At 40.5% G+C, this 72,089-nt stretch overlaps 2 protein-coding genes across 2 annotated transcripts in view; both read left to right on the top strand.

The window, feature by feature from the left end:
* Positions 1–2,218, top strand: part of AQP1 (aquaporin 1 (Colton blood group)) — a 17,441-nt gene extending 15,223 nt beyond the window's left edge. Inside the window, exon 4 of the mRNA XM_054273636.1 lies at positions 1,266–2,218. Coding sequence (XP_054129611.1) covers positions 1,266–1,445 — 180 coding nt within the window. The 3' untranslated portion in view covers positions 1,446–2,218. The remainder of the gene's footprint in view (positions 1–1,265) is intronic.
* A 22,629-nt stretch (positions 2,219–24,847) lies between these two features.
* On the top strand, positions 24,848–50,008 carry GHRHR (growth hormone releasing hormone receptor). Its single transcript, XM_054274176.1, has 14 exons — positions 24,848–24,858; positions 30,868–30,913; positions 34,805–34,910; positions 35,453–35,560; positions 37,131–37,231; positions 39,983–40,080; positions 41,554–41,686; positions 42,555–42,708; positions 44,084–44,144; positions 44,247–44,316; positions 45,755–45,846; positions 46,343–46,472; positions 47,969–48,010; positions 49,886–50,008. The coding sequence occupies exons 1-14, from the start codon at positions 24,848–24,850 to the stop codon at positions 50,006–50,008; spliced, it is 1,275 nt and encodes a 424-aa protein (XP_054130151.1).
* Positions 50,009–72,089: the final 22,081 nt, after the last annotated feature.

The following is a 72,089-nucleotide window of genomic DNA, read 5'->3' as shown; positions in this document are numbered from 1 at the left end:
TTTCTCTGGTTATTCCCCTTTATATTTATTTATTTCAAACATTTTAATTGTTTAAGCCTTATTACACAGAATCCTGTACTGTGTATTTATTGTTTAAATTAAGTTTGTAAAGTGCTACTGCCTAATTTGGTAAAATCCAATTTAGAAAGATTCTTAAGCATGTTTATTAACTGAAACGGATCATCCAATATTTAACAGCTAATAAAATGTTCAGCCTCTTAAAGCTGAGTATCTTCTTATGTGTTTTCAAGGATAAGTGCTCTGGAAACACTATAAATTTTAGATTATTCCTTGTGTTTAAATGTGGTTAAAATGAGGTTCTTCACAAAAATTTACTTATTTCACTAAAGCTCAATAAAGAAGGCTGATATAAAGCTGTAAATGAACGTGTGTTCTTGAATATATAAAATGAGGCTTGTTCCAACTCTCCTACTCATGATTTTGGCAGCCAGTTACATAGGCACAGGTGGAAATTTAGTGGTAATACAGTGGGGTTGTGAACATTTTGGATACGGATTCCATTTTCATCTAAAGAGTAAAACATAAAAGGAGGACCCTTGGGAAATTTTGGCAGTGTCTACCACTTGAGCATTATTATTAGGACACAAAAGGGAAGTAACTAAGTGAGGAGCTGATATTTTCAGAATTTAATGGGAAAATTATTATCCTTTGTAGATACAGAATAAGATAGATGTAATAATTTGTGTTAAACTACTGATATTGCTGAATAAAAGAGTTTCCAGACTCAGCAGTGCTTTGGCCCTGCAAAGTCTTCAATATCTTCTGTTATTTCTAACAAAATCAACTTTTCTACTAAAATCCTTTTATTACCTCTCCTTCTAAATTTTAGTTTTCTTAAGTGGTTAGGCCAGTTTAATCACAGCTATATCACCAGCTAAGCAGCATCTAGGGGTAAATTAAGACCCTAATTAAGCCCTTGTTAAGTATTACTTTCAAATTCACCTATCACTGGAATTTAATAGGAGAATGGAAATTTCTGCCCTGTTGTTTTAGAAATTATGCTCCCCTGCCAGCTCTATATGGAGTAGCAGAGATGTTTTAGCAGTAGACAACTGATTTTAAATGTCACAATTTTACAGCATAGTCACAGTTATTCACCTCTCATGGCCACAAATTCCTGGTTTTAATTCCGCATGGTTAAGTAAACATTCAGGTCGATGGGCTGCAAAATTTCACTGTGAAAATCCTCAGAGGAGCTTCAAATGCAGAAATACCTGATGCAATGGCTTGGATTTGTGTTCCAGATTTTCTGGGTTGGCCCAATCATTGGAGGAGCAAGTGCTGCCCTGATTTACGACTTCATCCTGGCACCCAGAACCAGCGACCTCACCGACCGCATGAAGGTGTGGACCAGTGGCCAAGTAGAAGAGTATGACCTGGAAGGGGATGATATGAACTCCCGGGTGGAGATGAAGCCAAAATAAAGAAGGGCATGGAGAGAGGGGGAAAAAAAAGGAAAAAAAAAAAAAGCAGTACATTGGTTTCCGAAGATTTTATCAGTGTTATAGACTCTTTGTAAACCAGCAAGCAGTACTTTGTTTTTTTAATTCAATACAGTTTTCCTTTTTTTTTTTTTTATGCCCCCAATCCTAATAGCATTTTTTTATATCTGGGGTTTTTTAATTACAGAGTCTTTAGGTTAAGAAGTCATGACCTAAACAAAATAGGGTGAAGTTTATTTAGGTCACCTTTGCACGACCTACATAAATTGGGCTGAAGTTTAACCATTCCCTTGGTACCACCCAATTTTGAGGTGTATTTAGCATGGGGGGTTCTCCCACCACATCACTCAGTAATGATAAATAGTTCCAATGACCAGGTTTTTCATGAAAGAATAGAAATTGAAGACAGGGAATCATCTGTACCAATAACGGAGGCCTTACACTTGAAAAAACAGTATTTATACAAAAAAGCAGGGCTGGCATCTAATGCCAGCAATGAATGGGAAAAAAAAGTCTCAAATCAGCATCCTAAAGCATCTTTTGGAAGGAAAGGTTACTAAAGATCAGTTGCTATGTAAAATTACCCATAATTTCCTAAATGGTTGATCATCTTTGAGAAAGAGGGCCAGAAAAGTAAGGCAAGGTAAGAATTTCCAGAGTCACAGGATCTTTCAGACTTTCTAGTGTTTCATTCTCCCTGAACCTGCATCTATCCAACTGCTTGTGAGGGAAGAATATATGTGACAAACAAAAAATATAGATATATTAACTCCTGGGAAGTAATAACTAGAATTCAAATTGGAGAGTAGCAACAATGGCAACAAGAGCGATGTGGTGCCAGTGTGCAAACAGGATCTGATGGTTCCTGTGGCTACTCTGCTTTTGTTCACCTTGTGAAATTTATCATGTGATTTAAAACAGAACAAGGAGAAAAGAATTCCCCTTTCTCTGTGTCCCTATCCCAATAACCAGCGCTGTGACATTCAGGGACCACAAACAGATGAACACACAGTATATTTTTTAATGAGGGTCAAATACATACCTGTAAGTCCATTTTGGGGGTGGTTGCTTTGTTTTTATATATATATATATATATATAAATGTTTATATATATGTTTTATACAGAAAGCCTAGTGTACTGTTTTGTAAGAAAATAGGAGCATAAAGAGAAGTGAAAGAATTGCAGCAGTGCTTAGCGAAATAAACGACACTGGAAATGAGAAAGAAAATTAACACTCTAAGTGACGTGGAAGATTATTTTCTGTTTAAATTTGTGTGTGTGTGTGCTACTTATGATTTCCTGAGTAACCCAAAGCATTAGCTGGTCTTACCTACTAACTATAGAATATAGTTCAAGCAGACATGTGCTGTTATACTTGTTCTGCATTAAAAAAATTTCCATAAGAAATGAGGCCCAGAGGAACTGATGGTAAATCAGAACATTCCAGCATTTAGCAAAACCCCCCCAGAGGTAAGGAGATGGATTCTCCTCTCTGAGAGAGAGGGTGGGATTGGGAGGTGAGGTAGGATTGGCATAGGAATCTGTATAGGTTGGATCATTTCATCAACTTGAGCAGATGGACAATGAAAAAAGAATAAAAATGAAAATTACCAGCAAAATAAACCAGAATATATTTTATCTTTCTTGTCTACATTTGGTGTGCTATCCCATGTATTGCCTATGTACATAGAGCATGATTGGATTTTGGGGTGGTTTAAAAATAAACAAAATCAGTTGTGCTAACACACGAACTGTTCATGATTCTTCATTTTTAATTTGTCATGTAATACAATTTAATTTTCTGCACCATTTTTCAAGTGCCCTCCTGTAAGAGTGTGCCAATTTCTACTTTTCCACTCTTCACTTGATGCTTCCCTTTAGGGAAAGAAATGCTCCTTTTTTTATGGCAGGCAAAGCAGACCCTCAACTGGAAGTGAATTCTTCCAAATTATACTTAGAAATGAAGCACAGAACCAGGATCTTATACCCACTTTCTAGGATATCTTTCCAATTTTATCTGCTGTTATCCCAGGACCTCCATTGACTCCAAATTAACCCTTTCTTACCTTACAGAATCTCTGGGCCAGAGAAAGAGCCAGAACAGTTGCATAGCTCACCCACAGTAAATAGTTTATTTTGAAAAATTTCAGGTTAATGGTGCAGAAAATGTGAAATTCACAATTTGTTCCTTAGTCTACACCTTGCAGAGAACTTGGCTCATTTTTTTTAAGCTTCAAAGTCCAAAACTGTAAGACAAAACCCACTCTCTTTCCATTCAGGTTGTGATAGGACTGCACCATATTAGCTGCTCTAGCTTATGATCATTAAAATAATAAATAAAATAGATTAAAGAGGTGCAATAATTGTTTCACTAGCGAAGAAACAAACAAAAAAAACCAAATCAAAGTAAATGAAGCGTGATTTATTTGTGTATTTCGTAGAATCACAGAAACCATTGAAAGTTCTGTGTTGGAAGGGACTTTAAAAATCATCTAATTCCAATCCACTACTGTGGGCAGGGAGTATTTCCACTAAACCCTGTATTCACAGTGATAATGTTTAACCAATTTACAGTAAAGCTCTTAAGAAAAAAATGTATTTAAGGTGAATTCCAGGCTTAAACCCCTCTATCCTTCTTAAAGAAGGAGAAGCTTAATAGTGTATTTAAAAGTGCTTTTGTGGCACTTAGACCCTGAATTGAGAGCAGGGATTCAGGCCATGGCTGCTAATGGCGCTCCCACTCCTGGCACAAATGGTTTTGCTTTGTGCTAGACAAGCACCCTTAAAACTTATCATCAACTCATTAAAATAGTTGAAACATACCCAGGAAAGGAATTAAAGGCATGAAGCAGAAATATCGAAACTGCTAACAAGTGTCAAGTGGGCAAATGTGATTGCCCAGAAACTCAACAAAATGTCCCTGACAAAGCAAACCTGGGACACTGTTCAACCTGCTCCTGTGGCGTCTGCACTGAGAGCTCCTGATCCATGGACTGTCCGTGCCCTGCTGATTCCCTGGGCACAAACCTCTGTATTTATCACACATTCTAACAGGAAAAGGCCATAGAATCCTAGTGATGCCTCAGGTCTCAGCTTTTATATTTTTCAGATTCTGTGCTGCTTTAGTGTGTGGATCTGGGCTTCATATCAGGGCATGGTGAGCCCTGTGCACAGAGCAAGGAGACAAAACAATTCCTGCTCCAGCTGGGCACCAAGGACAAATGATCCAAATCTCAGCCCAGGAGCACAAACACCGTGGGCTGGAGAGAGAAAAACAAGCAGAGTGGGACTGCCTGGGCTAAAGCTGGAATGGGACAATGAACTGCAAGGTGCAAATGGAGCAGAACTGATCCCAGGGAGAGACCCCGGGAGCGCTCGTGCATTTTGGGGCCATTTTGGTTCATCTTGGGTGCAGCCCTGGCTGGGCTCTTGTGCTGCCCAAGGTGCATCCATGGAGGTCTCCTAATAAATCCCTGCTTTATTCTTTAACTCTGTCTAGCCTTTGTTCTAGATCAGCCTTCGCAAGGCATCACTTTCTGGTGACTGCAGCAGGACAGAAGGAATCTGGAAAACCCCCCTGGACCAGAGTCAGAGGAATGGTTTGGTTTGGAAGGGAGCTGAAATGTCATCCAGTTCCAAACCCTAGGACTGCCTAGGGACACATTCCACTACCCCAGGGTGCTCCAAGTCCCATCCAACCTGGCCTTGGACACTTCCAGGGATCCAGGGGCAGCCACAGCTTCTCAGGGCCACCTGTGCCAGGGCTCACACCCTCTGAGTGAAGCTGATAAAGGGTGGATGCTTCCCTGGATTGTCCAGAAACCCCCTACCATGGCCTCAGGTATCCCACAGCATCCCAAACACCCACATTCTCTGGAAAGGAAAAAGCACCAGGAAACATTCCCTAATCCAGGAGCATGGCTGTCGGTGCCTGTATGGGCCATCCTAAATATCCCAGATTTTTCCTGGGCAAAGCTGAGCAAAGCAAAGATATTCCAATTTGCTTCTTCTGAGTGCAGGGTGCCATTCCAGGAGTGTGCAGGTGTTCCCAGTCTGTGGTTTGCACAGCTGACAAAGATCCTCTGATTATTCCAACACAAGGCAATTTAGAAAAAGCTGAGGAAGGTGCTTTGGATTCATCCCTGAGAAATCCCTGTTGCTCCACTGACTCTATAGACAATCTAGGGAGATTTTGGCCCTAACTTTTACCCACCTATCTTTAGAACTAAATGTATATTCTGCCTCCCCATTTTAAGTGCTGTAAATTTAAGTTTAGATTTCATCTTGCTCCACTCCACATAGAGTTTTAACACGTGCAAGGAAAGAAAGGCAATTGAAACCTAACATAATGACAGCCAGTGCTCCAGGAAGCTTCCATTGTCCTTCAATATCCACCAGCTGCACCAGTCACAATTCACAGCTTCATGTTTTTAAAAATTAGGGTAACACAATAATACAAATATAGAGTTTCTCATCATATTTCAATGTTTTTGCTGCTTTTACCCAGCTGAAGCTTGGACATGCCAAGTATTACACAACAAATTATATTAGGAATATGGATGTTATGATTCAGCTAGAGTCTGGGCTTGTGCAAACATCTGTGCGCAAACATTTGTATCAAGAATGGTTTTGGGATTCATTCAAGCTTGATGCCCTTGAAAGTATCAATTTTTTTGTATATAAGTTTTCTGATATTACCTAAATTAGCCCAGAATTCCTTCTGGGGGCAAATGCATCATTTTATAGACTTTCCAAAGCTGAACCATGAAATAGAACCTCTTCTTAAATAGATTAATTGCTAATTAGACATTGACCATCTATGAGATGAGATCACTTTAGGTTCTTGAAATTAATTTGCCAGGCAGGACTATAAATTATGTTCCTGAGAAAGCTCAATCCCTGTTGACTTCAAGGTTCTGATTTGCTATTGGAAAGTAAAACTTTCCAGGGTCCTGTGCTCCTGACCACTCCCAAGAAGCCATGGATGCTTGCCCATGGCCATTCCTGTTCCTCTGCAGGCCTGCTGCCTGTAATTCTGGTGATAAATTACTGTATAGTCCAGAATTTGGTAAGGGCAGAGCACAAAATAAACACAGGAACACAGAATGGATAGAGGGAAGTGACACAGGGCACACAGGGTGGCTGGTTTGTGGATTTTAATAGCACTCAGAAGGATTCATTCTCCTTTCACCTTGGTTGAACTCTGTGCCCTACTGCCCTGGAGTTTTACCTGTTTGAACAAGAGGTTTTCACCTTTTTCAATAATTTTATTATCAGATTTATAGGTTTGGATAAAAACAGAACCCCAGAAACTCAATACACTCCCCTGCTCATGATTTCCTGAACTTCCTGATCTGTCATGCCCTAAAGTTTGCCATGAGCTGCCCTCATTGTGCCTTTTCCTCTGTTTTGTTTCTATTCTTGTCTTAGAGCAGGAATTGAGAACCTGGTGGAAAATGATCAGGGTAGTGCTAATATTGGCCCATTTTTTGTAGCACTTCTGGAAAATTTCTGCCTCTTTCTCATCTTTTCCTTTACACTTTATTTTCAAGGTCATGACAAGGACCATTATCAATTAGAGCTGATATCTTAATTTAATCTCTTCTTCCTTCAGCTTGTTCTCAGTTCCCTGCTCTGAAGGGTGTATCCTTGCTCCTAGACAAAACCCTGGAGGGACCATTTAATAATTCATTTTTCCTTTGCCATTGAAAGCAAACAGAACAATGTTTCCTGGAAGCATGGGAGCCAAACAGAAACTCTTGACTAAAAGAGCCTGTTAAGTGCAATTGCTGGAAACAGTCATAGTTTTTCTTTTTTTTTCTTCCCCTGAAAAGTAAATGGAGCACTTGGAGGTATCAATCTGTCCAAAAGACAGGTGTGACTGTAAAAACAACAAGCTGCAACACACACTTGATTTCCTTTGGGGATCTCCAACTTTTTCTTGTTTCACCATTTCACATTATTGCTTAATCAAGAAGAACCTGGCATGAAATAAAGGGAAGAGAGAGAAATGATGGACCTGTCTGATGCTGTATCCTATCAGTGCTGTGTGGGAAGAGTGTTACTGTGTTTTCTGTCTTGGAGCCAGATCTGATTTACTCAAAATTATTTAACATTGTTCAAGGAGTGAAAGAGGAACTAAATTATATTCCTATCTGGCTTTACAGTGGTTTGTGTTGCCATGGCAATGTGAAATGGTTTTTTTCGTGATACCAGGGAGAGGCAGTTCGTGCTTTCATGTGGGCTGTAAGAAACCTGACCTCAGCTATGTCTTGTCAAGACTCAAGCCAGGCAAGGGAGTGAATCTCAAACACCTATTGCAACCTGTTTAAAAAGACCTGTGATGTGCCAATTTTACACATTTTCCTTGCCAATTCATGTCATTCAGTTTCTGTTAATCTTCTAAGTGCACCTCAAGGAGCCTTTCTTTGTAAACATTATTGATAAAGGACACCTGATCTGATAGACTGTGATTTATTTGCCACAGGTGGATGTTTTGTCTCTAGGACATTTTTTTTCCATTTGTGTCATTTCTGAGGCTGCCAGATTTACATAATTTTTAATTAACTTTTGCCTAGAGAATGCACAGAAAATGCTTCATGACTTTAGGCTCACATTTCCATTTCCATGGCTTTTAAGGAAAAGACTGGAAGGAATGGGAGAGTTGTACTTCTCTACCAAAAAAAAAAAAAAAAGAAAACACTTCAAGAATGCTCAAGAATTTTCAAGATTTGCCATTAAGCAGCTTGGATGAAGCCACCTTTGAATAGGAGGGTGTGCTGGTTTTGCTAGACCCACCAGAGGAGTAGATTTTAGTTGTTTATTAGAAGTATATCACACGACATGCTCTTGTCTCTAGCGGACAAGAACTTGATAATTTTGTTTACTAATATAAACATATCCTGAAGTAACATATCTTGGTGACATTTTAGGAGGGTGTCACTCTCAGTTGTCACCTCTCTCTGCCCAATATGTGCACAGAAATGAGCTTTTCCTAAACTGAGCTCCAACAAGGTTGCCCTCCTGTTGTGTGCAGTCTGGGAGTGGCTGTTTTTGGAGAATTTGGAGAAATCACTGATTTCTGTCTCCTACTCAAGCTTTGGCAGGAGTGAAGCTGTGATTCTGCTCAGAACTTGAACTTTTGGCTTTGAGGGGCTTTAAAGACAACCTGGTCCCCGTGTGAATGCTTTGGTGATTTGGGCACTTGAGATTGGCATTTTTGAGTTGTGTTTCTGTCCTTACTGAACACTTTGGCTTGTCACATGAGGACTCCTCACATGGATTTTCAAGCTCTTCATGCTTCTATTGCATCTGACCTTTTGTCAAAGCATCCAGAGTGGTTAATTATTATGCTGTGGTTTCCACTGCATGAACAATAGCCTCTTTCTTTCCCTAAAGGATTGTTTGTCCAATTAACTGCCTTTGTCTGATATTGTTAAAAAGCCTTGACTTTGGCTCCTTGATACATAATAGCTCTTTCCTGAACCCATTCAAACTTTGAATTCATTGTTAAATTTTAATAATGGCCTCAGAAAAACCTTAGGGTTTCACCACTATGCATTTATTCCAAATATAAACCAGCATAAATGATCTAAATTGTGCCCAGTCTTAAGAACTTTGTTTAGTAAAGTCACTTGAATGTTTTGCATGAATAAAGAAGATGGAATAGAAATGTAAGAGCTGCAAAGTCTGCAGATTTAATTAATTGGCAATGTATGGGATTTAGAGGTAACTGAGGTATGGAAACCAGTGGGATCCCCCACTGTGCCAGGCTGGATCCTCAGACTGGCATCTGACTTCCATGTGACTCAATAAAAAGTGGGTGTAGCTGTATAAAACTGTGCATGGGGTCTTACATATGGAAAAAAAGCACAGATGTGGGCCAGAGTTATGTAAAATTACTGATGAGTCTGTGTGGGACACACATCTCCAACTCTTGCTAGCCCAGTGAAGATATAAAACAATTCTTGTGTGAGTTTTGCTGGAGATGCAGGTGGCAGCTGATATTAAGTTCATAGATATGATTTGGACAGCTGTTTTTATTGCTTCTTTAAAGGTTTTGGATTTTTTTTTTAATTACAGTTTTTTAATGTGGGAAGGAAACATTATCTCTTCATACAGCATTCTGTCAATGTTTTGAAGCAGATTATTATTATTATTTGAAGCAGATTATTTTTAATAATGTTAGGACACTGCATAATTCTGTTATTCCAGGGAAGATGTATTTTGACTTGCAAGGCAAGACTTGTAAATTTAGATGTTGGCAAGGCAGGACTTCACTTGTGAGCTGATTTTCTAAAGGCCCAATAAAGTCACTGCAAGTCTACTGAATTCACTCAGTGAAACATGAAAACTCTTCAGATGATAAAATTAGGTTTAACTGATAACTGAAAACTTCCCTGACACTATTGATGGGATCCTGATAGACTCTAATAGAAACCTGTCTCCCTTGTATATGCCTGTACAGATTTATATGATCAGGACACCAAGACAGGATCTGTAGTTTCGAAGAGAATTTTTAAAACCAAAGAAAATCCAACAAAAATAAAGGGATTTGCAATATTTGACATGGATCTTTCCACTCGAGTTTTTACCTTATAGCTGAGTTTGACAACTAAAAGGCAAATATATAAATTATCAAAAATAAAATGTATTTCCTTGACAGAATGACAAGCACTGGAGAAGACTTTAAATGTAGTCTCGTCTGGTGAGAAAGAAGGATTTTATATTCAACTGTGTCAACTGCCTCTCAATCACATCTAGATATAGACAGGAATTATTTGCCAGTCCTGAAATAGAAATCCAGCAGAACACTAAAATTTTAGCACACAGTTGTCTGATTAATCCATGCCTCAGGCTGGTGGAGGCAGTTTGGCTGCTTTGCAGAGATTTTCAGGATCTCAGTCTTAGATTAGACCTGGGACACAACTGGGGGCATTCCCTGGGGATACCTGGAGCCAAAATCAGCTCTAATGGAGATGGAAGTAGGAAGGACAGGCTAAGGGGTTGCAGGCTGTAGAGAAACCTTGAATTTGGATATATAAAGCAATGTTTCTAACAGGAGGGCAAGTGTGTGTAAAACTTTCTCTGTCCATGTCTGTGGCCTCCAACAGCCACCTAAAGCCAAGAAATCTCTGGCAGTGACATAATAGTTCCATTTTCCCTTATCCAAATCCAGTTGGTAGTTCACTCAGCCGTCCCACCTTCTGCCTGATGGTTATATGTGGAAGCCTGAAGCCTCCCAACCTCTCTGGAGCTGAGATTTCAGCTGAGATTGCATTCAGAGGCTGGAGAGGGGCTGGGAACACAAACCCTGAGAGGAACCCCTGAGGGAGCTGGGGGTGCTCAGCCTGGAGAAAAGGAGACTCAGGGCTGCCCCCATCACTCTGTGCAGCTCCTGAAAGGTGCCTGTGCTCAGCTGGGGCTGGGCTCTGTCTGCAGCAGCGCTGACACAGCCAGAGCACACAGCCTCAAGCTGTACCAAGGGAAATACAGGCTGGATAGCTGGGAAAAGTTTTTCACAGAAAGAGTGATAAAGTTCTGCAATGGCTGCCCGGGGAGGTGGTGGATTCCCCATCCCTGGGTGTGTTTAACAAGGCCTGGATGTGGCACTGGGTGCCAGGGTTGAGTTGAGCTGTTGGAGCTCGGTTGAACTCAATGATTTTAAGGTCTCTTCCAACCTGGTCATTCTGGGAATTCTGTGAATTTTCCCAGGAGTGGATGCTCCCTTAAACACCCTCATTTGTACAAGGTCGACCCTGCTGCCTTTCCTGCTGCACTTCAATCCCTCAGGATCCCTGGGATGCAAACAGGGCCTTGCTGCTCCGTGCACTTCTGTTTAAGGCAATCCCAGAGGAGTGGTAACTAAAGGAAACTGTCTGCAACCTGGAGTTTTAAAAATAGAAGCAGATGGCTGGAGCCGTGCAACCAGCTGGGCTGCAGTTTGTAAAAGCTCGTGAGCGATTTTAAGGTCAGGCCTGCACTGTGGGAACAAACAGCCCCTGTTGTGCTTGAACTGGAGACTGAAAAATGAGCCACAGCAGGAGCTGCTCTCTGATTCTTTTCAGAGCCTTTCAGGAAGGTTGTCCTGCTTTGTTCCTTCAGCCAAGCAGACTGGAGATGGGACGGGGCTGGCTGTGCTACAGAGAACATCCCTTGTCAGAATGCTGAATTCTTTTTGCATGTCTCCCTTTCTTTTATCTTTTATTTAAGATATTCTTCATTAACTTTTAACCTGACATGGTTTGCTTCACCTCTTCTTCACATTGGAATATGTCATGTCCCAATTTTAGAATCATAGAATATTTGGGGTGAGAAGGAGCTTAAAGGTTGTTTCATTCCAACCCACTGCCATGGGCTGGGACACATTTTACTGAACCAGATTGCTCAGATTCCACCTGGTCCTGAACAATTTTAGGGTTGAGGCATCCACAAACTCTCTGGTATTGGTATCTTTCTTTTCTTAACACCTGTCCCTGATGATGATGATGATGCCTCAGGTTTTAGCTTTTATTATTTTCAGACTCTGTGGTGCTTTAGTGTGTGGGTCCGAGCTTCACATCAGGGCACGGTGAGCTCTGTGCACAGAGCAGGGAGACAAAATAATTCCTGCTCCAGCTGGGCACCAAGGACAAATGATCCAAATCTCAGCCCAGGAGCACAAACACCGTGGGCTGGAGAGAGAAAAACAAGCAGGGTGGGACTGCCTGGGCTAAAGCTGGAATGGGACAATGAACTGCAAGGTGCAAATGGAGCAGAACTGATCCAAGGGAGAGACCCCGGGAGCGCTCGTCCATTTTGGGGCCATTTTGGTTCATCTTGGGTGCAGCCCTGGCTGGGCTCTGGTGCTGCCCAAGGTGCATCCATGGAGGCCTTTTAATAAATCCCTGCTTTATTCTTTAACTCTGTCTAGCCTTTGTTCTAGATCAGCCTTCACAAGGCATCAATGATGATGATGATGATGTTGATGATGTATTTCACACCTTTGTCAATGCCTTAAAAGGAATTTGTTCTCTCAGTTCGGCAGCATCTCCCCTCACTGGCTTCCAGAGCAGGTGCTCTTCACCCCTCAGCACACCTGGCAAGCAGCACTGGGCTGCTCAGCTCCCACCCTTCTCACAGGGCTTCTGGCACATCCATGTATTCAGGACATCCATATCTTGGAGTAGGTAAAATTAGGAGTTTCTTTTTCATTTTCCCTGCCAAAATGCCCAGTTGCATCCCCACTGAACAGCTTTGACTTGGACTGTGAATGATGGACCATTTATTTTGTTTTTGTTCTCTTTGAATAGTCTTGAATCTTTGAAAGTCTTGAATTCCTTTATATTTTTTTCCCTACAGAAGAAAGATACTTTTCTTAAATGTATCAGGTTTGAAAAAGATGTTCTAAAGCATTTTACAGACATGGATTTCCTTCTGATTGTGTCTAGAGCATTTATATAAAATGCTCTAGAAGTTGCTGTCTCTATTTTCAGCTGGCTGAAAATATCTGGATATCCTGCTTGATTTCTTGCCTTTACTCAGCCACCTCATTAGAATTTGAAATGACAATAAATAATAGGCTGATAAACAAAATAGGGACATAGTAAAAGCTGAACTACCTGAAGGCAAAGCTCACATTTCTTCCAGTGAGCACCAAATCTTCGATGACATCCCAGTGGTGAAGGACATGTCATCCTTCAGTGATGGAGTTCTGAAGAATATTTGTGTTGAACAAGAAAACAACATCCCTGAGGTGTCAGGACAGCACTTGAGGCCTCTTGCAGAGAGACATCAGTGCAATCTGAGCAGCAGAAAGGCAGAAATCATATGGTGGGTACAGTATCCAGCCTGTGTTTGCTGCCATTATGTCACTGAGGAACTCCTCCCCTGAGCTAAGGGAGAGACAGGAAACCTAAAACCAGCATTTATTCCAGCAAATGTAATCTTCAAGACTTTTCTCCATGGATTAAGTAATTTCAAGGCTTTGTCAGAGAGCTTAAAACAATCTGAAGGGTGGCCAAAAGCAATGACGGCTGCTAGACTGGGCTGCAGCTGGGACTGAGAGGTTGACAATGGCTGAGGTGGGAGAGGGAAGTGCTGCTGCCCACGCACGTAAGTCACTGGATGGGAAAGCTTTGCCAAGCCAAGGCCTGCTGCAGTGGAAAGCACATTGTCTTCAGAGTTCCCAGCTGTGCCAGAGCCCTCCTGCACCATGGGGAGTTAATACCTTGAGTTCTGTTGGTTTCTCTGGGTCTGGATTGAAGGCACTTGAGACAGTAGTTCATGTTCGGACTCAGGTGTTTATTATTTCTTATCAGTAAAACAGTCTCACTGCTGCGAGTTTGGCAGTCTTTCATTAGCAAGGTACAAAATGGCCAACAATCTCTTGTTCCAAGGTCAATTAAGACTAAATTATCCAATTAGGAACTGACACCTGGATTATTTTCCCTTTTAACCCAATAACTGATTCGAAAGAGCCCAAAATGCGGACTTTTCTGTCCAACTACAAAACATCACCCAAACCCATGAAGAAGAAGGAAGAAGGTGAAGAAGAAGGAAGAAGAAGGTAAAGAAGAACAACCTGCCTCCACCCTAAAACCTCCATCTTGCTTCATATTTATTTCTATATTCTAAAACCCCAAATTCTAAGTTTTCCACCCTGTGGTATTACACACTTCTAACCAACTACACACCCACAATCCCAGTGCTATCAATCAGTTTTGGAAGCTTTGTTCACAGCCACAGATGCACTGTTCTCTTGTGGGTCTGTGCCTTTAGGCACAGAAAGTTTAAAATTCTCAGCATCCAGGATTCCAACAAGTTCCCTTGGGTGCTTCTTGCCCAGCCTCCTTTTTACTGGCTGGGAAAGAGGGATGAGCAGAACACACTGTGATTTAGTGAGAGAAAGGCCCTTTGAAGACAATCAGAACACAGCCTGAAGATACTGGGAGGGGATAGGACCAATGCAGCTTGCTAAGGGAAACCACCACAATTTTCGGTTGAAGTGTGTTGGACACAGAGAGGTTTCTCCCAGGAGTAGTCTCTCCCCTGTCATCTTACCAAGTAAAAAAGCCAATTCTCAACCTCCCAGTGTGACAGAGACACTTTGGGGATGGAGATTTCCCTGCTCTCTCTCCCAAGGCTGGCTCCAACGAGGTGCACAGGCCATTTGACAGCTTGACAAATGCTTTTCAGCACCATCCAAGTGCACTTCTTGGTTAGAGCCCTCTCTCTTCTTCACAAAGTGGCTCTGTGTTGTCCCTTTGGCAGCCAGAGAGAGGGCTTGTTACTAACCTGTCTGAAAAAGAAAAATAAAAATAGATCCTTCACACCAGCAGAATAAGGAGACAGGGAGACCCAAGTAACTTGCCAGGAAGTTCACATGGGTGAGATGCCCAATGTGTTTTCTCCATCCCTACTCACAAAGATTTGGGTGCCTGCCTCTCATAAACATAGCCAGCAATGAAAGGAACTGGGAAAGGAAGGGGTACCACCAGGGATGTGCTCCAATTAAAGGAAAAAATAGTGATTTCTTGAACCTTATTTAAAAATTTGAAGCAACTCTTCTACAGGGACTTAGAAAATGCTGGTGTGTGAAAGGCTTCAACGACCTCACAGCCACCAAGAGTGGGAACTGGTGTTTTCACGCTGGATCAAGGTGGCTTTTTTTAGTTTATTTTTACATCTCATATAAGTTTGCAGTGCTTCTGGAGGGTGCATGGGGATGTATTTACAGATTCCATTTCCCAGCCAGGGCCCAGGGTGCAGAGTGCCAGCCTGGGGCTATGCCAATATTGTTGTGTTCTGGGAAAAAACACAAGGAGAGCTTTTTTGGGCTGTGATAAGGGGTCCAGTTAAGCAGAGCAGAAGCCAAGTCATCCCAATTTACAGCATAATGCAGAGTGTGATAGCAGTGAAGGTGCAGCATGAAGCTTTCAAATAACATGAGCTAACGTCTAGAAAGGGAGAGTGGAGGAAGGGTTTTGCTGCTGGTCCAGCCACCAATTCCATTCATGTCTCAGACAAATTATATTAGGCAATATTTGGTATCCTGAAGAAAAAAGAGGCAGTATACAAATAAAAGCTGGTAAAAAAACCCCAAAAACAAATAAACAAAAAACAAAACCCAAAACAAAACAAAAACCCACCAAAACAAAGCAAAAGAAACAAAAAAAAATAACCCCCAAAACACAACCAACCAAAAAAACCCCACCACCCAAACCTGGAATATTTGCAGAACTTCAGAGTGTTCTGGTGTCACACTGTAACATGCACCTAAATATCGATATACAAGACAAACACATTTTCTTGTTATCACATTTCCTCTCAGGTGAGATTTTTGAAGATATTGGACTGAAGTAAGAGCTCAAATCTCAACATTATTCTCTGGAGAATTCTGCTCCTAATTCATTCACATTTCTGAATGCCTGTGATATGTCATTGCCTGTGTTTTCCTATCTCTGTCTGGGACAGGGGTTGTGTGTGAAAAACAATTGTATTTTTACATCAACTCTATCACTAGCAGCAAGCTCTGTCTCAAAATTTTTATATGAAAACTGCAAAAGCAATATTTTATTACCATGCAAAGTTCCTGTGAACTTTAATTACTTAAGACTTGCAAATACTCTGAGTTACAGTTTTCATATAGTATTTACTGTCATTTTAATGGATATAATACACACGATGAAGTTATAGCAAATGTTTCTAGCTTAATATCTATTTCTTTGAGTTTGAGGGTTTAAATCTGGTCCCTGCTGCATTGTAGTCCTATGTGTATTTTTAATATCTTAAAAAGGCAGGGCAATGCCTTAGCAAGATCTACATCAAACAATTTAATGTGTAATTAATGAAAAGGATACTCTGGTTTCTCACTCAATTTGGTTTTTTTGTCTTTCTTCACATTGTGAGGAATTATTGGTGTTTTAAAATTTAGATATCCTTTACTTTTTCATTTCTCAGAAAATATTCTATGTGGTGGCTATAAGCAAAGCACCACAACGTGGTACTCTCTGGAAGTTGCACCAGCTCTTCTCTGGAGAGCTATTAAGGAAGAAAAAAATAAGAAACAATAAAATTTTGCTTTGAGCTGAGTTATTCCAATTTTCTTGTCCAAGCTGGAAGCATAGAAAAAAAACCAAAAAGAAACACTATGTATTTGAGTTTTTAACTACCTGACTGTTTATGATAATACTCATCTGGTACTTCTGCTTTCTTGGAGCCTTTTGAGGATTTTTTAAATAACTGTCTCCCTTTCACAATTTTAGAAGTGCTTCAGAGGAGATGAAGATGCTACTCATGTAGTTTTTCTTTTTTTAATACAGTTTTCAACTCACTTGTTCACTTTAGCAGATACTTCTTTGATCTCACTGATGGTTTACAATTAAAATTGCTTTATAAATAGCTGCATCTCTTCCTCCATAACTGTTCCTCTTCACCCTCTGGAGAATTATTGCTCAAACTCTCATCTTTAGCCACAAATCTGCCTTTTTGCCCGGGTCAAGTGGGATGAACTCATGACCTTTTAAAACTCACTCAAAGAAGATAGATCTAGTAGGAAGGGATTTACTCACAAGCAGACACAGTTCCTATGAAATTCTCAGAATTGTCACCCAAGCAGTGCTGATGGCCTCCACGAGCTCTGTTAGAGGGAATGAGATTCTCACACAGGAGTGAGTTACCTTGCACTCACAGCTGGGTATTATTGACCACTTTCTGGTCAAATGAGATTCCAGAAGAGAGAAGAAAAAAACCCCAAAATTAAAAAATCCCAAAACCAAAAATCAAATCAAAACAAGCAAACAAAACCCAAAAATATCAAACCAAACAAAATCAAACCCAGAAAAACCAAACCACCAAACCCAAAAAAATCAAACAAAACTAAACCCAAAAAACCAAACCAAACCAAATCCAAAAAACGCAAACCAAACCAAACCAAACCCAAAAAACCCAAACAAAATGGAATGAAATGAAGTGAAACCAAACCAAACCAACAAACAAATCCAACAAAAACAAAACAAAACAAAACAGCACAAAACAAAAAAAAAGACCCAGGACAAAACAAACAAACAGAAAACTCAAGCCCAACCAACTAACCAAAAAAATCCAACAAAAAATCCCCAAAACGAAACAAAAACTGAAAAAGGAAAAAGCTGCTTATTCTATAGCAAGAAGAAAACTAACTTGAAAAAATAAAACAAAAACCAACCAATATTAATCATGTAGTCTTTGGAAAAAGGTTTATATAGAAGTATGGACAATGCACACAATAGTAACACTCAGGGAAAATCAAATATTTCCTGAAAAAGAAAAATAAAATAATCAAAAGTCAGCCTTCATGACCTCAGTGGAAATAACAAAAAGGGAGAAACGGCAAAACCAAAAACTAAACCCTTTACCTAAAACCTTTTCAAAAATCTCCTGGGTTTGGCTCAGGGAGAGTTAATTTTCTTTTTCGTGGCTGGTTCAGTGTTTTGGATTCAGCAGAAGGATCATGTTGACACCACACTGATGTTTTGGCTGTTGCTAAGCTGTGCTCACCCTAAATCAAGCACTTTCCAGTGCCTCATGTTCTGCCAGTGAGAAGCTACACAAGAATCTGGAGGGGAGCGTGGCCAGGACACCAGCCTGGACTGGCCAAAGGATGCTCCATCCCATGGGACACCATGGCCAGTGCATAAACTGGGGGAAGCTGGGGCTAATCATAGCCAGGGGATGGGTTTGGGTGGTTTAATCACTGGGTTTCAATTTGGGTTTCGATCACTGGGTGGTGACAAACTGCATTGTGCATCACTTGTTGCTTTTATGGCACTGTTCTCCTCTGCTATATATAATAATCACCATTATTAATTGTAGTAATTATCATTATCATTGCTCTTTTATTTGTTTCAATTATAAAACTGTTCTTATCAGAATCATGACTTCTATTTTCTTTTCCAATTTTCCTCCCTAACTCATCAGAGAAGGGAAAGAGAGTGGGTCTGTCTTGTGCTTTGTTGCTAAACCTGGACAAAAAATTTCTATGATGTGTTTTATCCACAGGACACCACTTCTTTCTGGGCTGATATTCAGAGTTTCAACCCCCCATTAATGGGTGTGATCAGAGGCAAGCAGTGATCTAATAACCGTGGTGGGATGCCTGCTGTCAACATCAAAGGCTGCACTTCTGGAGACAGAAATTCCAGCTGGGACATTCTTGTGTCCTGTGTCACACAAATCAAGATGTTCCCAACACTTTGCTCTCTTATCCTCATCCAAATTTCACATCATGGAGTCACTTTGGTGTGAAAATCACACGTAGTTCTTGGGCAGGGCCAAGGTGTCAGGAATGATTTCACTGCTTGGAACTTCCCAGGAAGAGAGATCCACACAGGGGCATTGCCTGAAATGGTGAATCAGTTTGGGAGGCAGATTTCTGCTTTTTTCTTACTGTTAATGGGGGGAAATGGGTGTTTCTTTGCACTCATCAGGGCAAGACAATACATTTCACTGCTCATTTGTATTTTTCTTACACAAGGAGTGCACACTCACACTGATCACTGCACTTCATTGCCACCACATGATAAATAAGGAAATTTTTGAACCTCCTGCTTGTCCTTTAGGAACCTACCAGAGGAGAATTGCTGTTGCACAAGTTCTGCCCTCCCTACATCCTACATCACCAACTTCCCAGAAGTGAAGCAGGTTTATAAATTATTTCCTGCTTCTGACAGGGCCTCTTGGCTAAGTTTACAACTCAGCTTTGTTTGCAGTTGTTTGATTTCTTCCTGTAACAAGCCTCTCCCCACCCTGGCATGGATGTGGTGATTTGATAGTTGGATGACTGTCCTGACACAGCAAGAGGGGAATGAGAGAGGGAAATTACTGCACTTCCCCTGTTCTGAGCAGAGAACAAACGGGAAGTTCGATGACTTTTGCTGTTTCAGAGGTCAGTAGGTCACACTGTCCATTTCCAGTGAGATGGTTCAGTCATTCTCAGCCCTCTCCTTTTGTCTTTATGAGGAAAAAAGCTTAGAAAACCACATAATCCAGATGTTCACTGCAGTTTAACTTCACAGAATTCACAGAGTGACCAGGTTGGAAGAGACCTTCAAGGTCATCGAGTCCAACCCAGCCCCAACAGCTCAACTCAACCCTGGCACCCAGTGCCACATCCAGGCTTTGTTAAACACACCCAGGGATGGGGACTCCATCACCTGCCCGGGCAGCCATTCCAGAACTTTATCACCCTTTCCCTGAAAAACTTCCAGCAAGCTTGTGATCAGCTGGGAGAAAATAAGGGTAGAGCCACCTTCTTTACAAGGAAAATGTCAAACCCTCCAGACAACTCATTGATGTGGAAATCCCAAAGTTCTACAAGAACTGTCCAGTTCTGTGAGCAGGAGGGACTGGACAGCTGGAGAAAAGGTAGAAAATCCTCCAAGTTGTTTCTTACTCTCTAGAGCCAATCTTTGGCAGAATTGTCATGGACTTTTAGACTTTGAGTTACAGTTTTCATATAGTATTTATTGCCATTTTAATGGATATAATTACACAGGATAAAGTTATGGCAAATATTCGTAGCTTAATATCTATTTCTTCAGGTTTGAGGGTTTAAAATGGCTCCCAACATTTAGGTTCGGAGCAAAGACTTTGACACATTGGCTTTTACATGGAAGCATTAAAAAGAATCTTTAAAATTTTGAGTTTGTTGGTTTTTTTGTTGTTGCTGTTTGTTTGGGGTTTTTTTGGGTTGGATTTTTTGGGGGTTTTTTTGTTTGGATTTTTTTTTTTTTTGGTCACAATATATTTATAAACACTGCAACTCTGCTATTAAATAAAACAGAGGAACCAGAGCGAGCTCAGACAAAGCTGCAAAAATGGAGAAGGTGGGCAAGTAAGATCCAGAAGAAAACTTAAAGAACTGGGCGTGTGATTCCAGAGGGAAAGGAAGATTCGTGATTAACTGAGGATGGCTAAAATAGATGTTACATAAGAGACAAGCATCAGTTATTCCTTCTCATCATTATGGGCAGGAGAAATGGGTTTACAAGGCAGCAGGGAGGAATTAGACCAAATATTAAGAAAAACATCCCAACTACAAAAAAATGTTCGTAGCTACAAGGAAAACCAGGCAGTGGAGTTGGTTGCCAAGGGGAGGATGTGAATCACTGTAAGTGAGGATCTCTGTAGTTGAACAGCCATCTGTTGCAGAATTAAATCTCCATTGCAGTGTTAGATTAGGGTGAAAATACTTAGATATTGCTGTTATTGCAGTTAGAGTGAGTCTTGCATAACTGGTATTCATAATTATGGATAACCCAAGTGAAACCTGCTTTTTTGCTTTTTGTTTCAGGTTTTGTTTCCTTTTTTTCCCCTTTTGTTATGCCCTGTGTCTGTAAAGGATTGTGTTGTAAAACAGCTGCTACATTTTGCTTTTCCTTCTATTTATCCATTACAGGAAACCACCAAGATACAGCAAATATAATGGGATAGGTGGGAATATGTCTCTTGGTTCTTCCAGTAAACTTCCAAAATCGGTTTGCATCCCAGGAAGCTGAATAAGGAATTTTTTTGTAAGGAAAAGAGGTACAGATATGCCTTAGTCTAAATTATGGTAAGAAAAAAGTCGTGGTGAGCTATCCCTTCTCTGTTTATCATAGAATCATTAAAATATATTAAAATTTGAAATTTGTCTCTTCCTTTCTCCTCTGCTACAAATATGGATGGTTTTTATCCTTACACACTGGCTTTAGTTCAGGAAGACACAAACTTCTGGAGGGTATCAGGAGCTTTAAGGAGTAAGAGAAAAGAGCAGTGATCAATTCTGATTTTTAAAGACAGCACTTAGGAGTGGAACAATGGAGAATTTCTGGAGAAAATTCCCAATTTCTCATAAAGACCTTGAATCTTTGTAAACTCCTCATACATTACGGAGCTACTCAAGGGTTAGATAAAATATGGCAATCAGATAATAAATATCCTGATCTGTCTGTAGAGGCTGAAAGAGAGGCTTGGTTTATTGGTTTATTTCATCTTTTGTCTTTCTACTGAGCCCTGAAGCTGGTTTCAGGATTTTAAATATACAGTCTTCAAAATTAAAATATTGTCTGATCTTTCTAGAAAGGCAGTTCAAACCTGTGCGTGAAAAGACAGTGACTCTTGTTGGAAAAGAGACAGAATTTATTCTTCCCCCAAATTTGAAAATGTATCATAATCATCACGGTTGAACCATTTCCACACTCATCTACACTTTTATTTGTATATATTCCTTGCTATTTTCCTTCAAAATCTTTTGTTCCAGTTTTTCCCAAAGGTGAACAATTTGTCTGAGTGGAGAACTATTTCTATGGCCCTTAGGTTTGTAAAGAGAGAGCAGTTCCATGTTATTATGTCATTTCCTCAAATAAGGGTCTGTGTTGCAAGATAGAGGAGTTAATTATGGTTCTCTTTTCTCTTTAGTCAGTCCTGAATCACCACGTTGTGTAATTACTCAGCTACTACTGTGCAATCAAAATAATAATATGTTCCTTACTTTTCTCATCACTATTGTAACCAGTTCAGCCAGAACCCTTACTTTTTGGCCCAGAATGTGAGAGTGTGAAACCATCTGCAGAATAACCACAGGCACGGGCTTATCTTTGGCCCATGGGCCACCAAGAGAGAAGAATTGACTAAACTCACCTTGTGCCACTCATAATTAACACCACCATCACCACTTGGATGTCACTGACTTCATTATTGGGCTTATTTTTCCTTCCAGTCTAAGCCCCCACTCTGCTGGGTGCTGTGTGAAGATGTCTAATAATTATTGAGTCTCTAGAAATTGAGATCTCTGATTAAGAGCTTGGTCTCTGACTTCACTCAAATTTTGACCCTTCTCCTGTCCATTTATTCTAGAAGCAGCATATCACAAGAACTTTTTAATTAGTGTGATTAGCAACCACATCTGGCTGTGAAACTATCACCAAGCCACCCTATCACTCCCCTCCTCAGCAGGATAGGAAGGGAGGCAGGGAAGGAAATATATTGGATAAATGTCACAGGTCAAGGAAAGCCTGCTCAATAAAGCAAAGGCCTCATGCAGAAGCAAAGAAAAACAAAAGATTTATTCTCTGCTTGGTGTCAGAAGGGGCTGTTCAGCCACTTCCTGGGATGTGGCTGCTCTGAAAGACAAATGGTGTGACAACAAATGCCCTCCCAGCCCCTTCTTTTAACTTTTATCTCTGAGCACATGTGATATGGTGTGGAGCATCCCTCTGGTCAGGTGCCAGGCTGTGAGTTCAATCTCTTTATGGGCCATCAATTTCAAAGTTGGACTTGATGATTCTTGTGGGTCCTTTCCAACTCAGAATATCCTGCAAGTGAGGTTTAGATCAGTTGTCCTGACTATGCCCTTTCCCAAGATACTGCCTAAACCCTGCCTAGTAGTGAGAGAGAAATGCTGGACAAAATCATAGAATCTCAGATTGGTTTGGGTTTAAGAGAGCTTAAAGTTCATTTCATTCCAACTCCTCTGCCATGGGCAGGGACACCTTCCACTCTCCCAGGGTGATCCAAGCCTTCTCCAGCCTGGTCTTTGACACTGCCAGGGATCCAGGGGCAGCCACAGCTTCTCTGTGCAGCCTGTGCCAGGGCCTCCTCACCCTCACAGGGAACAATTTCTTCCTAAAATTCAAACCAAGTTCCTCTCTTTAGTCTGAAGCCATTTCCCCTTGTCCTGTCACTCCAAGACAATCTCTCTTCATCCTTCTTGCAGGCTCCCTCCAGGTACTGAAAGGCCACAACAAGGTCACCCAAATCCTGCTCTTTTTCAGGCTAAAAAATCCCAATTCTCCCAGCAGAGCTGGTCCATCCCTCTGATCATCCTGATGCCTCTTCTGGACTTACTGCAACAAGCTGATGCTCAGCAGTAGCCAAAATGCTCCTGTGTCTGTCCCCAACACCTTTCTAGCCACCAACACACAGCTCAGCTACTCTGTGGAAAATTAATTCCACCTCAGCCAGGCCCAGCAGAGCCAGGGACAAGGTCCAGACTGAAATCTGGACACTGTTTTTTTTAGCACCTAAACATAGGTGTGCAGAGGGAGAAATTTCTGAGCCAGGCACTCAATGTCCTTGTCCTAACACAATGTCTGTGGACATTTGAGAAATGCCAGGGTATTGAATACACCCATGTTGATGGATTCAGGGAACACCTGTGCTATTCCTGTCCTGCTGGAAGCTGAGCAGGATGAACCAGAGCATCTCAAATATCAATAAACACATATGGTCAGGTAACTGAATCCCATCCCAGATGTCTGGGTGCACATGGAATTCCACAAGGACCTTTCCAATGTGTCAGGAGGCAATTTTCCATTAGGAAGGTAGAAAACGTCACTGCCAAAACAAACTTATTCAGCCATCCTTTATAGGTCTCATCACATTACTGCTTACCGCAGGTCATGAGATGGCTGCACTCTGTGTTCTTGCATTAAAAAGAGCTGGATTTGTTAATGAGCAGCACAGAGAGTGAAGCAGAACCACAGAGTCCTGACTTTTCCAGTATCCATGGTTAATGAATTCTATTTTTGAATGCACAGTACTCTGGTATTGTCATTAGTCAGGGGGGAAAAAAGACTAAAAAAGCCTCAGTGGTGTCTGCCATCAGCCCACTTTTTCTCAACCTCTCCCATGATTATGATGCTCAGGGATTTACTGATTATCTTAACCTTTGGCCAATGATACAATCAAAAGAACAGCAACTGCCCTTCCCAAAGTAATATTTGGCAGTGCAATGGCTCAAAAGAAATAAACGTGATTTTGAAAAAGAACAAGGTTATAATTTAAGTAATGAAATTGGTATCCACCTGCTTAATTAAATACAAATGTTTCTTCCTGAGTGAATTTTGCTTAGTCCCTTAGTGGCCAGGATAGCAACAGTTTATTAGAGAAGAGTTAGAATAAAAATACCTCAATCCTACTCTATTTGATGAAAAAATAAAGGCCCCTAAAAACTGCTTCAGTGGGTCTCTTTAGTTTATTATTAATATTCTAGCACATCTGTGATTTTCTGTATAGTGTATCAAGAACAAATGGGTTTGCTCCTTACTGAAAGCACGGCAAACATTTCTATTTCCACTGACTAAGATCTTTTTTTGCCAGGAATTGTTCCATTAATTTAGAGAAATAATATCCCTTTTATATCTTATTCCTACTCATTCTTTCAGTAAAAATATTTTGTGATTTTACAAGGTTTGGAACATTTGCACACTGGAGCTCATACTGAAGTTCATCTCAGAGACATGAGTGGTAGTGACAGTTTCAATCTGTTGTCTAGAAAAAAAAAATGGGCAGAAAAATTGTCTTTTCTCTCATTAGTTTTTGAACTTAAAAAAATAAAAAGTAGAATAATTAATTCTGGTTTTTCTGCCAGTTTGACTAGGAAATGAATTCCTGGTGTGGAAGAGGAAGTATGACATTATTATAAACTGTTCTCTCCTCTCAAGTTCTATTCACTTTGCCCACCCCTAAAGACAACTCTGGTGGCAAAGCACCTCAAGGACTGATCTTCCGTGACTGACAGAATTCTAACAAAATACAGGAAAACAGCTTGAAAAGACTTCAAGATATCAACCAAGCCATTGTCCAGCCACAAGGCAGTCCAAGACATCACTCCCATGGTGTTTGTCTGATCTTTTTCAAAACCCATCCAGTGACGGAGATTCTACATTTCCTTCTCTTCATTTCTTACAGATTTCAACAATTTTTACTGACACAAAGATTTTTCCAGACATCCCATCCACAATTTCCCTCTTGCACTTTTAGCCAGTGTCTTTTTGCCCGACCTGACACAGCAAATTTATTCCTGTTTCCTTTCCAAAGGTCTTTTACAATATGAGATGTGCCATGTCACTGTGGTGTAGTGGAAGGTGTCCCTGCCCACAGCAGGGAGTTGGAACTGGATGATCTTTAATGTCCCTTCCAACCCAAACCATTCCATGACCCTGTGGCTCTGTGATGTGTCCACTTCATCTTCTCTTTTGGCAAAACCATTGCTTTCCTTCCGACCTTTCCCCTTACTCTGCATTTTCCTGGCCTCTCCTCAAACTCTCTGCTTGCCTCTGGATTCTTTCCTGCGCATCCAAAGCTTTCTTGAAAAATATTTCCTAAAAAGGCTTCATCTTTGTCTGGCCAAGTTGCTCTGGCAGTTTGACTGCTTACCACCATAAGTATTGCTTTTGCAAGAAATAAGTGATTCCCTCATTTATACACCAAATAATTTTGCCCTTTCTCTGGTATTATGACATCACTGACATCACCTTGTGTAGCCACCTCCACCCTTGGGTGCTTTCTTGCAGGTCTGTTGATTTTTGTAGCTGTTCCTTTCATATCTTATCCCAAAATTCTTAGTGTAGAAAGCGAATCACTTTCTTTCTCTGATGTTAGGCACTGGTTGAGTATGACCAGCAGCTAACGAGGAATTGTGAATTTAAGGACCATCTTTAGAACTAGAAAGGTCCTAAAAAGTAACTAGTTAAAAGAGGAGCAAGAGAGACAGATATTTTGGACCACACAGTAATCATCTTCCTATATTTAATTTCAGCATCCAAAAACTTCTGAGTTTTTTTGTTTTACCCCATTAAGAGAAATGTTAAATGCAGCACTCAAACGGCAAAGAAACATCACCTGATGGGCACCTGTCCTCTCCTAAAACTGGCCCCACTCCCCTACCAGGGGCTGCCTTCTCTCTTCCACTGCCAGCATTTACAAGGTGCCCTGGGAACTGATTCTGCTGGATAAAAAATGTGTATTTCTAGTCTGGATCAGCTCCCTGCTCCTGCTCCCTGCAATGCCCACAAATAGCTGTGGCAGGGAGAAGTTGAAATGGGAGAGAAAAGAAGAGCTGAAGCACTATGTGGGCAAGTAGCTGTGCCATAGCCTTGCTGCCAAACTAAAAAAAATTATCCCAGTGGAAATAAAACCAATCAAGCACGCTGGTACAGGCCCCAATATTCTAGTGCTTAAACAGATTTAATTTCACATGATATAGAGTTATTGCTCTACATTTTGTGCTGTTTAAGCAGCTTTAGTTGAAATCCATCAGCCGATTTCATAAATGACATGAGCAAAATGAGCAAAATGATCAACCTCTTACACTGCAAGGAAAAATTAATTTGACTGCATGATTATGGGCTCTGCATATTTTTCAATCTTAAAAAATGATAATTCAGGGCCTCACTTATAATTCTTCTTTGAGCTCTGGGCTGTGTAAAGTTTTGAACATTCCCTTTTTTCCTGGGAAATGAAACATTCATCCATCACGTCTGCACAGCAAAACCGCCTATTCTTGGAGCTGTGGTTAAATGACAGGCCCAGCCTTCCTCCTCCCCTCCCACACCTTCCCTCTAAATTTCAATAGTATTAGAGAAACATCATGGCAAGAAAAGACTGTGTGAGACAATGTTAAAGAGTGAAATTTCCTTATATTTCTCTGTAGATTTGCTTTCAGTATTACAAATTTCACCACAGCAGCCTGTGCCCATCAGGGTGACCTCGGTAGCCCACAGAAGCATTCCTAGCTCCATTTTCACTTTGGACACTGGTGGTTGCATTAATGACTTCAAGAAAAATGCCACCTGTAGCTTTTTTCCCCCCAGAATTGAATTTAATACCTATTTTTTGGCATGTTTTTGGGAAATATGAAGCTGCAGCAATGTCACTTCAGAAGCTGTAACTATTCAACTCAAATTGTTTGCTTTTAGCTTTGGAAAATCCATGGGGTTTATACGTCAATGAAGTAAGTTGTTAGCGCCTTTTTTTTTGTTAAATTGTGAAATAATAATTTAGAGTGTTAAGGTTTCCTCCATCTTTCCTTCATCATAAGAAAACTAAAATCATGAATTGTGGACTGGTTTAGATCCAAAGGGACCATCCAGTTCCAATCCCCTGCCATGGACAGGGACACTTTGCACTATCCCAGGTGGCTCCAAGCCCTGTCCAACCCTGTTGAACATTTCAGCTGTAGATTAATCTATGTGCAAATGTCTTTGTAAGTACAAGAGTTTCCCAGGAGAACTTGTGGAAACCCCATTCCTGGAAATATTGAAGCCCAGCCTAGATGGGGTTTGGAGCAGCCTGGTGTTGTGGAAGGTTGGGACCAGATGATTTTAAGGTCCTTTCCAAGCCAAAGCACTCTGCGATTCTGTGATAATGGAGGGGTGTTGTAGAGGGAGAAAAAGTGGCAGAAAAAAAAATTCAAGAGGTTTTTATAAGTTTTGGGATGTTGTTTTATGTTCAAGAGTGCAGAAACAGGGATGGCAGGGCTGGGAGGATGGAGCAAGTTGTTGTGAAATCAGCCAATATTTTATAAACTATACAAACTTTTAACAAAAACTAAAACCATTCCACAAAATGCTGCAAGGGAATCCTTGAGAGAGTCATGAAAACATCAGGTTTTCACCTTTGGAAAGCTCAAGGGGAGAAAGCAGCTCCTTTTACTGCATGTCCAGTGTCTCCTCTGCAGCTGTGCCATCCTGAAGGCAAAGTGCCACCGCTAGAAAACTTGGCAGAGGAGCTGCTGGAACAGGGAGGGTGCTGATGGTGCAGGTGATGAGTGGAGAGAAGATGTAGTAATTACTGATCTACTACGTGTCTGCCTCTGCTCAGGAGGAGTGTGGGAGCAGGCTTGCAGAGGTGTTGGTGTCCAAGGACTGGTAGGAAGTGAGAAGTTTGTGCCTGTGGAAAACTGGTCCTTCAGATGTGCTTTTATGGTGAAGCTAAGCAGCTCGAAGTTCTGTTGGTTATTGTGGAAACTTTTTTTGTTTAAATGAAAAAATAAAGTTGTTTAAATGAAATAATAATAATAAAAAAGACCCACAAACCCATTATTTTCCTTTAGACGCGCCTTTCTCCTTAACCACAAACAGCTGGGAATTTGCACACAACAGCGACAGTAGGAAGGAACTCATTTTAATGGAATGTCTGAGCTGCAGAGTGGCAGAATCAGGCGGAAAACACAGAAAAGCCAGGTTTTCCAAAATGATCCATGCTGATCAGAGCTCCTATATTGTAGATTTCAGCATAAACCTCCTCCATACCGATATTCTTTCTGCCTGAAAAATGAAAACCTTTTGAGATATCTTACACTGGGGTTTCTCTGTGTTCCCTCCTAGGATGAAAAGTGGCAGGCAATGCCTTCTGTGGTTTTTATAGCCATGACTTCAACAGCACTGAATAAACACACTGAGTGCCTCAGATGTGGTGGCTGAAATGGAAAATTCTGATGTGGACACCAGAAGCTTACTCAGAGGCAATTTATTTTTTAATACATGGACCAAAAAAGTGCATCCCCATGGAATGGGAGATGTTGCTCCTCTGAAATGGGTCTGTTCATGATCCCTCTTCAAACACTGGTTGAAATGGCTGTGGGGTGTATGGTCAGCAGACAATTTGTGGGACAGCCTAAAGGTTATTAACCTTAAAGCACTGATACATGGCAGGAAACGTGATGGATGCTCAGTCAGATTTTTTTTCATAAATCTATAATGGTTTTGGGAAGGAGGGGAATGTGTCCAAATTCTGGCATGATCTTGTGCTGACAGCATTGGTCACGATGGTTTTATAAAATTTCCAAGGGTTTTAATAATATTAAATGTTTGTAAGAGAGCTAAACCTCCCTGTTATAGTCTTACTACTGAAAGAACTTTGAATTCAGGACAACCTGAATATTTACATTTTACCCAAATGGGAATACAAGGTAATCAGCAAAATGCAGGTAAGAACAGAATATTGTCAGCAAACATTATTTTGAAGGTATGTATGATGGTGAATTAAAACTTTGTAGATTTAATTTCTCTTACCAGATTTTTTTTCATAACTTTACTGACTGAAAAAGTAGATTGAACATTATGGGCTGAATTTTTTCCTTGTTACATCTCTGCAGGGAAATATTGCAGTTCTTGAGATTCTGTAGCTTCTGAAATGAGTTTAGGAAGAAGTATGAGATTTTCCCATGATAAATACATTTACAAGTGTTCATTTACCATTCTAGGGCTTCATCCTCTGGAATGAGCTGATTAAAACTGACAGGAACACAGCTCTAATTTTGTTTTAGGCAAGACTTTGAAAGTTAGCATAATTAAGGAAGGTATAAGGCTTTAGAGGAGAATTAAATAAATCTTTAAGCACACACTGCAAGGAAAATTTGCCCACTTCAGCTCTCCAGAGACACTTTCTTGCACTGGATATGCTCAGTTCCCTCCCAGACCCAACCTACAACCAGGCCCTGGAGGCTTCAATCCCACAGATATTCCCAAAAGTAGCTACAACTTCAGTTCTTCACAGCTGTGGTGACTCTGGGAGGGGAGAGGCTTCTTTCCTGGCTCTCAGCATTCCCACAATCTGTGTAGGGAAGCAGAGGAAATAATTGAAAAATATAAGCAGGGTTGATGGACAAAGAGCAGTGCCAGAGGTGGAAGCAGGGTTGTAGGATGGACATTTGTATGAGAAGTTGGGAGCTGGGGGTTATAAATTAATTTAAGGAATGGAATGAGATGAGAATAGAAGAGCAAAGAACAACATTTGAAAGGGATTTCATACCTTGAGTCTCTGATCTTGCAATGTTGACATTTGCCCAATGTTGATGGGGAATTTAAAGGCCTTCAAGGTGGTACAAACTGAGAGACAAATGAAATAAATCTCCCTTTAGCTCTGAGTGAGAATGGGCATTTCTGGAGTGGGATTCAGCTGGCCTGCCTTGAATCTCAGGATGAGATGAATGAGCTGAGTGTTTGCATTTCTAGACTTTGGCTAAAGGACTTGACTCATTGACATTCAGACACTGAACTTTCAAAAGTCTGAAGCAAACTGGGAAGAATCCTCTGTGAATTTTGCCTTCAACTCAGTGCCCCAACAGGTACACAGCAAAATTTGTGTTCACATGCCTGTCAGTAGGGTTTGATTTTGCATTTTAAAGTGCAGCACTGTGGTCATTATACTGGTATAAAACCACCCAGATACACTAGACCCATATAAGAAAAACATTTCATTATAAAAAATATACAATAACTGTAAGGAGAGTGTTCCTTTTATGCCAATCATGTTGATTTAATATGGGATTAGTAACATTTAGAGCTCTCCATCCCCCCAAAACCATTTTGTATTAAAAGAAATGAGTCTTGCTAGGAGCATAGAGAATTCCCATAATCCTGGCATCAATCACTCAGTTCATCCAGTCCAGTCTTTGAGCAAAATCAAAAATTTGCAAAGCTTAAACACAGCGTGGAGAATTGTTAATATTTATCTCCCACTTCACATCCCTGTTACGTCACTTCTGTGCAAAAAGATAAATGCTTCAAATCTGCAACTGAGAGGAGAAAGAGAAGCCAAAAAGCAGGTGAAAGATGCTAAGAGAAGCTGAAGAACTGAGATCTGGCTCTTGCTTTGGAACATGAACATGGAGATGAGTTCTTTATATCACTGTGCCCTGCGCACCCTGAGTCTGGCAGTGCTTGTAAGTAATTGCATGAAAAATAAAAAAAACCTTTTGCTTCATTGTGTTTCAATAATTGTTCATTTCCTTGTGGGAGCAGATGGTCAGATACAGCTTTATTTTTATTTTTTTTTTTTATATGTCTCTTTTCTCTGTTTGCTTTGGATTCCAGTTAAACAAGGCGAGATGCAATGAAAAGTGTGAACAGCGGCAGAAGGGACCCACGTTGTGGGATCTTCATATCAGTTTATTTCTCTGCTTTCTTATGACACACTCAGTAAAGAGAACCACATAAAGAGAAACTCTTATTTTGTGTGTGTGGGCTTTGAAAGACAGTGACAAAGAAGAAAAAACTGGAGGAGGGCTGTTACACCAGAGCAGCTGAGTTTTGATAGAGTTTTCTTTAATTTCAGATTCTGCAGGTTTTTTGCTACAATTTCATCTGCCTTGGTGGTAGCACTGATATTATTTGGCATGTGAGCAGCTGAGATGCTGCAGGTAACAAAAGAATGAAACCACAGGGATGTTTAGGGCAGATTTAGAAAGGTCCAAAGCCATTAAAGAGCTTAGAGGTCTTGTTGATAACTCACTTTGGACAGAGATTGGCAAACCAAGATCGCACCAGTATCAGGAAAGGTTTGTACAAATCAGGGGCAGGATATTATCTTTGCTTTTGAAAATAATCACATCTTCAGCATCTTCCTTTTGCCATGCCACCTCTACATCCTTTCTTCTTTCCTGGGAATATCTTCCCTGAAGGGACATTTCATGAGGGGTGGCACAGCAGCTTGGGTTTTTTCTCTTCATTGAGCAAAATAAACCACTGTGAAATGGCTGAACAGACTTTCTACTGATGTGAAACAAGAGATTCCTTTGTATCACCTGAGTGACAAACCCACTACCCTGATTGTTCTTAAGTAGAATACCAGGATTCAGTGCTAATGGTTAAAAATATGACTGAAGGCCTCTGTAAGAACCTGCCTCATTTACCCATGAAAAACAGAATTTTCTTTGACAAATTTGGGTTGCTTTCTATATTATTATTATTATTATTATTATTATTATTATTATTATTATTATATACTGATCAAAACCAAGTTTATGTGTTAGTGTATAAAGAAAATCTCCTAGCATGTGTTGCATATTAGAAGATAGATAAACAACCCTCATTTGAGTATAAATTGGTGGAAAAGCAGTTCTCTGTTTTTGTTGTGGGTGTAATTTCTTCATGTGCTTTCTCTGGAAAATATGAACTCAGCTCCTGGAGAGGTTTGGAATGCTTGAGAGGCTGACTCTCATCTCCTTAAACTGGGGGTCTGCTAGAGGTAGAGTGGTTTGAGGTGATAAATATACCTAAAACACAGCCTGGGAGTAGAATAAATCTTTTCAGTTTATTTAACCTGAGTTTCTGTTATATCAGATCTGGCCCTCAGTGTCTGCTCAGCCAGTGTTAGTGCTAACTTGAAAATAAACTGTGACAGCACCTCCTAAGGCTGGCTCTTCTTGAAGAGGCAACAATTTAAATACCTGGTACTGGATCAGCCTCATCTTTTCATTTGAGGTGCATGTGCTAAATTAAGTGTTCTCACAATCTGGAGACTTAGAAAGTAGAAGTGGAAAAAAAAAGACTTTCCTGGAGTTTCCTGGACTGGTGAATGAGCCAAACAAGCTTTGCTCTTGCCACGAACATTTCACAGAGCAAAGAGAGTTTTGACAGGCAAAATTTAGCAATGCTTTTTTGCCAGGAGAAATAATTTAAAATAGTGCAAATAGGTGCATTTCCTCCTGCTGAGGTTTTTCTGGGCACGGTTCACTGAACCAAGAGAATGTTGTAAAAGAGATTTTCAGTAAATGGTTTGATTGTTTTTTCTACTGACTAATAAAGCTGCTTCTTGCAATAGCTGTCATACACCATGGTTAGGGAGTTTTCCTGCAGTCACTGTCCAGGGTGAGTACAAGGGGAGAAATAATATATGTTGGCATGAAAAGAGGTATCATGAGAGCAAAGCTTTTCAAGAAAGATGCCAATTTTCTGTAATTCTGCCAATTTCTTAGTGAAGAGAAACGGAGGGTCTCCCTAGAACCCCAGGTTTGCTGATCTGGATGACATTCCTAGAGCATATAACAGGTCAGATCTCCTCTTCCTGGGGCAGGGCAATGTCTTTGCTCTACTCCATCCATCCATCCATCCATCCATCATCCATCCATGGATCCATCCATGGATCCATCCATGGATCCATCCATCCACCATCCATCCATCCATCCATCCATCCATCCATCCATCCCTCCCTCCATCCCTCCATCCATCCATCATCCATCCATGGATCCATCCATGGATCCATCCATCCATCATCCATCCATCCATCCATCCATCCATCCATCCATCATCCATCCATGGATCCATCCATGGATCCATCCATCCATCATCCATCCATCCATCCATCCACCCATCCACCCACAGTTCCCCTCCTCTCACACACACCAAGCTCCATTCAGCCTGGAGAAGGAGCCCTGCTTTTCACTGCTGCCTTAAACTGATCCATGGCACTGTTGGCTGCAAATCTGGCAGGAAAACCACATCCTCCTAAAAGTGCAGTAAATGAGAAGCAGATGATCTTGCAGGGCAAACATGTGGAGATAATGACATTTTTAACTACCAGGGCCCAAACCCCAGAAAAACAAATGTTGTGTAATTAATCCACTGCTCTCCAGCAGTCTGAGAGCCTCAAATATTTGGTCAATATGCAGTTCAAATGCTCTGCAGGCCAACATGAGACATGGATATTAACATGGAGGGGAAAGACCAGCTTATTGGAAAGGACACAATCTGCCCTCTGAATGAACTGAAAGCCAGAGAGTTATTTTCCAAATTCCCTGAATATTAATCTTCTCTGGGTGGAAGAAAACTGAGCCATATGCCAGCCACCTGTTCACCATGCGAGTCTCATCCTGGGTTCATTTTCTATTTAGTCTCTGTGTTTTTGTGTCTATATTCACACATGCAGAGCACACCAGCACCAGTGGCCAGGGTGAAGAGCTAAACGTCAGAGTGTCTCTGATCACAACTCATCTTTTGGGACTGGGGACAGAGGTTAAGGCTGGACAAGCACATATTTTTTAATTTGTGTGAAATAGTCCTGTGCGCTTCAGCCCAGCGGTGCATCCTCAGCATTCTGGGTGCAACAGCCTGGGCAGATTTTGTCCTTTACTGCCCAAAGTTCTCTGTATACCTTCAGATCCTTCTGTGGTTCCCATATAAGTCTAAATAAGCACTAAACAAATGAATGTGTTCCTGCTATTAAAACCCTGGGAGTCACTTTTTTCTTTACACCATCACACCAACAAATGCTTTGGTGCAGAATGCTTTTTTGTTCCCAATAAAGGAGTTTTGCCTCCCACCCTATGTAAAGAAAGGCAGATGGCAGAAGGGAGAGAACAGATTAACTCCTTTTGCAGTGAGGAGCTCTTTCAGGTGACAGTTTTGCAGTAATTGTCTGTGATTTCAGGGTGATGCTTCTCTGGAAGCTGGCAGGGCTTTGTCTGTGCACAGGTTCTGCAGCATTTCCTGCAGCACTGGTAAGAAAATGAGCCTGATTGGGGGCAGTGTGCTTTTCTGGGGCCATATTTAACAGAGTCTAGCTGAAGTCAGGGTGTAAATGAATCCTGGACTCAAATTCAGGCTCTAGCAAAGAGATCTTTTATTCTGAATGTAGCCAGAGAAATTGAGAAACTTTCCAGTACAGAGCTCTAACTACCAGCTTGTGCAGAGACAAGCAGCCTTTGGATGGAAACCCTAAGCACTATTCTATGTCCTTAAACCCTTTTAGATGCAAAAGTAGGTCTGGACTTAATCCCTGATGAGATCTCATCCAACCCCTTCTAACTAATCCCCCCAAACTCTCCTCCCTGCAGGTTGCTGGGAATGTCCACCCAGAATGTGATTTTATGGTGGAGCTGAAGAAAAAGGAGGCTGAATGTCTGGGGGCCCCACAAGAGCATGGAAATGCAACATCACCAGGTATCCATCCATGTGTGAGGGAGAGGGAAGGGACCAGAGTCAGGACATGGCCAGGCTGCCAAAGAAAATGAGAATCTTATTTATGCTCCCATGTGCTGTTGTCTTGTCAGCTCTTCTTCCATCTACTCCCATGCTTTCCCATTTTTTAATTTTTCCACAGTCTTTCACATTCAAATATTTACCAGAGTGAATCCTTGTGACCGTGTCCAATTTTTTGGCATCATGCTTGCTTGTTTGTGAGGTTGTGTTGATCTTTAAAAATAGGGCAACCCCTGAACAATTATGGTGATCTGATCTTTCTTCCAGCCTCACTCTTCATTTATCGCATTCTTTCTGAAAACTCACCTCAGTCTAGCACAGGGGTCTAACTAAAGCAGATTAAATAGCACTCTGGGGGTGTTTATCTCTCATAATAAAAACTGTGGCTAAACTATTTTTATAAGATATGGAAGGGGTGGAGTGGCAGAGTTTAAAAAGGCTTGGGGTTTTTATTTTGCTCAAATTTAACCATGCTTAAAAATATGTTTCACTTTCTGTCCGAGGTTGCAAGAGAACTTGGGACAAATTGTTGTGCTGGCCAGAGGCAGATGCTGGAGAGATTCTTGCCTTACCATGTCCAAACATCCTCTTTCACTTCATGAAGGAGCCAGGTGATGTCCTACCATGGTTACTCCTGTTGTGTGTCTGGCAAGAACATTTCTGAAAAGGGAGGGTGGAGACAGAGAATTTAATGTTCTCATGAGCTGGATCAGGGAATTACTGCAAAGACTTTAGGAAGATCTGAGGGACCTTAGCAGTTCTTCTCATATTTTAAGGATTATCCATAACTGGGCTTGATTTCCATAGTCTCTGATAAGGTCCTGGATCAAAAATATACTGAAATACAAGGAGTGATTATTGTATTTGCAAGGTGCCCTGTGGCAGGAAGGAATGGTGAATCTGACTCCATATTCTCAGAAGGCTAATTTATTATTTTATAATACTATATTATATTAAAGAATTATATTAAACTATACTAAAGAATACAGAAAGGATACTTACAAAAGGCTAAAAAGATAATAATGAAAACTCCTGACTCTTTCCAGAGTCTCAACACAGCTTGGCCCCAGTTGGCCAATGAGTCAAAATAATTCACAGCAGAAACCAATTAAACAATCACCTGTGGGTAAACAATCTCCAAACACATTCCAAATGAGCAAAACACAGGAGAAACAAATGAGATAAGAATTGTTTTCCTTTTCTCTGGGGCTTCTCAGTCTCCCAGGAGAAAAATCCTGGGTGAAGGGACTTTTCCAGAAAATGTGAATGCCACAAGTAATTCCGTGGTTTCCACGTGCTTTGGGATCAGTTTGTTGTATGAGTTTCCTACAAAGCTCATCTGGAGGCTATCTAGGTCAGAACTTAAGCTTGGGGTTTCTTGAGATTTATGCTGGGATTGGTGTGGGATGAAATGAAAGGCAGAGGAATGAACAATGTGATTGTTCTGTAAGACCAAGGTTGGCGATTCAAAGCAGAATTTAGGCCTTGGAGCAGCACATGTGCTGCAAAACTGCAAAAAAATACCTTTGTGTCTGCTCCCTCTCTGGGTAGCATGGCCAGTAACAAAACGTGAGCCCACAAGGAGCAAACCACCTTCCAGGAAAGACCTGGATTTGGCAGTTCCTCAAGAAAAAGAAACTGCAAAGCCCAACCTCAGCCACATCCAACACATGCTAGTTATAAACGAGGGATAAGGAAAATCCCTTTCATCTGTGCAGATTCATTTCCTGCCCTGGGATTCTCGACTTCTCCTTCATCTGACTCATAAATATTTTTTGTGGAAGCATGGAAGGAGCTGCTTATCCCAGATTTTCATCTGCTAGGGAAGAGTGAGCCCCAGGGAAGGTGGGAATGAAAAGGGATATGGTGGAAGGGTGAATGCTGTGCAGAGCAGAAATTTATGGAGCAGCGCTTCCCAATCTTCTCCAGTGTGCCTGATATAATTCCTTCCTTAGTCCTTCCCACCTCTTCCTTCTCTCCCTTCTTCCCATTGTTTGTCAATAACTAAAATAAAAAGTTTTGTATCTGAATGTGCACAGGAAAATTGCCCTACTGTCTCTGTGAGCTGCTAATGATCATCTTCTCCTGGTACAACTTTGTACCAGCCACAGGTCTTCTCCTGGCTTTTATTTTCCATATTATTTTGTACTTCATTGAGAAAATTTAATACTTCTTTTTCAGCTGGGATGATAAAAAGAAACTGCACAAAAAAGGGCTGGTCTGACCCATTCCCTCCCTACCATGTGGCCTGTCCAGTAGAGGATGAGATTCCCCATGAAGAAGTAGGTTCAATTACACAAATATATGTGAGTGGTGTGCTGATGTTATAGCATTCCTTTCTATTCCTGAAGAGGGAAACTCAGAAGAAGCTGAAATTTCTTTCTAAGTGTGGGACATAATTCCATTTTTTACTCTGGCCACTTCTTTTGTAAGATAACTGAGAATGTTTTATTATTCCGGTGTAACATTAACAAAGCTGGCTGTAAATTCACAAGTATAACAGACAAAGATATACCACAAAATGTTCATAAAATGTGAATTAAGACATTTCAGTAATATCAGCAAATAACAGTAATTTTCAGTAATATCAGCAAGATGAATTTGTAGTATCACAGCATCTGTACAGAAAGTGTGCTGTTAAAAGACCACTGTTCCAAATTTAACAATATCTAAGGAAAAGAGGGGTTTTGGGTGTTACATTCTGCATGAAATATCTAATTTAGGAATGGAAAAAAGCCCCAAAATCTCTGTAATCTCTGTAATGGAGATCAGAATTTGACATATTTCTTCAGTCAGATTTTGACTGATGGTGATATCTTGAGTTTACAAGCAGAGGGAAAATATAATGCTTGACCCCTAATTAATAAGGATAAAATATGGTTCATAACACCACGGGGAGATCTCTGGGGAACACAGGTTCCCCAGAGAAGCTGTGGCTGCCCCTGGATCCCTGGAAGTGTCCCAGGCCATGTTGGACAGGGCTTGGAGCAGCCTGGGACAGTGGGAGGTGTCCCTGCCCATGGCAGGGGTGGCACTGGATGGTCTTCAAGATCCCTCCCAACCCATTCTGTGATGATTCCATTATTCTGCCTAAAGGAAACTCCTCAGTTGTAGGTTCATCCACTTAAGGAGTTGATTATTTTCTGTTTTACACATCTGATTTGTTGCCAGCTATGGTCAGCCTAGCACAGTTTTGATGTTTCTCATGGAGTGGTGCATCCAGACTTCCTGGCAAGATTTGGAGCTCTGAGGTACTTCAGTGAGCTCTGGCTGGAACTGTGCATAGTCAGGGATTTGGGTAATCCTTTAAAACTCACATTTCACCCACTAGATTTTTTTTTTTAGATTTTTTTTGAACCCCATTACGCCTCGTTTCCACCCCATTTAACTTCATCAGTCTCAGAAGAATACTGTGAAAGTTGGAGCTAATCTCTGCACCATGGATCTGTCTTAATGCTTTGGTCAGGATCAAGTGGGAATTTTTCAGGGATGTCTCTTGGCTGTCTCCACTTACTGCATTCACAACTAAAGCATGCTCTCAGAAAGGATAATCTGGTCTTTTTATGGATAAAATTGATAATCTGGTTTCTTATGGATAAAAAAAGAGGATAATCTGGTTTCTTATGGATAAAATTGCACTGGAAGGTAAATTCAGGGTGCACCTGCTGTGCTCTGAGCAGTAACAACAGCTCAGCCCATTTGGTTAGACTGTGGATAATCATAAATCTGCACACTTGGATGCAAAGTCCTTGGCATAAAAGGTTTCACTCTACTAATCCAGGAGTTGGAAGTAGATGAAATTGAAGGTCCCTTCCAACCCAAACCAGTCAAGGATTTATGATTCTATAACCTGCTCTTTCCAAGGCAGGTGTTGTGGTAGATCCTTTTTGTGGGTCACAGAAACCAATAAGGTCTGATTTTCTAAAGACTTGGATTGTCTTCTGAGAGTGTTTTCCTTCATTAACTATAAAAGAAAAAGGATGAGAAAAACCAGGTTTGTATTAATAATTAAACAGCTCAGCCCCATGGCCAGGCTCTTCTTGTTCTACTACAGACTCATATTTTGGCAGGTAATTTTTAAGCACCTAAATAAATTAAATAAATGTCAGTCTTATAATGCCTAAAATTCCACTTCAGGCTCAAAATGAGCATCTCCCCTTCCCCAAGTGAACTGTAGGAATGCACTGCACAGCTGTGCAGGTTTTAGGTAATAAAATTGAAATGGGACCCCAGAGACGGATCATGTTAGGCTGGAGTTAGATCTGCAGCCTAGAGCTTATTCATTCTGCTTTCTGCTTTCATCTGTGATGGCTCAAGTCAACTTGTCCTCACTCAGGGATTGTGTCTGATAGAGGAGCCACTTAAATTGAAATGGATTTTGACAGGCACTCCAACTGAGCAGCAGTTGAGTTTGGCAGCAAGAAAAACAGAGGAAAGAAACAACCCCAGAAAAAAACAAAAAACCAAAAAAATACAACCCCCCCCCCCAAAAAAAAAAAAACAATCCCACCAAAACAACCCACCACAACACAATAAAAATTGAAATGAGGAATAGACAGCAAAAATGGAAGTCGGGAAGCAGAGACTAGGAAAGTGGAGAAAAATAGAGAAGTGCTGATAGAATTCTGTATTCGTCATGCTGCCAGCAGCATTGTCCTGCTACTGCTGGAGAGAAAACATGGCATAGAACACAATATTTATAAAAATTGTCTAAGATTTTGAACAATGCCTTTTTCTTTTTGAAGACTTGTGTGGGTTTTTATGTTTTTGTGAATGAGCTTTAAACTACCCAGATCAATACATATTTCAGCATCGGATTGGGCTGTAACCACACAACTATGGAATGGGATTACACAAAAGAAACAGAATGAGTGATTTAAGTTGAATTTTGCTGTGGGAAGGAAGAGGGGGAGAAAAAGGCAGTCAGGGATGTCAACAGAATGGAAGCACCAAACAAAGCAAAACTGACAAATCAGTAAAAAAGCTGTCATTTAACAGCAACTTGTGTGACAAATCATTCTCTTCTTTTATAGCAATCCTACTTTGCTACCATAAAGATCATCTACACTGTGGGATACAGCGTGTCCATCACCTCCCTCATCATTGCTGTGACAGTTCTGATTGCATTCAGGTAAAGGCATCCTCTAACCAAGATTCTTTTCACAGTTCTTAATTTCTTAGTCTGTGGCAGACAACATTAGACATAACAAAAGAATAGAAATAGAAATTCAAGTGAATAAAAATAAAAAATTCCAGCCATGTTGGTTAAATAATATGAAACTGAAGCTGGAAATTAAACGGCATCAGAGAGAGTCAGGAATAAGAAGATTCAAATCTGGGAAATAAACCCAGGCTGTCTCTTGGCAAAACTCAGCAACTCACTTTGATCCTGAGGAACCAACAGAAAAATGTATTTGCTTTAGGCTGGAATGAAGATTTTTTTCATAAACTATGCATGCCTGCCTGTTATGGCTCCAAGGAATTTTTAATAATATACACAAAGGACCTGATTCTGAATGAGTGCTCCTGATTTACTATTGAAACATTTACCATGAAAGACGTGTTTTAAAGTTAGTTTCAGAATTTGGTCACATTTGGTGAAAATTCTTGCTTACTGAATTAGGTATTTTATACATACTCATAGGTATTTTCAGGTCTAATTAAGAGTATTTAAAATATTTTATCATTTCATGTAGATTTAATGTTTGCCACCACGTGGGATTTATTTTATTAATTTTTTGTTTATTTCTTGTATTTCTGTGAGACAAAAAAAAAAAAATAGAAGAAGAAAAAAAAAAAAAGGCAGGAGTTTTATTATATTATTATGCTGTGAGAATCAGGGTTCTCTAGGGAAAATTTCTTGACCTCTGCTGGTTCCTAGTTCATGTCTGGAAGCCACCAGATATGTTTATTGACATCCACTCTGACCTCAGGAAAACAAACCAGCCCAAATGAGGGGAAAGAAAGAAACAATGGACATAAGGAGGCGTAGTAATAGGGAGGAAAAAGTCATAATTAACAATGGAGTTGACATTTGAGGTCAGCAATAAAATTCTGCACACTCCAGGTGAACTTTCAGATTAGGTGACCCTCAGATTACTGGGTCTGGGTAGAATTTGGCTTTTAGTGGAACTTTTTTGTTATCAACTCATGTCCTAATCTCCAAATGAAGACATGAAGCTGTATAACTCCCTCAAAAATCTGTATATTATAACAGTAAAAATTTAATCTTAGTTAACTGGGAATTTAAGGTAGATGTGTGAATTGAATTTAAAGTAGATGTGCAAATTGAATTTGAAGCAGATGTGCCAAATTTTTTCAAAGCTCTTCTCTGCTTTTACTTAATTCATCAAAATGACTTTGGCAAAGTAAGGAAAAACCTATAATTCTGGTTAACAAGTAAAGAGATTAAAATGCAGATTGTGGCTGATTTGCTTCACATGAGGAAGTTCTCTTCCTCTCTCTGAAAGAACTCAGTGGATCAAAATGTTCTTCCTAAATGTGTCTGTAAGTACCGGAGATAAAAAAAAGGGTTTATTATTTATTTTATTACTGCCAGCACAACAAAGTTAATTACCTCAGAGGGACCTCTCTTTTTTTCCAGGAGGCTTCGGTGTCCCAGGAATTATATCCATGTACAGCTCTTTTTTACATTCATCTTAAAGGCTGTTGCCATTTTCATTAAGGATGCTGTCCTTTTCCAGGAGGAAGGCATTGATCACTGCAGCTTCTCCACAGTAAGCACATGAAAAGCAGGATATTGTGGTATTTGATGTTTTTATTTACCATTTATTTATGCTTTCACTTTTCATCCCTCTTTTTTACTATTTTTTCCCTTCTAACCTGGTAATAAAATTTATATAATTATTTTATTCAGTATATTTTACTTCATAAATATGTACATTATGCCCTCCTATATTCTTAAAGCATCAATTTGTGATGTTGCAGCACTCTAGATGAAATTTGGACTTTCACATAGCAACAGAGTAGTATCATTACATTGTTATGTGTCAATAGCCTGAAATCTAAAATTGAAGATCTCTGAGTACATCAAAGAACATTTCTTAAAGCTTATTCTTCTGGAAACTTTGGGTTTCCTGTTCTGGTTGGAAGCTCTGATCTGTAAAGCACAAAGCACTCAAGGTACCAGACAATGAATTTAGCATTCATCCAGCCCCAGATCTTGGCAATGGTTTTCAAGCTGAGGTTTATGGGATGCTTCTGCACTGCTCAGAGCCACACAGAATTTTAGAGCTGAGCATAAGGAGGAAAATGGAACCTTGAACCTTTATTCAAGGAGCATTTGACACTGAAGGTACACTCAGGGCAGTGAATTTGTGAGAGAGCTCACATGTTTGGGAGCCCAAGTTACATTTCTAACATGGAGATAAAAAGCAAAATGCAGAGGGGATTGCAAGGCGTTATGATGGCTAAAGCCTTACTACTCAGAAATCCATTTTACATTTGAAGCTCTCATTTTAAACATCAGTTTAAAGATCTTGTTCTTGGTAGAACTCAGCCAATATCACAGATGTCTCCTCCATGGTCAAACCAAAGAGATGCATCTCCAAGCAACACCTAAACTGTGACTTTCCTGTTCCCCAGACTGAATGCAAGATCTCCGTGGTTTTCTGCCACTACTTCATGATGACCAATTTCATGTGGCTGCTGGTGGAGGCTCTCTACCTGAACTGCTTGCTGCTCTCATCCCTTTCTCATGGAAGAAGATATTTTTGGTGGCTGGTTCTCTTTGGCTGGGGTAGGTTTTTATGGATTTTACAGGAAATTAGTAAAAGGCAAGGTGTTAAATGAGGCTGTGCAGCCTGGAGAAGATAAGGCTCCACAGAGACCACAGAGCAACTTCCAGGGGGTACAAGAAAGCTGGAGAGGGACTTTTCCCAAGGAATGGAGTGATGGGACATGGAAATTCCATACTGTGAGGGTGGTGAGACCCTGGCACAGGTTGCCCAGGGAGGCTGTGGATTCCCCACACCTGGAAATGTCCTGGAAGGCCAGGTTGGATGGGGATCTGAGCAACCTGGGACAGTGGAAGGTGTCCCTGTGGGCTGGAGCCAGGTGGTTTTTAAGGTGCCTTCTCCCCCAGACCATTCTATGACTCTATGACTCCATGAATCTATGGTTCTATGACTCTATGATTCTATGATTCTACAATTCTATAATTCTATGATTCCCCCAGTTCTATGATTCTATGACTCTATGATTCCATAATTCCATGGTTCTATGATTCCATAATTCCCCAGTTCTAGGATTCCATGATTCCATGGTTCTATGACTCCACAATTCTATGATTCCATGATTCATTCCCATTAAAAATACTGGATGTGGTACCCAGTTGATCTAACTAAAGAACCTAACGTGGGTGTTGCTTCCATTTTATTTTTGTGTGCATACTAGCCAGAAGCAATCAACTTTTGTTTTTGTTGGTTTTTTTTTATGGCAATAAAGCCCTTGTGAAAGGGATATAAAATCAGTTATATTTGAGAATGCCCAAGGAGACATCCTGCAGTCTCAACCTTCTTCACCCCACTGAAAACACCTCTAAGGAATTATCACAAACACCAGAATTCAATGTGCCTTGTTCTCTTTGTGCAGAATGGTTACACAGGTTGGGAAAGGGAATTGTTTTTTTCCTAATCAGGAACATTTTTATTCCTGGTATTTCTACAGCCCATTTTTTGCTGAGCTATTGTATGAATGAAGCAGCTCTTGTAACAGGACAGGCAGTGAAACAGCAACATCTCCCCTCTGATTTTGTTGTTGTCTGGAATAAATTGAATTGTTCAGACTTAGAAATCTGAAACCAAGTGGGTGCCCACAGAGAATTGCTGTGGAAAGGAAAGAGCAGAGCACTCCTCTATGGCCAGAGAAATATTTTGTTGCTTCAGGGAGGGAAATCCATGCCTGTTGCCACCAAAGATTAAGAAAGGTCTAACAACTCAATAAACAGAATCACTTTTTGTGTTTTGGGGACTGAATTTAAAACAATTACTGTTACAGGAACTGACCCCAAAAGATAATTCCAGCTCTCAGAAATGACTGATCTGTATCACTGCAGCAGAGTTTCAGTGGACAAGGCTTGGATTAATTATACCTTATTTTAAAATGTCTGATAGGTTTTCCAACACTTTTCACCCTTATATGGATATTGACAAAATTCTACTTTGAAGACACAGCGTAAGTCTTTGTTTCCCAATTTATTCTATATTGAGTTATATTTTTAATTGATTGCAGTGATTACATACATGTATTTTTGTAAACTTACTATTATGTTCGCAGATGCTGGGATATTAATCAAGGCTCTCCTTATTGGTGGCTAATCAAAGGACCAATTATAATTTCTGTGGGGGTAGGTACTTCTGAGTTGCCTGATATTACTTAGAAGAAAAAAAAGGCTTTTGAATTAAAATTGAGTTTCTTTGAATTTAAACTTTCCTAGAATTGTCAGTTTAGTTGAAATTAATAGCAAGTGAGTGGATGAAATACTCCTTATATTTGAAAACAAAATTTTAGCATAACAGCTTAGAATCTGCCATAAATTTTAATACAAAACTTTCAAGGGAAATAGGTTTTTGTTCAGAGCTGACAACTGATAACAGCTCTTGAGCCTGGCATTTATTGAATAAACTGATGGGCTTTAAATGATCTTCATAAATGTTTACTCTCACAAGTCATTAAACCCAAGCAACGTTTGAGAAAGCAGTTAATGGATGACCTTAAGGTCAGCTATAAAAATCTTCATGTAATTGGAGAACAGATGGATGCAAATGAGGGGTATGGAATCACAGAATTTGGGTTGGAAGAGACCTTAAAGATCCACACAAACAATGTGAGTGAAGAATTTTAAGCTGAATTCTGGCCAGAGTTCTCTGTGTTTCAATGAAATATTTCATGTCCTTCTACCTCTGTTGTTTCTTCTGCTGGAATTCACATAGAGCATCACTAATGGACAGAATGAGGTTGGACTTTCTGGTACAATGAGGAAATTCTTAGACAAAACTAAACATTCAGCCTCACCTAAGGAAGAGCTGGTGCGTACAGACACTCCAAAAGTGCATGGGGAGAATCCCTCTGATCATGAAAAACCAAGCAGCCTCACAGGCTTTGCATAAACCTATGCCAAATTACAGCTGTAGAAGAATTGATTTGCAAGTTAGGATTGACCCTGACTGCTTTGGAGCTGAGCTAATGCTCCTCAAGGGCTCCTTCAGAGCCAAAAAAGGGAAATGTGCACTTTTGGCAAGTTTCAGATTCAGATTCACCCAATTTAAAACAAATATCTACCTTGGGAGGAGGTGAGCTGCCCCCAAGCCCACCTGAAGCTCCACTCACTCTCCTGGCTGGTTCTCCACTGACTGCAAAGGCAGAACAGGGTCATCAGCTCTGATGGAAATGTCTCATTGTAGAAGTATTTAGGCAGAAAAATTCTATTCATAGTGCCCAGAGAGATCAGCCAGAATTTAATGCAATATTCATCTTCAAGGAGAATCCAACTGATTTGAGCTACAAAAGGCAAAAGAGAGTCAGATAAGCTATTGATGAAAATATTTTGCTGAACTGGGTGAAAGTCTCAAGTTTTCACCTTCAGCCATTTCTTCAAGCAGGAATGCAACTTATTTAAATACTTGTATGCCGCCAGCAGGAATAGCATTAACGACCTTACATTAAAACTGCAGAAATTACATTCTAACTAAAAAAAAAAAAATAAATTACCAGATTTTCACTGCTAAGTTTTTCATCAGAAATTAACTTTTTCTTCCCTCCCACCCCTCAAATGTTATGAACAGGTCAATTTTGTCCTATTTATCAACATCATCAGAATATTGCTGAAAAAACTAGACCCTAGACAAATCAACTTCAATAATTCTTCTCAGTACAGGTAATGTATGGAATATCTTTTAAAAATCAATTATTTCAATATTAATAATAAAAAGTTATGTTGTCTTTTCTAAACAGAGAAGTACTTGCTTAGTGTTGCAGACAGGCTCAGTTTAATTAGTGTTAAATTTTATAATTCCCAACCTTATCTCACTCCAAAGCAAATCAGTGAAAGGGTGAGACTCAAGTCACCTCATATTGGCCAATGGGATGTATTCAGATCAGCCCAGCCTTGCAATTAAAATCAATGGGGAGACAATGAAATTAATTGCATTGGCATTAAACCTCTTATTTAAGACAGGAAAAATTACCCTCTATAGCTGCCTTTCTCTGTATGAGAAGGAAGCCAGCATATTTATTTCTATTTTATATGTATTTTTTTATATTTTATATCCTGGTTTCTTCTTCATTTCTGCTCACTGCTGTGGCACACTGACTGCCTTAGTTTTTACTCAGAAAAATAATATTACCTTATTTCTTCTCATCTCCTGTGCTAGACGTCTCTCAAGGTCGACTCTGCTTCTAATTCCTTTATTTGGAACCCATTACATTGTCTTCAACTTCCTCCCAGAATATACCAGCCTGGGGGTTCGACTTTATTTGGAGCTCTGCATTGGCTCTTTTCAGGTAAAATTACCACAGATCCTTTGGTTCCTTCTTACCAGTTTTTCTATTTTAGCCTTGTGTCTTCACAACAACAAGAATTGCACAAAAAGAATCCTCAGATTCTGAAACCAGTGGCTTTAATAAACTAATGACAGAATGTCTTCTCACAAAGTTCCTGGTTCTTCGCTGAGTTAAAACGTCTGAAGAGGTGACAAATCCTGCCTGGCTCTAGGCTGGCCTCCAGATTTTGGAAATACAAAATTTCAGATAAGTGTGTCAATCTGATGGGGGGGCCAAAGTCAAGCATGGAAAATCTTCCTTGCTACCAGTACTTGTCCTTCCCTGACCTACTGCCTTCCCTGACTTCACTTACAAATCCAAGCTGAACTGGGCTGATTTATAATCCTCCAGAGGCAATCAAAGTTGTATCTCCAGCCCCCTTGCTAATTCTTTGTCAAATAATAAATTGATAATTAAACATAAGCATCAAGCAGTGCCTGGTGTGTTTACCAGCCCCACACAGGCTGCTGTCCCAAGGGATGCCACATCCCTTCCCCTCCTGAAAATATTGGGTTGATGCTCCCCACTGCTCTGGATTGGCACACAGGACATGGACAGCTTGAGGAGCTTGATGCCAACAAGAAAACTCCTGCTCTGATTTCCCCTCCAGTTGGTTTTGCTGCCTGAGTTTTATGAGCTGGGCAGGACCGGATTTCCCTTTGCGTCCCTCCTGTTCCCTGGGCTGCACCTCAGTCCAAAGCAGCAGCTGTGGGAATGCCTCCAAACCTCCCCAGGGAACAGATCTCTCCCTGGATGGTTCCATGGGATTGTTCATGAGATGGTTCTCAGGGAGGATCACCAGAAATCCATGAGTTTTGTGATGGTTTATTCCTCTTGAGGATTGACTCTGTTGTGTCAGTCCCAACAAACCCAGTCCATCAATCCCAACCTTCTGTACAGGGAAGGGACCTTCACTGAGTTAATGAATAGTTAATGAATAATTTAATGGAATAAAAGGTCAAGCTGTTGAGCCAGGATCTGGTCATGCAGGTCCTTTGACCTCCTAGGATTTGTCCTGGATTTATCTCAGTTCAGAATCTTAACAAACACATTCAATAGGTCAGAATTGGCTCTCATCTGGTAGTACACAGAGACACAGGATTTGCCTGGAGAGCTATGTGAGCTCCATCCATGGATCTCCGTCGGCAATCCCTGTTTTACTTTCTTTAGAGTGCATAAAGAATCAGCTGTCAGTGTGTTGGGCTGGAGAGTGGACCACATTTCCATAATCATCAATCACATTTGTGAATTCATAGTATGTGCCTGATTTTGATGAAATGCCACTAACCAGGTGTTTATCTTTAAAGCTGTTCAGCTTTTTTGGAGATCCATAAATTATCTTTCAACTTCCAGCAATCTCCCACCTACAGTAATTCACATACCATGAAGTCAGATAATGTAACTGGCTTTTTCAGACTGTGTTAACCCTCAAAACTTTATCTTCTGGTCTTTTTCAGGGGTTTATTGTAGCAGTTCTCTACTGTTTCCTGAACCAAGAGGTAAGGGAATATATCAGATATATTTTCCACAATACTGCCTTCAGTGGCAAATATATAGTTAACAATCAGTTTCATACAAAAGATAACCAAATCTTTCATTTTCTTATGACTGTTACATGGGCAACAATGATGATGAATTTCATTTCAATGATCTTCATGGGAATGAAGCCATCTAGTGGAGAAATGAACTTTTACTACTTTGCTATTCTGTCAAGTATTTTTGATCCTTTCTGCACATTTTTGCCCTATAGCAGGGCTTGGAAAACCCCTGCTAAGTCCAGATCTAAAAATACAACTTGCTTCAGTGATGCAGAGTGATCTCCATTTACTAAGGTCTATGTTTAAATTGGAAAGAATTTAAATGCATAGCTTTCTCCAATAGTGAAATATATATTTTTCTTAGTATTTTTAATAGTCTCATGAAGCATCTCAGTATTTCTTCATGTTGGTAAATCTGGTTTTCTGTTCAGAATGTTGAAGTCAGAATTTCACTGTTGATGGGAGATGAGTCTTTCCTTTTAGCTTAGTGTCCACGTCCAGTCTAGATGAGATAATAATGCATCTTAAAGGAATTCTACAGAAAACGTGAAAGTTTATCCTCCATATTTTAGAATATGTTGAAACTCTGAAATTTTCCCTCATTTTCTAACTCCATAGTAGCTGAGATTGCTCCTTTGGAATATGACAGGGATTCAGTTTCAGACTAACACTCTGCTGGATTCTGTCTGCAGCTCCTGAAAAGGAGAATCCTGTTCCATGTATGTCCAAACTTCTCCCCAGAAAGGGCATCCCTGGAATGTCAAAGGTGTGTTTAGGAGATGAATCCTGCCCCTGATCACTCTAGACTCCCTGGACTGTATTGCTAAACCTTCATTTTCCAGTTTAAAGTTTAAAGTCAAGGGCTGATTAAGATTTCAAGCACTATTTAATCACCTACATGTGCCATGGGCCAAACTTTCTGAATTCTATCCGAATTTTCTGAAATATTAAATTAAATATTTTTAAATATATTACCAACCTTAGCCTTTTGGTTGAGTTTATGGCCATGAATTACTGGCTGCTCTAATGATGCTTGTGTTTAGATAAAAATCCTGTCATTAGTTTATTAATAACCCTAATCCCTTCTAACCACAGACCATAGTTACGCATCCAGCACTTCCATACAGAAATTCCCTCCCTATTAAACATCTGGGGAGGCACATTTCTAAGAAGAATCAGATGTGACAGGAGGCTTTAGTGGGTGGCCTGGACCTTCTCTGTGCTCCTGTGAACATGCCAGTACACGACACACAATGACACAGCTGTCAACAACACACAGCAAACCTCTCTGGCTGCTGCTGCCTTTCCCCTCATCATCTCAAATGGCAAAGCAGCGTTATTTCCCAGCCACAAATTGGAGAATGCTGATTAAGAAACTCGCTGCAGATTATACTTTTCTAGAAGCAGATGGAACCAAGACAACATCCCTTAGCAACTGAGAAAGAGCAGGCAATGCGGAGAAAATATATTTCATTGTGTAGGCTATGTTGGTGAGATCGATGGTAAAATAAATATTCATAGGAATATTAAAAGAAAAAGGAGAAGGTATATGAAAAAAAAAAAAGCTATTTTAGAAATGGAGAAAATGGTTTATAGTGCTAAAGACCTCAAGCTGACTTCTGATAGAACTTCAGGAGAAGTTTTCATCAGTGCAGAAAGATGGCCGTGTTGAGACAGGATTATATTTCTCCCTATCATCTAAAAAGGAAACTAACTTGGTCAGAGATGTCTAAAAGGTTTATTCTTTTCTAGCCCCTTTTTCTCTCCTGCTTCTTTCCCACTGTCTGCTCCCCAGCAGAATTCAACCACCAAACAGCTTTTTCCTTTGTTCCTCAGGTGCAAACGGAAATCGGCCGCAGGTGGCACGGGAAGAGATACGGGCTGGTGCCAGTGTGGAGGAGGACCAGGTGGACTGTGCCCTCCAGCTCTGGGGTGAAAATGACCACATCTGTCTGCTGAAAATGGCCACATCTGTCTGCTGAAAATGGCCACATCTGTCTGCTGAAAACGGCCACGTCTGTCTGCTGAAAATAGCCACATCTGTGTTTTGAAAATGGCCTCAGGCTCTGGAGGGGAAAAAATCCAACCAAACAAACAAAATTTTACCAAACGTAACTATTGCAGTTTATCCTGAGCAAATTGGAGGAGGATCTTCCAATTCTGGCCATGGGGCTTTTCTGCAAGACAAGCATTGCAAGGACAGATTAAACCCTGACTGATCTTCTAAACACAAAATAACCCTGTCAGTGATAACTCTGCAAACATAACCACAGCAAACATAAAAATTGCCTGTTCTGGTTCACTTCTACACTTTCACTGAGAGAGTACTGTGGTATTTTTGGGGTCCCCCATCAAGAGGAGGAATGATGCATCTGACTCCATGTTCTTAGAAGGCTAATTTATTATTTTATGATACTATATTATATTAAAGAATGCTATACTAAACTATATTAAGAATAGAGAAAGGATATAGACAGAAGGCTAAAAGATAATAATGACAATTATGACTCCTTCCAGAGTCCCAACACAGCCTGACTGTGATTGGTCATTAAGTTAAAACAATTCACATGAAATCAATCAAACGACCACCTGTTGGATAAACAATCTCCAAACCACATTCCAAAGTAGCAAAACACAGGGGAAGCAAATGAGATAATATTGTTTTCCTTTTTCTACGAGGCTTCTCAGCTTCCCAGGAGAAGAATCCTGGGCAAGGAGATTTTTCAGCAAATGTGATGGTGACAGAGCAAAAAGTACTTATGAATGGACACCAGTAGCACCCTCCAGTGACACCATAGATGACCACCTCTGGAAAACAGAATTCAATTCTAATTTAGTGGGGGCTGGAGTCTATCCAGCTTCTTCAAGCTTTGTTCCATGCTTTGATTCCATAGACATATAAATAAGAACCCCAAAATGCACCACAAAATGCGCTTTTGTGTTGTCTTTTTACATTGTCTCTGTAGTAGCAAAAAGATTCAATTTTGCCATAAAACATTCTCAGGTTCTGATGCTATTTCAGGAGTTACAGGTTAGAAAATTCCTGACAGCCAAGTAGCAGGAAAGGGAGGCATTGGGAAGGCCAAGGCTCCATATGATAATCATTAAGGAAATTCTTTGCAAGGAAATTAAAAGAAAAAGCCAAATTTGCAAAGAAGGAGAATGAGACCCCCAGGAGATGGACTTGGAGACTGCTGGGAATATTGCTAAATATTTTCTTATGTGTGACTGTTTTTGCTTTCCAGTGTTGTAAAAGATTCAGAAGCTTGAAAATAAACTTGGATTCCCAGTGTTTGTACTTGAGTGGTTTTGTTTTGTTTTATTTTTTTTTTTTTTTTTTTCCCCACAATGATAATTGTACCTTTAAATTAAAAGATTGATTAAACTTTTTTGATGGGAATATCAGGGCTTGGAAAGGGGTGAAAAAAAGTTAAGCTGTACCAGCCAGTGAGGATCATTGCATCAATACACTTCACCCTGCTCTTCTGGGCATTTCACTGAGGTGCCAAATCTGATTAAAAACCAGAAATTTCCCTTTGCTGAATCCAGGTAATTACAGCTAACCTGAAGAAATGGAATGTTGTTTTACCTAATTTTTGTACAGAAGTTCACTGCCCATGATTTTCCTCTTCCAATTTAAAAAATAATAATTAAAAGAAAAGGTGTTGTTTTTAATTTTTTTTCCTTGTTATTCTTCTACCTATGAAAATTACAGCAATGTCTGGATTCAGACCTAAGGGTGGGAGAAGTTTATGTCCATTTCTGAAGCAATTCCTTGGAACATTTTACAATGTAGAGCAATTTTACAATTGTTTTTACTGGTTTCCTTCCATTATCCAGAAGAATTCATGCTGATCTGGGTGGAGGGAAGGAATGAACAGAGAGAAGCCTTCACATGGCTTTCAGTGCCCCACAGCACCCAGCCCTGGTGGAAAAGTGGCATTGCCAGCAAACATGAGCTCTTCCCTGGAGAGGAATGGTTTTCAGCCTCCCAAAGATCATTGTCTCTATCAGCTAAAATGATAATAACTCATGAAAGACAGATAAATTTTATGCATCTCTCCCCATAAATGTTTAGATAGAAAATTTCTTGCAGCTGCTGGTGGGAAAATCAGGAGATTTACTGTGAACACCATCATGCTCTAAAAGTGTAAGATAAAAAGCAATAAAAACCAAATAAAATTCCTTCTTCTCCTGAACAGATCAACCACTGTGAGGCTCAGCTGATTTCTGAATGTGTGATGGCACTTTCTGGTCTCCCTGTCTCAAATAATATTTTAAAGTTTCATATTAAGACTCTTGACCATATCAAATGGATTTTCTGGATTGCAATTAGCCCCTGAAATTCTGAAATGGGGTTTCCACATTGACTCTGACTTTAAAAGGATGAGTTAGTAACAGATATGAAAGCACATGAACACAGGGACTTGTCAGGGATCTTGTTTTTAGAGAAATTTGGATTAAGAGATTACCCCAAATCCCTCTGCATCAAAAATAAATTGGTCTGTCCAAATAATTTCCATTGGCTCTGTATCATCTGTAATAGGCACAATTATTTGGCTGCATTCCAGTACCTGTGGCATCCATTGTCACCTAAATAGGATTATTACACACTGAGTCTTTGTCCTTCTCAGTCATCTCAGCTTTTTCTAGCATGAAAAAGAGCAGGAATCTTAAAGATATCATTTTTTCCCTTCCTGAAATAAACCCTAGCTATTTTCCAGGGAATAATTTCCTTGGAGATTGCTGAAACTGGAAACAGAAGTGGTTAAACTCACAAGATATGACTCAAAATATTTAATTAGAGTATTAATATCAGTTATGACAAGACATGAGGTGGAGATTAGGATTGCATTTCATTTTTACTAAATCCTATATTGAATATAAAATGTTGAGCAGGATTCAAACTCTATAGGAATTCAGCTTTTCAGGATGGGAATTGCATTGAATTTAGATTATTTTTATGGCCTTAACATGAGTTTAGGAGCATGTGCACACTTATCACGAGATTATTTTTCTACATGTTCTTGTCTGTCACATGCAAGGTTTGATAACAAAAGTATGAAAAGTATAAGCAGCAGAAACTCCTTAACCTTTGAAGAATAAATTTGGCTAAGTGTGATTTACTTTCACTTGAAGTAGAGCCAGAGCAACAAAAAGCTGGGTTGAAGACAGAGAATTATTCAAGGCTGCGCAAATTGCCACAGGGTTTACAATGCAATGAGTAAAGACAGAAATAAAAAGGTGCTTCCAGGTCTGGGGGCATGAGTTGATCTCACTGCAGGCTGCAGAAGTAAAAGAAATTGTTAATTTTCAAGTTTCTGCCTGCTTAGGTGAAAGTTAAATCTCTTGGTCTCAAAATAATATTTTACTACTGTCCCACTCACATTTACTGAAAAAATCCCTTCACCCAGGATTTTTCTCCTGGGAAGCTGAGAAGCCTCAGAGGAAAAAGAAAACAATTCTTATCTCATTTGCTTCTCCTGTGTTGTGCTCATGTGGAATGTGTTTGGAGATTGTTTACCCACAGGTGATTGTTTCATTGGTATATGTGAGTTGTTTTCACTCTTTGGCCAATCAGGGCCAAGCTGTGTCGGGACTTTGGAGAGTGTCACGAGTTTTCATTATTATCTTTATAGCATTGAGTAGTTATCCTTTCTGTATTCTTTAGTATAGTTTAGTATAGTATTCTTTAATAAAATCTAGTATTATAAAATAATAAATTAGCCTTCTGAGAACATGGAGTCAGATTCATCATTCCTTTCCTGCCACAGGGGCACCCAGCAAATACAATATACCACGACAACATAGCAATCATAGTATATCATTTTATGATATTGGTCAGCTTTTCTGCTCCTACCCTCAAAAACACCTGCCAGATACCTAAAAATTAGCAATCCCTTCCAAGAACTTTTTTTGAATGGAAATATCCCATTTTTTTTGGTGGAAGCACTTGGTTACTGCTCCCACATTCACATTCAGGTGGTATTTTCTGTTGGGCTTTTGCCCACTAGTTTTGTCATTATTTTTTCATCTTCCCTCAGGCAGGCAATAACCCTTTTACACTGATTTTTTTCTGTCTACCTTAGTGCCTTATATGCTTCCCCACACACTGTAACTGCTAAGTTTAATGGCACATTCTCTTCTACTAACAGCGTATATTTTATATGAACAAAATTTAACAGTGTATCCCATAACAACAATCAGAGAACACTTCTGGTTCTTCTGTCTTTATCTGACATCAAAGAGAGGTCACTATTACTGGTTTTATATAATGAAATAATTTCAATTTTCAGTGAAGCAATGATAACTGTTCAATACTTTGTTTTATCTGAATTATGATTCAAGCTCTGATGCAGCAAACCCTTGGTACCTCTTTCAATGTCCCACAGTGATGACATTGATCTTAGAGAAGAAAAAACATAAAAATAATAAAAGTGGCCCAAAGGTCCTTCAAATTGATTATTGTAATAAAAATTCTACTGGCATCATTTGTTACCTGAACCAATTTGCAGCTGAAACCCTTCCATGTAAGATCCCAGATGTGCTGTGGTGCCTGCAGGAGAAGGGAGATGTCTCTGTCTGTCTGTGATGGGTTGGGAACAAGCCTGGAACATCCTTTAATGATGATTCTGCTGTTCCCTGCTGCTCAGGGAGAGCTCTGGAAACTGAAACTGAGCTCAGCTTTGATAGCAAGAGACACAATCACATTTACACGAGCACTGTCTGGCTTCAATTGTGCTCTGCTATTACCAAATGAAGATGTCAATATGGTACTCTTCAGTTCTGCCATTGTCCCTAAAGGACAAAGCTTTTCATCAGATCCTGCCCACTGCAAAATTTGTCAGAATGATGGGGAAGATTTTGGTCAGTGGAAATTGTTTTATGGCACACTATGAAAATCCTATATCCAAAGAGCTTAAAAATAAAAAAAGAATTGCAGTTTCTATGAATATTTCATGATTTTTGGGCTTGCAGAACATAATGTTGTTTAGCTGCAAATAAAAATACATTGTGTTCATATTTCGTGACATAAATTAAATGACTGGAATGTTTATTTCTACTATATTTTCCTTCAAATGCCACCAATTTTTAATATATATTAAAATTTAACAGTATGGCAAAAGAATGCTAAAATATTATTTGTAATTTTATGAATCAATAGAATTTTCCTGTCATTTTGGATGATTGAAGAAAACCACTGTGCCAAAGTGGACAATAGGAACACATACCATATATCTTTATTTTTTTTTAACACAAATGTCTGCAATGGATCTGTGTTTCTTTGTTTCCTCTATAACACTCAGTAAACTTTTGAGACCATTTTATCTATATTGTAGCTGGGCTCTGCCGACTTGACCATGGAAGAGGTTGGAACTAAATGATCTTTAAGGTCTCTTCCAACTCATTCTTGAATTCTGTGGTTCAGGACAAACTAAAATCACATCTTTTAACTGGGAGTGGGGTTTATCTCCAGCTGTTTTAGCTAAAACAAGTGTAGGAAATGATGAGAGGGTGAGGTAGTGCTTCTCCTCTCCTTCCTAAGCACAAGCTTTATTTTCATAACTCAGGTTTCCAGCCAGGAAAAGCCTCATGTTCCAGAGGATTAGGTCTACAGGAAATTGTAGAAACACCTGGTTTTGGCAGTAAAGTTAATTTCTGATGATTTAAGGGATTTCAGAAACCAGAGAAATGCCCACACCTAATCCACAGAGTGCCTTAACAAGTTAAGGATTTTCTCCATCTCCTGGGTGAACAGATGATTTCAGTGAGTAAAACAGAACTCTGAGTCCAAATCAGCTTGACGGGAAAACAACCACCAGATATTCTCTTTATTCTGTGTTAACTGTGCTGTCTTAGCCACTGAGATCTACAGAGAAAAGGCAAAATGCCATAAGGGAAAAATGAAGAATTTAAAGGAAAATGAAGCATTTTAAAAGAAAATGAACAATATCAGGGTGTAAGTGAAAAGGTTTTTCCTGGAAAAGTTCCTTCACACCCTGCCCAAGACTGAAAGCATTGCCAGAGAGGCAAAATCTAAGTGGGTTCAAGACAAGGTTGGAAAAATGAATGGAAAATTTGGAAAAGTCCCAGGGGGAATCTAAAAAGCAGATCACATCCCTGCCCTAAGCTTCCCCTCTCCTCTGGGTGTGAGGTTTGACCATTGTCACTGATGAACAGCACTAAAAAAGTGCTGATCAGAAAGTTCCAAAATTAATTTCCAGTTTAAACATCTGCCCCCTTTCCTAGAAAAAAAAGAAGTGCAGTTTTGTTGCAAAGAGCACACAGTAGACCAGAAACTGGTGTGGGGAACTGAAGTTTCATCTGATTACTCTGAAAATGGCACAAATTTCTTTAGTTTGAATGAAAATCCTTGTGTGGTTTTCCATGGAGCTGAGAGGGAGGATGCAAACTGTTCCAGAAAAGAGGGACAAGGGGTTGTTTTACCTCCTGATCTTTTATCCCCTGTTTCCTGCAATTACATTCTGCCCCCAGTTTCCCTGGTATCTTGGCTACTTTATTTTGTATGCCTTTTCTCTCATAAAGACGTGATTTACCCTACAGATCAGAGACTGGTTCTCTGTGATTTGTGCTACCTATATTTATTTTAGTTCAAAGACACATCCCTACTCCACTAGATGGCAGCCAGGACCTTCCCAGATCCCATCCCTGTGCCACAGGATTTTCCTTATGCTGGATTCCCTCAGCACACACCAATTAAGATGTTCCATCCAGAGGGTGAATTATCTCACCACCCTTCCAGTGACACCCTCAGCATTCCACACCAGTGAACTCCACCCTCCATCCTACAGGCAGGATATCTTTATTTCCTCTTGCTGCTTGTCCAGGTTGGACTCGATGATTTAGATGTTTTTCCCAATCTAGACAATTTTATGGCTGCAAAAGTACCTGGATGTGGCAGTCATTTTTTCTGGAAAAATCCCTTCGCCCAGGTTTTTTTTCCTGGGAAGCTGAGAAGCCTCGGAGAAAAAGGAAAACAATAATTATCTCATTTGCTTCTCCTGTGTTTTGCTGCTTTGGAATGTGGTTGGAGATTGTTTATGCAACAGGTGGTTGTTTGATTGGTTTCATGTGAATTGTTTTAACTTAATGACCAATCAGGGTCAAGATGTGTCAAGGCTCTGGAAAAAGTCATTAGTTTTCATTATCTTTTTACCCTTATGTAACTATCCTTTCTGTATTCTTTAGTATAGTTTAGTATAGTTTTATTATAGAATTCTTTTTTATAATATAGGATCATAAAATAATAAATTAGCCTTCTAAAAACATGGAGTCAAATTCGTCATTCCTTCCTTCATCTGGGAACCCCACAAATCCAATACCCGGAAGTCCCTCAGGAAGGTTGTGCCACCTATTTATGCTGGACATGCCTTGGTGGAGTGAGCCCAAGGAGCCCTTGAGGCCAGCCTGCCAAACCTTGTGCAGGTTGTGATTCCCAGGTGGGGATTTAGGCATGGCTGGAGCTCCCACTCATCCCTGAATAAAAGCCAGAATCTCCCACTCATCCCTGAATAAAATCCAGAGTTGTCACTCTAGGATAAGAAACAACACGACACAGACTCGCTGCTCTTTCTAAGATGAAAAAGGGACTTTTACTTTCCTGACTCCAACATTTATAGATTTCTAAAAGTGCCAGTGGATTGGAGGGTGACAGTGCCACTTCTCCAATGACACTGGACAAACCAACAGTCCATCAAATTTCTTGTCTTTCATAAAATAATGCAAAACAGTAAGTTATTTACATAAAGTGTGTGAGAAAGTTCATTACAAGAATGTAAACATCAGAAGGCTGAGAAAAATCTTAAAAAATCAAGGCGACACAGAGTCTCCTGGACCACCCAGCACGTAGCCTGGGAGACGATTTCGAGGACATTGGTGGCTGAGAGCCAAGTGGAAGATGTGTCACTTTCCTTTTGTAGCCACACTGGAGCCCATCCTTGAGGACATGATATTCCATGGCAGCAGACACACAAATCCAGGCATGGTGGGAATAAATTGCACTCCCTTGCATTGCTGGTGGAATTCCTAGGAGGGGATGGTCTGTGGGGCCACCCCCTCACTGCAGAGAAGCAGCAGATGGCAAAGTTGCCAAAGCAAAGGCTGAATCATTTGGGGGGATTAATCAGTGCCTCAGAGCTGGGGTTTGAGGTAAAGCAGCTCCTGCAAGGAGCAGGGCTCTCAGGCTGCATCCCGACACCCAGCAAATGTGGTTTTGGGACAAAAGTTGGTCTCGGGTTTCTGTGGTTGAGATGACCCCCAAGGCATTAGAAAGTCTCTTTTTTCCCAGCCCCACAACCAAAGAAGAATTCAAGATTCCTCAGCTCTGGTTCTCAAGGTTCTTTTTTTTCTCTTATCTGTTACATTCTTTCTCTGACCTGCTGACATCTGTCCAGCAGGTCGAGTTGTGGCACACTCAACACCCTTGGGGTGGTGTTGGCTTTTTATACTAAAAACTACATGTACTTTATTTACAATAATTTTCCAATACCTATCACCTACGTTAGACAGTCTGTCTCTACTCTAAGCCAATCCAAAAGTGCCACCATCACAGCAGAAGATGGAGGGCAAGAAGAAGAAGGAGAAAGACAGGACACGCTCAGGTTCCTCCATCTTGCTTCTTGAACCCCCATTCTAAAATCCCCAAAATTCTACTTTTTCACCCTGTGATAAATTCACTATCATTCTACTCAAACCCTTGTGGCTTGTAACTCCTCGCACAAAGTTGGTAATTGTTTCCATGGGCTAAAATCAAAGGCACAGGTGTTTGTGACTCTGTGCCAAGGTCTCTGAGCCCCCCGGCAGGGTCTGGAGTCCTCCAGGGCAGCCAGAGGAATGTCCTGGGTCCTGAGAAGCCTGGAGCTCAGTGCAGGCAGCAGGGTTCTTGTGGTTTCACAGAGCTCAAATCAAGCTTTAAATCCACCTGATACGCCAAGAAAAAAAAAATGAATGAACAGCTGGCCTGGGCTTAGTGCCACAGCTGCTTGGCTGCTCAGCTGTGGGAAATTCATTCATGGTGTCCCCTTGGTCACTTGGTTGTGACAGCAGTGAACACATTTATGATGTCAGCTCTGAGAATCGCAAAGTGACACCATACTATTGAGACAAAACCTCAGAAGTTCTCTGCTATTTTGCTTCCTCAGGGATTTTTTGTTACTGAAGTACATTTCAGTGGATTTTTTGAGAGAAAACTTTGTAGGTTTATAGTGATCTCAGTTTTGGTAAAAGCTGGACCTGAAGTGAAGATGGATTCTGGTTTTAGTAGGTGGTTGGATATGTCTAGGTTTTATTAAAGTAAAAATAAAAACGGATTTTTTGTGGATTGGTGGGGAAGGGAAGGGAAGGGAAGGGAAGGGAAGGGAAGGGAAGGGAAGGGAAGGGAAGGGAAGGGAAGGGAAGGGAAGGGAAGGGAAGTTTTATGAATGTTGATGGATGTTATGGAATGATGAATGTTAATGGAAATATTTTCCATATACCACTGTCACAATCTCCAGAGCTCTTATATTTTATAAAGGGGATTAGAAAATATCATTCCCATTCTGACTGAAAATAGCTTTTGCAATTTTCTCCTGATAAAAATAAAAGACTTCAACAATGCAAGTATTGGCAAAAGTAACTTCCTATTAGTGTCATACCCAGGGCTAGATGGAACATTTTGGAAATATTGACATTTTATTGAAAATGAACATTTTATTTTCAATTATTTTAGAGTCCCTGTAATGTTTCTGAAGGGTTGTTGCATCTTTGGGCAACAATCCACACCAGCTGTGGGAACCAGATCGACCTATTCCCATATTCAGTGCAGAACACATGCTTAATTCTATATTATTCCAAAGCAATTGTTTGGTTTTGTTTCTATTAATGTTAAATTTGCACTAGTATTTTTAATCAAGAAATGCAGAAAACATTAAAAACCAAAATACATTTCTCATCTACTGCAGAAAAATATCCTGGAGTTCCCTTTTGTTGGCCACTTTTAATTTTTTCCCTAGTGAAGAGATGTCAGAGGAACTGTGGGTCTCATATTTTTTTTAATAGGAGAATAAAACTTTTTACCCTTTTTACCATCTAGGAAGGTGCAAAGAGATGAGATTCATCTGACAATATTTAGTAGTCTAAGAGGTAGGTGCCTTAATTCAGTCCAGGCAACCCAGGCTGTCTTTACAGACAGAACAGAACATTTTGAGGCACAATTTACCTGATCCATTTTAGAATTTCAGTATAAAAATGAGATGAAAGGCACAGCAGACTCCCATTGCTGGGTCTCCTTGGCTTTCAAGGGAATCCCACCTGGGTCAGCTGTAGATGTCTTGGCAGATGGTCCCTCCCAGCACCTGTGGCAGGAAATGGTGGCTGACACTGCACAGGTAAAAAAAAAATGGAAGGGTTAGGTGGAATATTAGGAAGAAATTATTTGTTTTCAAGGTGGTGAGCTACTGGGATAGGTTTCCCAGAGAAGCTGTGGCTGTCCCTGGATCCCTGGAAGTGTCCAAGTCCGGGTTAGATGGGTCTTGGAGCACCCTGGGATAGTGGGAGGTGTCCCTGTCCATGACAGGAGATGCAATGAGCTGATCTTTAAGATCCCTTCCTACACAAACCATTCTCCAATTCTCTGAAAGTTACACTTTTCAAGACCACCTCAAAGCTGGTTCCCAGCCGTCGCAGACATCTCTTACGGAAAATCCTTTCCTTAGGATTTTTCTTCCTGAGAAGCTGAGAGACCTCAGGAACAAAATGTAAACAATGGTTATCTGCTGCTGTGGAATGCAACAGGTGCATCTGGGATTGGTCTCATGTGATTGTTTCTAATTAATGGCCAATCACAGTCCAGCTGGCTCAGACTCTCTGTCCGAGACACAAGCTGTTGTTGTTCATTCTTTCTTTTTCTATTCTTAGCTAGCCTTCTGATGAAATCCTTTCTTCTATTCTTTTAGTATAGTTTTAATATAATATATATCATAAAATAATAAATCAGCCTTCTGAAACATGGAGTCACATCCTCATCTCTTCCCTCATCCTCAGACCCCTGTGAACATGTCACACCCAGCAGCTGTGAGCAATTTTAGCAGTCCGCTCTTTTTCTTGGCACCCACAGGGCACCTACTGCATCCATGAACTCTGCACTGGGATGTGCCAGCATCCCACAGGACGCCTCAGGGCTCACATCCAGGACACTCCCAGAGCTCTGCATGGCCCTGCAGGCTCGGGGCTCTTCCCATCTCCCTGTCCTGGGTCCACTGATGCTCAAGAGCCATTTCTTGGGGCAGCCAATTTTGCCACAGATCAGAAAGTGGATCAGCTCCCCCAGCTTTCTGCTCTGGGTGTTGGAGAAGCTCTTTTGATCATTTGAAAATGCCCCAGTCTTGGTTACTAGCGCAGCTGAAAGCTTATCATGGGATTAAATACACCCAATGTTCTGCTCTGGGTGTTGGAGAAGCTCTTCTGACCATCTTAAAAATGAAGTTATGTTCCAGTCTTGATTACTAGTGCAGTTGCAGGCTTATTTTGAGATTAAATACACCCAATGTTCTTTCACATCCTGATTTCTCTCACCTAACAGCACAGACAATCCTGAAGGGTTTTTCAGTACTAAATTAAGCATGTACTTGCCTGTTTTCCTGGCACGTGGAACCTGATTTGTTTTTCATGACATAAACATGGGAAAAGGACAAAATACACTGCAGTGACCAGGTGCAAGTGCTGCCTGTCCTCCTGCCTCAGCTTTTAATGCTTCTGTTTTCTGAGGGCTCTTTCAGAACCTCAGTAACAAAAGGAAAGTAGCTTTTAACTACTGGTTATATTTTAATCTCCATCTGTCTCTGCTTTAAAAGCTTTGCTGAAAAAATAGAGTGGCTTTTAATAAAGTAGAAGCTTTTGAAACACCAGTAATTTTCTTTCCTCCCAGAGACTCGGTGGAGGACATTTAATTGGATTAATTCACCATTCACATTTAAAATGTTGGGTTCTTTTTGTTTCTCTCTCTTTTTTTATTTTTTCTGCCTTTCCCCCCTCCTCTCCTCTCTGATGCTTGCATTTATCAGCTATTTCACAACAATTCAGATGCTTTTAGAAGGAAGTTGTTACCTCTGTACCCAGCAAGGGAACTGCCAGAACATTGGTACCTCAGCTTCTGATGTGTGATGGACAGGAATATTTGGTGACTCATGTAATGACAGACTGAGATAACAGGAAGTTAAATTCCTCTAATTTTTCAGCTTTTTTGCTTCACGGGGGACTGCTCAGCTTTTGGTCATGTACTACTCTTCTATGAGTGCTCCAATTGTCTTTCTTTATAGACACATATTTGAGCAATGAATTATAAAACAGCAAATGAAAAATGAAGTGTTCCCATTACGGATCAATGTGTGTGTCAAAAATCCTTCCTTAATGAAAACAAGGTGTTTTTCACAGATTGTTGATTTTGAGAAAAGATTATCAAGTCTATGCTGAAATCTTTGATCTATCTGAAAAACTAAAATTCAGATGCAGATGTCAGACCTGAACAATTCAATGCAATTTAATACCATGAATAATTATGAACATCTTACTTTGGCATTTTCCTTAGGGCTCCTCTGAGCAGTTGGAACAGGTAGTTGCTTAATATTTGTTTTGCTTATGACACAAGACCAGTTTTGGGCTGGGAACAACCTGGGATAGTGGAAACTCTCCCTGCCCATGTCAGGGGCTGGAATGAGATGATTTTGAAGATCCCTCCCAACCCAAACCATTCCATGATTTTGTGATTCTCTAATCCCACATCATTTTTCCCCCTGCATGTCTGTTTACCTGAGCACTTATATCTCCAGGAGCTGTAACCAGCAAAAAGTCTCAATAAAGAGATTTCAACCAGTCTGTGCCAGCAAGTGCCATCAGCAAGACTAGATACAAACAACCATGGAACATATGCAGATAAAAGATCCTCATAAAAAACATGAGGCTTTTGAGATTTTGAGTGCTGAGGGCTTTTTTTTTTTTTTTTTTTTTTTTTTTTTTTTGATGAGAAAAACAAGGTTTTTAGCAGCAAAATTGGGCAAACAGCAAGCAGCTGGTTTCCCACTGGGTGCAGAGGAATCAGCAGCAGGGCAGACCAAAGCCTCTGTGGCTGCTCTGTGCTCACCTTGAAAGCCAGAGAACTGCAGGGACTGACACGTGCTGGGGGAAAACACAGTGTGAGAGCCCTTTGCTGGAGGGGTGTGCAGCTGGGGAGTCTGGATAAATAACCTAACAGGGCCAGAAGCACGAGCTGCTGTGCTGAGGGTGCTCAGTCCTGCAGCACTGGGGCCAGAGGGATGCTGCCAGGGGAGCCCTGGGCAGGCTGTTGGTGCTGGGGAGCTGCTCTCTGTCAAGTCTTTGCTTCTTTTCTCTGCCAGGGTCAGGATTAAATGTGAGACAGAATTTCTTGTTGGCACTCAGATGTTTATCAGTTCTTATCTCTGTCACACTCTCACAAACCCTGAGTTCTGCGGCACTGCACTCCAACAAACTAAAAATGGAGCCCCATCTCTCTCTCTGCAAGGCCTTTGAAGGATCAACTGTCCAATTAGGAAATGACACCTCAATTATTTTCACTTTTAACCCAATAACCACCCACACATGGCTGCAATGGGGACTTTTTTATCCAATTACACAAAACCACCCAAACCCATGGAGAAGAAGGTGAAGAAGACGAAGAAGAAGAAGAAGAAGAAGAAGATGAAAAAGAAGAAGAAGAAGAAGAAGATGATGAAAAAGAAGAAGAAGAAGGTGAAGGTGAAGAAGAAGAAGAAGAAGAAGAAGAAGAAGAAGAAGAAGATGAAAAAGAAGAAGAAGAAGAAGAAGAAGAAGAAGAAGAAGAAGAAGATGAAAAAGAAGAAGAAGAAGAAGGTGAAGGAGAAGGTGAAGAAGAAGAAGAATCAGCCTCCACCCCAAAACCTGCATCCTGCTTTATATCCATTACTGTATTCTAGACCCTTAAACTCTGAGTTTCCCACCCTGTGATATCACACACTTCTATCCAAACTCCACACCCACAATCCCAGTTCTATCATTCCATTCTGGAAGCTTCCCCACGGCCTCAGGTCAATGCAGTGTTCTCTTGGGGGTCAGTGCCTGGCAGCACAGAAATCTGAAATTCTCAGCAGCCAGGGCTCCAACACTTTATTTTGCAAGGTGTGCTTAAAAACCTGCCTGAGATAGATGTTACCAAAACCTCCAGAAAAAAGTCCCAGTCAGGCCACTGCTGCCTTGCCATTTTCAGCAGAGGTGCATCAGGAATTCAGCTCCGAGGTTCAGGATGAATCTTTGGGCCTAGGTATTAAATATAAATGAGATCAAGCCTAAGAAACAGAGTGCAACTCAAACTCCTCCTGGTAAAAGTCAGCCAGGGAAGGCAGCTCAGAAACACTGAGTATTCCTCCTTTTACAGGGATGTAAAGTTTAAAAATTACTATCTCTGACCTTCTGACTGAGTCAGACCTTCTGACTCATGTGTTCCCTTCTGATTCTCCTGACAACATTTCAGCAAAACTAAACTACAGTGGCTAAAATATGGGAATCTGATGATTGTTAAAAATCTGTCTTGGACCCTAAATACTGTCCCACATTGTTGGATTTTCTCTGATCCAGATCAAGGTGTGTGTCAGAGGCTTCCTAGGGAGTCAGCAGGGTATACAGGCACCTCTAGGAGCTGGTTAATTTTTTTCCTAAGCAAAATGTGTAAAAAAGTGAGATGAACCACAATGCAGATGTGTTATCACTCAGCAGTGGCTTTTAAACTGTTCTCTGTTTAATTTAGAAGTTTAATTTTTAGGCATCTGACTTTTAAAAGTGTCTAAATTGCAGCATTTGAATCCCAATTCAAGAATCACAGCTGAATCCTATCTCTACTGCATGCATGTGTAAGTGATTTTTTTGTAACTGAATTGCAGCTGAAAGTGGGATGAATCTTTTCTATGGAATAAATTAGGAGGGGGAAAAAACTCTGTAAAACCATTAAGTCAAACATTTAACCCAGAACTGTCAGGCCCACCACTAAACCCCATCCCCACATGATCTGTGTCTTTAAACACCTTCTGGGATGGGGACTCCACCACTTTCCTGTCAAGCCTGCTCCTCTGCTTGACAGCCCTTTGTGGGAAGAAGTTTTCCCTAATGTCCAATCTAAACCTCCCCTGGTGGAACTGGAGGCCAAGTCCTCAAGTTCCTCAGGACTTTTTGGAGAAGAAACTGCCCCACTCTGGCTACAACCTGCTCTCAGGTGGTTGTAGAGAGCCCCAAAGTCTGGCCTCATCCTACTTTTGGCCAGGATGAACACCCCCAGCTCCATCACTTGGTCCTCATAAGATTTTTGCTCCACACCTTTCACCCTTTGAGTATCCCACTGCTTTCTAAGGAAACAAGACATGCAGGGTACCAAGAGTGAGAGGGAAAGCTAAGGGAGAAGCAGAATGAAGAACAGAGGTGCTCTGTGAGACAGTGCAGGCACAGAAACTGAAAAAGAAATGGCAAATGGAGCTGCCCTCAAAAAAAAAAAAAAAGCAAAACCAGAAGATATAGACTTACACATTAGACAGAAAATCAGGCACTTTCTCTGCAACTGGTGAAACACAGTGAACTTGCTGAGAAGCATCAAATCCTGCTCCATTGCCCATCTTGTTTGCTGTGCTGCTTTTTTCAGTCTCCTCTGCAGCAGACTCAGGAGACAGCCCTGGACATGTTCAACAAGTGAAATATTTAATTTAATCCCCTCATATCTCAGATGTTCGGGGCTGTGAAGAGGAGAAACCTGTTGCTGCATACTCTTAATTCTTCTAGAAAGCAAACTGAAAATATCAAGCAAATCTGCAACATGGATTGATGTTTTCAATCTGCTTTTCTCTACAGCTCTGCTTGGTCAGTGTTCATGAAATAAAGCTTTACATAAACAAAAAGAAATCAAACAAAGAAAAGCTTATAATCTGCTTTATGAATTCTTCAGGATTTCAGCTGTCTTGTTTCTGCTATTCTCCAAAATAAAGTCGCCTTAGAACAAGCTTTTGCATACTTTCTTTCTCTGTATATTTCCTGTATGAGCTGTATCAATGTTCATATGAAAACTGGGTTTGCACATGACGTTTTGGTGGTGAGGGCTACTGAGGTAGCTTCTGTGAGAAGCTGTGAAGCTTCTTCTGTTGGAATCCTGGATGCTAAGAATTTTAAACTTTCTGTGCTCAAAGGCACAGCCCCACAGGAGAACACTGCACTGACCTGAGGATGTGAAGAAAGCTTCCAAAATTGATTGATAGCACTGGGATTGTGGGTGTGTAGTTGGTTGGAAGTGTGTAATACCACAGGGTGGAAAACTTAGAGTTTGGGATTTTGGAATATAGAAATAAATATGAAGCAAGATGGAGGTTTTAGGGTGGAGGCAGGTTGCTCTTCTTTACCTTCTTTGTGGGTTTGGGTGATGTTTTGTAATTGGGCAGAAAAGTCTGCACTGCGGGCTCTGTGGGATCAGTTATTGGGTTAAAAGGGAAAATAATCCAGGTGTCAGTTCTTAATGGGATAGTTTAGTCTTAAAACATCTTGTACCAAGAGATTGTTGGCCATTTTGTGCCTTCTAATGAAAAGCTGATGAACTCCCAGCAGTGAGACTGTTTTACTGGTAAGAAATAATAAACACCTGAGTCTGAACATGAAACTACTGTCTCAAGTGCCTTCAATCCACACCCAGAGAAACTGATATTCCCCCAAATCCAATGTGGCTTCAACATGGACCTGTCACTGTCCAAGGCCAAGCCCATCAGTGGCAGTGGGAGTGACTGAGTTAAAAAGGGGGGAAAAACCACCTGCAACTTCATCCAGGGAAAAAGGAGTGAGGATATGTGAGAGGAGCAGCTCTGCAGACCAAGGGCAGTGCAGAATGGGTCCCACAAAAACTGATCTCAGCCCTCACCCAGTGACACTGTCACCATGGAAACAGGGTTGCAGTATTAGAGTTGAGAAAAAGTTTATTTTATTTTTAATGCCTGTCTGGAGGTTAGAAGCCATAGGCAAGGCTTGGTTCTGGTCTCTCTCTGTAGTGCCTCCTCAAGAGAATGGAAATGAAACCACAGAGGCTTCAAGCATTTCAGTGTCTCAGGAAAAATGAAGCCTGAAAGAACTGGAACAGCAGAAGTTGAAGAAGCAGCATCTTCTTTTATGAAATATTTATTTTGGTGTTAAAATGCAGCTTCAGAAAGGGAACCAAACATAATCCTAAGAACTGGTGGCAGTGCTCAGATGATGAAGGAAATCTGTTTAGTTAAGTATGCAAATTGTGGGGGAATTAATCAAAATTCATGGCCCCATAGAGCATCTCTGTAGTATTCAGTCCTCTTAGCTGCTAAAGGCCTGAAAGCAGAAGAGAATATTTGTGTATGTTTATTGCTTCGGTAGAGGGAAAGATTTTTCAAAGGTGCATAACAGATGATGCATAAATCTGAGTGCATGGCAATTAAACCTACATGGCTAATTGCTGGAGCAAGCTTTAAATCCCCAATTTAGACATCACTGTAACTTTGAGAGATTGCCTCAGGGGAGGCTGTGGGAAATGGTGGCAGGAATGTGTTCAGGAAGCCTTCAGACACAGAAAAGAAGTCACAGTGAGTGACGGAAATAAATTAGTGCAGAGAAAACAAGTAAACAGGTGAAGTTCTTTTGCCTTCTTTTAGCTAGCCTGAAGTTAGGAATCATATATCAGCTGGTTGTGCAGAACATCTCTACGGTCATTAAAATGAAATCCAGGGAGATGGAATCCAGAACTTCCCTCCTCTACTTCATCCAACCTCATTTGGCCACATTTTAGAGGGAGATTCACCTGACATTTGACAGAGTCTCTGTGTCTCCCCTGACCTACAAATTTGGCTTCAAAAATGGAATGGAATGGAATGGAACGGAATAGAATAGAATAGAATAGAATAGAATAGAATAGAATAGAATAGAATTTCTCCACTGGAAGGGACCTACAAAGGTAATCCAGCCCAATCCTCTGATGAACTCACTTCAAAAGACACTTTGCTTTTAGATGAAATAAATCCAGTTCCACCTATCTGCCCAAAACAACGGGTTTTTCAAAAAATGATTGTTCATTCCCACGAGCAGTTTGTAGTTCAGGACAGTGAACACACAGAGAACTCAATTCCTTCTGGGTACCAGAGGATGTGAATGCAGAGATGAAGAGTTGACTCCAAGTTTATTGCTTTCACCTTTAGATGATTGTCATTTTCCTTCTGAGCTTCCACAGATTTTTAAGTTTCTATTTCTCTCAATAAAGAAACTCTCACTCTGTCTGGAGTGAGAGTGCTTTAGAAGCCAGGAAATTCTGCAAAGGACAACCAGAGGAAGATACATCCATAATTTATCTTCCCCTGGGTGAGGGTATGAACCAGATTAATTACTTTTCATGAGCCACTGCTGGCAGATTGACCCCAGCTATTATTATAACCATTAAGCATCGAGGAGGAAGATAATCAATCAGTCAGTCTCTTACACTTGTAATCTTGGCAGCAGAAACAATGAGGGAGCAGCAGATCTATTCATCTGCTGCCGTGTCTGACTGTTTTCCTACGTGTTCATCTCCTCCAGGCAGCAATATCTGTCCATCATCTGGCAGCCACTGCTCTGCAGGACTCGTCGTCAGCTGGTGGCAAACACAGAGCTGCTCAAACCACTTGAACATCAGCACTTTGCTTTCCCTGGTGGAACAGCCCGGGATGATTTCCTCCCTGCAGAGGGAAAGTTGGAGGGAAATGAAAGCAATTCTCATTCAGAAGAGCTGAGTCAGGGAGAGCTGAAGCAAGGAAGCACAACAGAAACCCAGCATAGGAGACATGTTCTCTAAAATTTTTAAGATTTTATATATCTAGGGTGGGTGCTTGATTTTTATTGCGGTCAGGACTTCACTGCAGATGCAGCCACTAAAAATACCAGGGCAAACAGCTGTTGCTGTTAATATACAGCATAAATCATCTCTCCACACATTAATCAAGTGCATGGAGTTCTGCTCAGAAGGGACTCTTCCTGCCACCTTTCTCCTGCCACTCCACACCTAATACATTCCAGAATCCTTTTGTGGAAAGCACAGGAGAGAAAAGCTCAGGGACTGTTCCCAGCCTGGAATGCCAGAAAAGCTCTTCGCCCTGCCATTAATTCATGAGAAAAAGGAGCCATTTCCATGCCCGTTAATCCTTAGCACATGCTGCTCCAGGAAATCAAGCATTTCCCTGTCAAGCATCTTCCAAGTAGCCTAAAAAGAGCCAATTTATTTGTTCTGTGCTGTTAAATGATTGAAGAGGCTAACGGAGGAATAACAACACGCATTTGGGAGATCATGCAAACATGAAATTTGAAGCTGTGACGAAGCTCCAAAATGATCATTGTGCATTTTGAGTCATGTATCCCCAACAAGGAGCTTAGCTGGCTGGTTGGAAGCTCTGTGTGCAGCCTGGCTCCTGATTTCCTTCAATCTCCTCTCAATGAAAGCCGTGGCCTGACAGACACGCTCTCTAGATTTTCCTTGCAGCCAAGCAAAAAACCAAAAAGATCATTGGAAAACAGCTGGGAAACCTCCAGAGGTGGCCTATATTCCTTCTCCGAGGGAGGCCCTGCTTGCCTAAAGACTTTTTTCATAAAAAAATTAAAAAATAAAAAATTATAAAATAAAAATATAAAAAAAGATTATTTTATAAAATAATTCTGTTTATGCAGTCTGCCCCTGCTGCAATCCCAAAGCAAAAAAGGCAAATAAAAATATTTGTGTTATGCTTTTTTTTTTTGTTAATTGACCACACAAATGACAGAAAATAAAGTTGAAAAACCACAAGACTTTCACAATTGTATGGTTTGGTTCTTTTTGGATTTGCTGCCAAATGCAAACCACAAGATCTTGTGCTTCCCCAAGCTTTAGAGAAGGTTTCAGGTTGATATGTTAATTGATCACAATTAATTTTACCATGAGAGCTCTCAATTTAAGCCACTTAAATAAGCAACATATTAAAAGTGGTTTTGCCTGAGGTCATACTTATAAAACATGAAATTCACCTCACCTAATTATAAATATTTAAAAGTTACATCTCTCAGTCTATGCAAGTCTTCCATTTTTTAGAGTCACTGGGGAAAAATAGGCACCTAAGAAGGTAATTTTTATCTTAAAGGATGACTAGTTGAGGCTTTGAAAGGCAATCAGCCTACCTTGCAAAATAAATCTCACCTAAGACTAGAAACAGAAATTTGGACATGAAACAAATTAAATTTAATGAGAATTTTCAACCAACCAAGACAAAATCGAAAGGGGATTTACACAAAACCATGCCACAGCTCAATATCAGACTCAAGAATCAAATCCCTTTCTCCAGAGAGCCCTCCTGTCATGGCACAGAGCAACGAGGAATTGTGAATCCCTGGCAGTATGGTTGATTGTTACTCCAGAGTAAAATATTAGGCAGGAGGAAGGGAGATGAGAATTAAAAACTGGTGCTAGATTTTAGAAGCAGTTACCAAAACCAGAAAGTGAAAATTAGAAAGTGACTGGATAGCAGTAGGATAAACCTTCTTTAGGAAAATTAAGTGTCTCAAATATTTGAGATAAATATTTATCTAATATAATGCTTTGGGGGCTGGAGCCAGGCTGGGAGACCTGGAGGTTGTGGCATTCACATTTTCTGAACATAATTCCTTCACCCAGGGCTTTTCTCCTGGGAAGCTGAAAAGCCTCAGGGAAAAGGAAAACAATTCTTATCTCATTTGCTTCTCCTGTGTTGTGCTCATGTGGAATGTGTTTGGAGATTGTTTATCCACAGGTGATTGTTCCATTGGATTCTGCTGGTAGTTGTTTTCACTCTTTGGCCAATCAGGGCCAAGCTGTGTCAGGACTCTGGAAAGAGTCAGGAGTTTTCATTATTATCTTTTTAGCCTTCTGTAAGTATCCTTTCTGTATTCTTTATTATTGTTTAGTATAGTATTCTTTAATATAATATAGTATCATAAAATAATAAATTAGCCTTCTGAGAACATGGAATCAGATTCATCATTCCTGCCTTTATCAGGACATTCCCTGCAATTACAGTAAGAGGCAATGAATATGACTCAGAACTTCATGTCATTAAGTTCAGCAGAAGTTGTTTATTTGGACTATTTTTCATGATGGACTCATTTTAGGGAGTCTTAATTCCAGGTAAAATCCCATAACTTAAAAAAAATATGGAAAACACCATCCATAGATATAATGGGGCTCCAGGAGAGCTGGAGAGGGACTGGGGACAAGGGATGGAGGGACAGGACACGGGGCATGGCTTCCACTGCCACAGGGCAGGGATGAATGGGATATTGGGAAGGAATTCCTGGCTGGGAGTGTGGTGAGGCCCTGGCACAGGTGCCCAGAGAAGCTGTGGCTGCCCCTGGATCCCTGGCAGTGTCCAAGGCCAGGATGGATGGGACTTGGAGCAGCCTGGGACAGTGGGAGGTGTCCCTGCCCATGGCAGGCGGTGGATTGGGATGATCTTTAAGGTCCCTTTCAACCCAAACCATTCTGTGATTCTATGACTTTTTTACATCTTACATAACCTTCCTTCCTTCACTGCTCATTAGAGAAATCTTGTAGCGCTCCCTGTAAGAAACTCTCAGGATAATGTACCCTCTGGAGTTTATGGTCTGGAATACACAAAGCAAGAGCTTCAGTGCTCACATCCTGTCCCTCTTGTAGATAACAGCAGCCATTATCTCAAAATCAGAGTGACCTTTTCTCCGTGCTCTGTTGGAGAAGGAAATTGTTCAACCCCGAAGAGGCAAATATGGTCTGCAAATATTTTCCCATGTGAAAGCAGACAGGCTGCAGTTCTGATCCCTCTCTCCAAACAGCCTCTTGTTCATGCACAGTGGACACTGTGTCCAGACCCCTCTCCTGATTCTGTTGAGATAACACAGGTGTCAAGTGGCCCCGGAGATGCCCACACTGAATCATCCACACTGTGACTCACTGATGGCCCAAGGGACCAAAAACTCCAAAAAACCCAGCTCAGCTTGCTGA

Source organism: Melozone crissalis, unplaced genomic scaffold, assembly GCF_028551555.1.
Source record: "Melozone crissalis strain CALT ecotype California unplaced genomic scaffold, PUWL_Pcris_2 ptg000016l_1, whole genome shotgun sequence".
Classification (NCBI taxonomy): Eukaryota; Metazoa; Chordata; class Aves; order Passeriformes; family Passerellidae; genus Melozone; species Melozone crissalis.
Note: the sequence above shows the minus strand (reverse complement) of the source record. Positions and strands in the feature narration are given on the sequence as shown.

Excerpts from the sequence above, each read along its gene's own strand:
- GHRHR (XM_054274176.1), top strand. Across the intron at positions 44,317-45,754 it reads CAATTATAATTTCTGTGGGG|GTCAATTTTGTCCTATTTAT; the intron begins GTAGGTACTTCT and ends TGTTATGAACAG. Across the intron at positions 45,847-46,342 it reads AATAATTCTTCTCAGTACAG|ACGTCTCTCAAGGTCGACTC; the intron begins GTAATGTATGGA and ends CTCCTGTGCTAG.